General features: G+C 33.8%; 3 protein-coding genes and 1 non-coding gene across 4 annotated transcripts; 2 read left to right on the forward strand and 2 right to left on the reverse strand.

Moving 5' to 3' along the window:
* The first annotated feature begins 421 nt into the window (after window positions 1-421).
* LOC105788580 (peptide methionine sulfoxide reductase A1) lies at window positions 422-1591 on the forward strand. The gene is made up of 2 exons (XM_012615529.2): window positions 422-1039; window positions 1120-1591. Exons 1-2 carry the CDS (start codon window positions 521-523, stop codon window positions 1369-1371), a joined length of 771 nt encoding a protein of 256 aa, XP_012470983.1. The 5' UTR covers window positions 422-520; the 3' UTR covers window positions 1372-1591.
* A 30806-nt stretch (window positions 1592-32397) lies between these two features.
* LOC105789855 (stellacyanin) lies at window positions 32398-33177 on the reverse strand. Its single transcript, XM_012617178.2, has 2 exons — window positions 33008-33177; window positions 32398-32904 (listed from the first exon to the last, which is right to left on the reverse strand). Exons 1-2 carry the CDS (start codon window positions 33165-33167, stop codon window positions 32510-32512), a joined length of 555 nt encoding a protein of 184 aa, XP_012472632.1. The 5' UTR covers window positions 33168-33177; the 3' UTR covers window positions 32398-32509.
* Window positions 33178-34982: 1805 nt separating this feature from the next.
* Window positions 34983-37771, forward strand: LOC105789856 (GTP-binding protein YPTM2). The gene is made up of 8 exons (XM_012617179.2): window positions 34983-35090; window positions 35694-35766; window positions 35956-36003; window positions 36087-36134; window positions 36812-36883; window positions 36998-37153; window positions 37237-37340; window positions 37464-37771. The coding sequence occupies exons 1-8, from the start codon at window positions 35077-35079 to the stop codon at window positions 37558-37560; spliced, it is 612 nt and encodes a 203-aa protein (XP_012472633.1). The 5' UTR covers window positions 34983-35076; the 3' UTR covers window positions 37561-37771.
* A 21998-nt stretch (window positions 37772-59769) lies between these two features.
* On the reverse strand, window positions 59770-59876 carry LOC128039324 (small nucleolar RNA R71). Its single transcript, XR_008193828.1, has one exon. It is a non-coding gene; the product is annotated as a small nucleolar RNA R71 (small nucleolar RNA).
* Window positions 59877-60948: the final 1072 nt, after the last annotated feature.

Here is a 60948-nt window from a genome sequence, read left to right on the forward strand (position 1 = left end):
AACCCTATTACTTTTATCTCTTATTTTTAATATTGTACAAAAAAAACTAAAATATATTATATATTATATATTTCTTTAAAATAAATAAATTCTTCCACAAAGTATTATAGATTTATATAAAAATACATCATAATTAATTAATTAGCCGTGTATGCAAACTAGGTACGATGGAAGTGGAAGAAGGTTGGCGCAATTGTTAGGGCCCAAGACATTATGCGTGTAGTTATGAGATGAAAAACCGAATGAAACAGGCCGTGTGAGTGTGGTGGCACTCGCGACACGTTGTTCTGTTTTATTACCAGAAACCCAATCTCCTCCCTTGTTCTAGACTCTTCCAAATTACACCTAATAATAATCTTGTCTTATATTTTAGTTGACTTATTAATTTTATTTTAAAAAATAACTCATGTCAGAAAATAATAATACACTTTACAAAAAATGGGAAAATAAGGGAGAATCCCAAAATAAAATAGTGAAATTATAGCATCACCATTGTTGTTGTTCTCAAATACCCCTAAAAATGCTTCGAAGCCTTACGCTTACCACTTCTTCTTCCTCTTCTTCTCTGGTCGCTAAACCTTTCTTTTCTCATTCTCCCAAGCTTCCCCACTCCTTCTCTCCTCCCTCTCTCCCTTTCCCTCAAACCAGACGATCCATTTCCCTTCACACACGCCCCATGAACATCCTCAAAAATCTAGGCTTCGGAGCCAACAACAAGCCTTCCCCGTCCATGGAGGGTTCCTCCATCGCTCAGGGTCCAGACGACGACGTCCCTGCTCCTGGTCAACAGTTTGCACAGTTCGGCGCGGGTTGCTTTTGGGGTGTTGAATTGGCCTTCCAGAGAGTTCCAGGGGTGACGAAAACGGAGGTGGGGTATAGCCAAGGGTTTATGCATAATCCTAGCTATGAAGACGTGTGTACGGGGTCCACCAACCATAATGAAGTTGTGAGGGTTCAGTATGACCCTAAAGAGTGTAGCTTTGACACTTTGCTTGATGTATTCTGGGCTCGCCATGATCCTACTACCCTCAACCGCCAGGTGGGTTCTTAATTCTTATGATAGCAAAAAAGAATTGGGATTTTTTAATGGTTAATTATTAATGGTTAATCAGTTGGCAGGGGAATGATGTGGGAACACAGTATAGATCTGGTATATACTTCTACACACCGGAGCAGGAGATGGCAGCACGGGAGTCCATGGAAAAACAACAGAAACTCTTGAACCGAAAGATTGTTTCCGAGATTCTGCCTGCCAAGAAGTTCTATCGAGCAGAGGAATATCACCAGCAGTACCTTGCCAAAGGAGGTCGATTCGGTTTTAAACAATCTGCTGAGAAAGGGTGCAATGATCCTATCCGATGCTACGGCTAAGTTCCCATTACTCTATATATAGTTTTTAGCTTATGATTGTTTACAGTTTTCTGCTTTTGCCTGTCACTAGCATATTACATCCTATTTTTCTTATTGAAATTGGAAAGAGTGCCTGCTTATTTATGTATGTAGTGAACATGGATTTGTAATTATTTACAGTCCCGAATCCAGTATCTATATTTTGTTAATTAATGTTATAGGGTTTCATGTTTAACTTCAATTTGCGATTATGTATTAGTACTGAAATGAACTCCATTGTGAATACTTGGTGGACAAGGTTTTCAAACCCAACCCCAATTTTGCCCGAGCCCAATTAACCATAAACCTACCTAGGTCCAACCTCAGCTACCCAAACACAACCAAACCCAAATCCAAACAGAACCAGACCCAACTAGCCTAAACCCGAGCCTAATTACATCAAACCCAAATGGCCCTAACCCAGCAAACTCGGAGCCCAATAGCCCAGGCCCAACTTCATAAAAAATATCTGCCCCTTGACTTTTGGCCCTCTACCATTGCCGCCACCGCCGCCGGACGTCCCATCCGCGTCCATCACCGCCCATCCACTTGCGCCGCCAGACCTGCAAACAAACAAGAGAAGTAGCAGAAACAAGCAGCAGCAAGTGGGGGGATTTTGTAATGAAAAAGGCTATATAAAAAGCCATTTTTTTTGTAATGAAGGGCGAGGAGAACAAATGTAAAGAAAAAATATATTGAGAAATCAATACAAGAATCGCAAAAATTTAAAAAAAGGTGTTCTTCCTTTTTATTCCTGTTTTCGAGTTTGTTTTTTTTCTTTCTTTTTTTTTCAATCATATATATACATATATATATATAAAATAGTTTATATTTACGGAAAATACAAAAAAAAGTGAATTTTTACCTTTTTGAATTTTTCGGCCATCGGGAGCGACGACGTCGACGGTGGAGCTTCACTGGTCCCTTGGCTGGATTTTTGGAGAGGAGAGGGGATTTTGAGAGAAAAATCAGTTTTTTTTTTAAGAGAAAGGGCAGAAAATGAAGTTTAAAACTTTTTTTTGATTTATAAAGGTATTAGAAACGACGCCGTTTTGCCTTTAGGGGTCAGGTGCCAAAACGACGACGTTTGGCCTCGACCATGTGATGTTTCCGACTACGGGGAGGATCCGTGTTTTCTAAAGGGGATATTTATGTGCAGTCCCCTTTTTTCAATAGATTACAACTTGGTCCTATTTCATTGTTTTCTTTTATTTTGGATCTAGCCTCAAGTTTTACTTTTGTTTCATTTTAGTCCTTTGAAGTCTTGCGTTTTAGAATTATGGTTTATTCTTGTTTGGTCCTTCCTTTTTGTGCGTGTCGTAATTGGATCCTTCTTGTTATTTATTATTTCGAATTGGCCCTGTATCTTCGTTCTTATTTCGATTTAATCCTTTTTAGCATCTTTTATTATTTAGTCAATTGTTTTTAACATTATTACTTTTAATAATAATATTATTATTATTATTATTATTATTATCATTATTATAATTGCCCTTATATATATACGCTTTTTTATATATATACATATATTTTTTATATACTTACACACATACTTTTTGTAATATATATGTACACTTACATATTCTTCATTTTTTAATATGTATTTTATATATGTGTTCTTTATATTTTATGATTCATACATATATCTATATATATACTTTTTATTTTATGATAGTTACATACATATATATGTATATGCTTACTTATATATATTCTTTATTTAATATTTTAAAATATACATACATACATATATATATATTATAATGTTATTCACTATTATTGTTTCATTTGGTGTTAATTTATTTATTTATTTGCATGCTCATTATTATTTTTATTTTATTTAGGTGCTTTAATTTTATATTTGTTTATTTACTTTTATTTGTTGATTTCTTTTCATTATATATTTGCCATCTTATTTATTTATCTTTTCTTATTTTGCTTGTGTTATTTGCATTATCATTATTATCATTATCTTACATTTTACTCGGATTTATCAAAAACAAAAATTTTCAAATAAGGCAATGTTTTACGTTTGGGAAATTCGAGAAAACGTGCCCTAAGGTGCTGGGTGTCGATTTTTCTCATTCAACCAAATGGTTAAATATCCTTTTAAAAATTTTCAAATAAGGCAATGTTTTGCGTTTGGGAAATTCGAGACAACGTGCCCTAAGGTGCTGGGTGTCGATTTTTCTCATTCAACCAAATGGCTAAATATCCTTTTAAAAATTTTAAAATAAGGCAATGTTTTGCATTTGGGAAATTCGAGAGAACGTGCCCTAAGGTGCTAGGTGTCGATTTTTCTCGTTCAACCAAATGGCTAAATATCCTTTTAAAAAATTTTCGAAATAAAGCAATGTTTTGCATTTGGGAAATTCGAGGTGCCCTAAGGTGCTGGGTGTCGATTTTTCTCGTTCAACCAAATGGCTAAATATCCTTTTAAAATTTTTAAAATAAGGCAATGTTTTGCGTTTGAAAATTCGAGAAAACGTGCCCTAAGGTGCTGGGTGTCGATTTTTCTCATTTAACCGAATAGCCAAATATCCTCTTGAATTTCAATCCATATCATCCGAGTGTTTTTTAGGATCGTATTTTAAATTTCATTAAAGTTTTCAATTTTTCGACACTAAGACATTAAGTAATCAACTAGGTACCAATTTTGGGCGTATCGAGGGTGCTAATCCTTCCTCGTGCATAACCGACTTCCGAACTCGTTTTTCTGAATTTCGTGGTCCAAACTTGTTGTTTTAATAAAATCAAATCATTTATTAAAAACAACCACTTTTCAAGGTGACCCGATCACACCTTATCAAAAAGGATTGGTGGCGACTCCCATTTTCGTTTTCATTTTCAAAAACCCAAGTCGACCCCGTTTTCCATCCAAAAAAATGGTGTCAACAGCTTGGAGACTCCACTGGGGACTTTAAATAAGAGAGTCAAGCCACGAGTTGATTATTTCTTGTCTTTTTGTCGAAAGTTCAAAATGTGATTTAAATATACGATCCTCTCATTGCATTTCATTTGTTTTGAGTTATAGTTTTCATCATGTTTTGTATTTTAAATTTTTATATCTTTCTGCATTGCATTGCATTGCATGACCGTTGGTCACACCTTTTTAAGTGGGTGTGAGAAGCTAGTCCTTCGTGAGGTTTTCACCTCCGTGTAGGATAGTGGATCACTTTCGGGATACATCCATACCTATGTCTTCGTGAGATTTTTATCTCCGTGCAGCCATAGGGAAATGTAGTCCCCTGAACCGAACTCGGTCTGTATGAGCCTATAATGGGTGAAGATCAAGGAATCTGCTGGTTCGGGTACCTTGACTTTAGAACCAACCCTCATATAGTGGACTTAGGAACTTAACCTAGGTAGAGCCACTCCAAATCCCTAGTGGTTACCTGATTAGGTACTTTTTGTTTTCCTTGTTTGCTTCTATTTTGTACTAACCCCTCTTGTTGTGTTTTGATTATGATTGTATTGCATTTGCATCTTAGGAAAGAGATATTGATTCAAGTCCGATTACTAAATTAGAAAGCTTGTCATGGAATACGAATTCCTTGATAAAGTGGAAAACAATACGATTTCCTGAATATATTTTGAGAAACACAAGAATGGCGATGGAAGAGTTCGTGACCTTGCTCCGGGGCCTGTGGATTCAAAGCGATCGTCTGAGGGCCTTCAACGTTCCAACACCCTTAAAGAAGCTGACGAGCTTTATGAAGATGGGCAGGTGATAGATCGCGACCAAGATCAAGAAAATGAGCTAGCAATGACCTCTATTGGCGAGATTACCTCAAATGTGCAGATGAAGAAAAAGATCGATGTTGTTTCTTGGAATATGAGGGTGAGGTCGTACATGTATCCGCTTTATGTAAAGGAATTTACTTTCTAGAAAAGTTCTCTAAATGTAATTGAATCAGAATCAACGTCTCTTTAGGCATACATTTCATGCATTGCATCACATTATATGCATTAACAACTATTAAAGGACCCTAATTAAATAAAATTATTTTAGTTATCCTGGAACATCCTTACGGCACAAGAAAGAAAACAAAATCAATGGATCAACGGATAGAACGATTGGAACAAATGCAGAAAGAAATGCAAGATAAGATGCAAGAACAATTGGATGTGCTGGAATCCCAAAGAGCCATGATGAGCCAATTGACACAATTATTGGCTGATAAAGGAAAAGGCCCTGCCATCAATTCGGGAGTTGATTAGGAGGACCCTGTTTATCCTCCAGGTTTTGCCCCAACGAGCACTCAGGCACAACCGGATATGTGTCAACAAGGAGCGCATGTTCACATTAGACCTCAATGCCAGGTTGATACCTTGACACCAATAAATTTTTAGATAGGCTCGGGTTCTAACCCAGGAGATAATCCGGCTAACTCTGTTGTTCCTGATCTGAACGATGTTGTGGAAGCAGAAAAGGCAAGAGTAGATTTACCGAAACAACTTGAAGATAGGTGTAGGTGGTTAGAAGAAAAGTTCAGAGCAATGGAAAATGCTGATTACCGTTGCAAGATCGATGCTAAAGACTTGAGTTTGGTCCCTGACTTAGTTCTCCCGCATAAGTTTAAAATGCCCGAATTCGAGAAATACAACGGGACTAGCTATCCTGAAGCCCATATCACCATGTTCTGTCGGAGGATGATGGGGTATATTGACAATGATCAATTGTTAATTCACTGTTTCCAGGACAGTCTGATAGGAGCTGGTGCCAAATGGTACAACCAGTTGAGTCATACTCAAATTAGTTCATGGAAAGATTTGGCACAGGCCTTCATGAGACAATACAGTCACATATTGGACATGACGCCCGATAGGATCACCCTACAAAACATGGAAAAGAAACAAAATGAAAGTTTCAGGCAGTACGCCCAGAGATGGCAAGAAGTGGCAATGCAAGTCCAGCCGCCTCTTTTGGAAAAAGAAACCACAATGCTTTTTATCAATACTCTAAAGGCCCCGTTCATCACCCATATGTTGGGAAGCGCCACAAAAAGCTTTCCAGATATAGTGATGACTGGGGAAATGATTGAAAATGTAGTAAGAAGTGGTAAAATAGATGCGGGGGAAAACTTTAAGAAATCGACATCGAGGAAGAAGGAGCACGAGATAAATAATACGAGCACGTTTAACAAGGACCATTCTAAATCAATCACGGTGGGGCAAGCCAGAGCAGTAACCGCTAATCAGCAAGGTTCTTTGAAACAGGAATCCAATCCAAGGCCAAATATAGAAAAACCCCAATTTACACCAATCTCAATGACATATAGAGAGCTGTACCTGAACTTATATGACGCACATATGGTATCTCACTCTTATCTAAAACCCATGCAACCTCCATATCCTAAATGGTACGACACGAATGCCCAATGCGAGTATCATGCGGGAATTACGGGGCACTCGATTGAAAATTGTACTACGTTCAAGAAGTTAGTTGAGAGATTTATTAAGATGGGGATCGTAAAATTTGGCGACCCGTCAGGAACAAACGTAGCAGGGGATCCGCTACCCAATCATGATTGATAATGGAGTGACTACAATGCATGAAGAAGTTGGGGAATATTCACATATGTTATTTGAAGAAGTGACCTTGATAGATATCTGCTGGGAGTTCTCTAAGCAATAGGATTGTGGAAGAAATCCCTGTAGTATTTAGAGCTTACTTAGAGTAATATTTAGAACACACTTGTTGCTTTTAGCCTAGAGGCAATAAGAAGTCTTTTGTGAAATAGGCTCATGCCTGAACGTCATTATTTTAATGGAATGCATCTTTACGATCTTTTGAACCAATATTCTTTCATTTCTTATGAATGATTATTCTTTTATTCTTTCATCCAAATCATTATTTCATTCATTCATAATCATACTGTGCAGATAATTATTCTTAAATTCATACATTCTTTGTATATTCTCTTGTACCTACAATAGGTCACTAAATATCAACGACATGAATGACACTGCTACAGACTTAGAGTCTCCTTTTGAGCGAGACATGTGTTTAGAGGGATCTCACGACTTTGAAGATGACATAGATTGTAGCCTATCTCTGGACTTGTTGAGGATGGTAGAATAAGAGGATAAACAGATCCTACCTCTCAAGGAATCATTAGAAATTGTGAGCTTGGTGAAGACTAGAATTGACTTGACCACAGAGACAAAGCAAGACCTTGTTGAGTTACCTCTAGAGTTCAAAGATGCCTTTGTATGGTCATACCAGGATATGCCCGAATTAATCGCTGATAATAAAATCTACATAGCAGCATGTTTTCAGAAATTTGCAGTGAACGATGCGATTCTTCGTCAGGACAAATGCCTCTCTCGTTGACTCAGCATAGCTTTGCCCATTTGAAGTTGAGCTTCCATCTCTTCAAGTTTTGTGGGATTTTATCCTGATTAAAGAGGAAGATCAAAAGTTTTCTGTTGTAGTTTCGCCCCAGAAGGCTCTATGAAGGAAATCCAATCAAAGAAGGTCCTTCAAAAGGGATAACAAAGACTTACCTAATCCTATGAGTTCAGACTCGAAAGAAAAATAAAATAAATAAAACAAATAAAATAAAAATAAAAACAAAAAATCAAAAAATCATAAGAGAAAAAGAAAGAAGAAAAAAGAAAAGAAAAAGGAGAAGTCAAGGCGAAAACCCGCAAAGGGCGTTTTGACCAAAGGTGGATCTGAGTTGAAAACCCGAAAAAGGACGACTCAAATTTTGAGCAAAATGGGGCATGGACATCACCATTATTGAAGATTTTTAATGGGCATTGCTTCATTTTTTTGAAAGGCTACTTCATGGATCAAGGTCATCCTATACCGATACAGAATTTCAGAGAGGATGGAATTGGAAAATGCATTGAACTTAAATGATAGCATGATAACTGAGGTCTGAAATCAATTCAGAAGCAGACATCACATTTTGTCACCGAATTACCTAGAGGTGAACAAGGACTGGCATGAGAAATTACCATTTGCCCTCATTGTTTGTCGAACATCTGTACTGGGGCAACACCTCTCCTTTTGGTTTACAGGATTAAGGTAGTTTTACCTATTAAAATCCCCTCATTGCTTGTTGGAGGGATCCAATCGCGATATGATCAGTTGGCCCTAGGAAAAAGGTTAAAAGCTATTCATTAGGGTCGGAGGTACCATAAATAAATAATATGAGCCCATAATAAATAGGCTCGTCTCAGAGAATTCCACGAGAGGGCTGGATGTTAGAAAAGATGTTTCCTTAACGAAAGGATTCTAAAGGGAAATGAATGACAAATCAGGAATGTCTCCATGTAGTAAAGAAGACCATTTTTAGAGGAGCACTGATCCTGAGTGAGATTACCAATCCTATAAACTCAGATCCAGTTAAGAAACACTTCATTTAAAGGAGAAGGAAGGACCAAGGTGAAAACCTGCAAAGGGCACTTTTAGTAAAAAAATGAAAAAAATAAAAATGGAGAGGCTAAGGGGAAAACTCGCAAAGGGCACCTTAGGCCAAAGGGGATTTGAGTTGAAAACCCGAAGGGCGGCTCAAATATTGATCAGAATGGGGCATGAAGTGATCAAACTGGGGCATGTGGTGATCTTGCTATACCTGAAAGGGTAAGGCGACATATTGGGGCATCGACAGAGTCCTGTAGATCTCCTAAACACATGTCAAACTCAGGAAAGTCTTCAGAAAGTTTGTACAGAAAAATTCAAGCTGCGATATCTGGGGCACCTAACCTTCATACTATTTATATATTGAATTTGTTGTTGTTCTTGGAATACTTCATTCTTTTTCAAGATATGTGTTCCAATCAATTCCTCTTTTATTCTTGCTACCCTTGATAGTTCATTCATTTAGAGCTTGCTCTCAAATAAATTCTATTTCATCCATTGTTATATTCTTTTTGCAAGCATGTTGCATTGGAATAATGATTAATGGACTAATAATGGAAGTTTTGCATATTACTCTAGAAGTTTCTAAATAATATAGAAACCTGAAACAGGACTATTGTTTAGAAAACACCAAGTTTAAAGGGCGAAATATCTAAGAAGGATGAATCTAAGTTAAAGACTATCTTTTCAGATTTTTTTGTCCAAACATTGATTGAACAAAATGACAAGATGTCGTGTTGGTGACAAAGCTTCAATGAACAAACAAGCAAGGATCACCGAGTGATAAGAAAAGGTTTTCTCGGAGAAGAAACTTTTGTAATTGTGCATGAGCATTTAGTATGACACCTTGGGAATGGGGTAAAATGACCAAAGAACTTCACATTCTATATCCTTGAATTGCGATAGGAGAAGATTGAGAAAAGCCATATCTTTCTACCCTTGGGTTACAGTGGGAGATTGATGGTACAAATTTTATGTCCCAGTGGATTGAACTTTGACGTTCACAGTAGGGGCAATCAGATTAAGTGTTTCCTTGGATATGCCAGCCGAGCAAGAAGACGTTGTAGCACGTCAGTGATAAAGCCTTAAAAAGCTTTTACGTGATGATAACCTAAGCATTAAGGAATTATTGGCAGCGGAGGAGATTGAAGATAGCAGATCTTGTCTTCCTATATTTGATCGAAGATAGCAGATCTTATCTTCCTGTATTTGGCAGCGGAGGAGATCGAAGATAGCAGATCTTGTCTTCCTGTATTTGGCAGCGGAGGAGATAGAAGATAGCAGATCTTGTCTTCCTGTATTTGGCAGCAGAGGAGATCGAAGATAGCAGATCTTGTCTTCCTGTATTTGATCAAAGATAGCAGATCTTGTCTTCCTGTATTTGGCAGCGGAGGAGATCGAAGATAGCAGATCTTGTCTTCCTGTATTTGATCGAAGATAGCAGATCTTGTCTTCCTGTATTTGGCAGCGGAGGAGATCGAAGATAGCAGATCTTGTCTTCCTGTATTTGGCAGCGGAGGAGATCAAAGATAGCAGATCTTTTCTTCCTGTATTTGGCAGCGGAGGAGATCAAAGATAGTAGATCTTGTCTTCCTGTATTTGGCAGCGAAGGAGATCGAAGATAGTAGATCTTGTCTTCCTGTATTTGGCAGCGGAGGAGATCGAAGATAGCAGATCTTGTCTTCCTGTATTTGACAGTGGAGGAGATCGAAGATAGCAGATCTTGTCTTCCTGTATTTGGCAGCGGAGGAGATCGAAGATAGCAAATCTTGTCTTTCTGTATTTGGCAGCAGAGTAGATCGAAGATGGTGAATCTTATCTTCCCAATACAGCGGAGAAGCAGATTTAAGCCATTAGTCCTATCACTCTAAGCAGTAGTGGAGTAGGTTGAAGATTGCAGATTCTGTCACCCTAAGCAGTAGTGGAGCAGATCGAATATGGTGAATCTTATCTTCCCAATACAGTGGAGAAGCAGATTTAAACCATTAGTCCTATCACCTTAAGCAGTAGTGGAATAGATCAAAGACTGTAGATTCTGTATCCCTAAACAGTAGTGGAGCAGATCAAAGACGGTGAATTTTATCTTCCCAAGATAGTAGGGAAGTAAATTTAAACCACAAACCTCCCCTCTGAAGTTACAACAGAATGGATTGAAGCTACAAGTCTTATCTTTTTGAAGTTGCAGTGGAAGGGATCGAAGCAACAAGACACAATGGACTGGAATGGAGCAACTTGAAGAGAAGCGTCAAGAGAAGTCAAGACTCAGCGAGACCGGGCAAAATTGGTCTTTCTTAGTCTTTGCTATGTTCTCGTTACAAAAAACGAGCAAAGAGGGGCAGCTGTACAGCCCAATTTTGCCCGAGCCCAATTAACCATAAACCTACCTAGGTCCAACCTCAGCTACCCAAACACAACCAAACCCAAATCCAAATAGAACCAGACCCAACTAGCCTAAACCCGAGCCTAATTACATCAAACCCAAATGGCCCTAACCCAGCAAACCCGGAGCCCAATAGCCCAGGCCCAATTTCATAAAAATATCTGCCTAGGGTTTCAGAGACTGAAACCCTAGGCGCCGCCCCTTGACTTTTGGCCCTCTGCCATTGCCGCCACCGCCACCAAACGTCCCATCCGCGTCCATCACCGCCCATCCACTTGCGCTGCCAGACCTGCAAACAAACAAGAGAAGTAGCAGAAACAAGCAGTAGCAAGTGGGGGGGATTTTGTAATGAAAAAGGCTATATAAAAAGCCATTTTTTATAATGAAGGGCGGGGAGAACAAATGTAAAGAAAAAATATATTGAGAAATCAATACAAGAATCACAAAAATTTTAAAAAAAGGTGTTCTTCCTTTTTATTCATGTTTTCGAGTTCGTTTTTTTCTTTCTTTTTTTTTCAATCATATATATACATATATATATAATAGTTTATATTTACAGAAAATACAAAAAAAAAGTGAATTTTTACCTTTTTGAATTTTTTGGCCATCGAGAGTGACGGCGTCGACGGCGGAGCTTCACCGGACCCTTGGCCGGATTTTTAGAGAAGAGAGGGGATTTTGAGAGAAAAATTAGTTCTTTTTTAAGAGAAAGGGCAGAAAATGAAGTTTAAAACTTTTTTTTAATTTATAAAGGTATTAAAAACGGCGCCATTTTGCCCTTAAGGGTCAGGTGCCAAAACGACGTCGTTTTGGCCCTGACCCGCGCGGTGACCCGACCCTGGGGGGAGGATCCGCGTGTTTTCTAAAAGGGGGATATTTGCGCGTGCAGTCCCCCTGTTTTTTCAGCGCATTACAACTTGGTCCTATTTCATTGTTTTCTTTTATTTTGGATCTAGCCCTGAAGTTTTACTTTTGTTTCATTTTAGTCCACTGAAGTGCTGCGTTTTAGAACTATGGTTTATTTACTGTTTCTGTCCTTCCCTTTTTGCGCGTGTCACAATTGGATCCTTCTTGTTATTTATTATTTCGAATTGGCCCTGTATCTTCGTTCTTATTTCGATTTAATCCTTTTTTAGCATCTTTTATTATTTAGTCAATTGTTTTTTAACATTATTACTTTTACTAATAATATTATTATTATTGTTATTATTATTATTATTATCATTATTATAATTGCCCTTATATATATACGTTTTTTTATATATATACATATATTTTTTATATACTTACACACATACTTTTTGTAATATATATGTACACTTACATATTCTTCATTTTTTTAATATGTATTTTATATATGTGTTCTTTATATTTTATGATTCATACCTATATCTATATATATACTTTTTATTTTATGATAGTTACATACATATATATGTATATGCTTACTTATATATATTCTTTATTTAATATTTTAAAATACACATACATACATATATATATATATATATTATAATGTTATTCACTATTATTGTGTCATTTGGTGTTAATTTATTTATTTATTTGCATGCTCATTATTATTTTTATTTTATTTAGGTGCTTTAATTTTATATTTGTTTATTTACTTTTATTTGTTGATTTCTTTTCATTATATATTTTCCATCTTATTTATTTATCTTTTCTTATTTTTCTTGTGTTATTTACATTATCATTATTATCATTATCTTACATTTTACTCGGATTTATCAAAAACAAAAATTTTCAAATAAGGCAATGTTTTACGTTTGGAAAATTCGAGAAAACGTGCCCTAAGGTGCTGGGTGTCGATTTTTCTCATTCAACCAAATGGCTAAATATCCTTTTAAAAATTTTCAAATAAGGCAATGTTTTGCGTTTGGGAAATTCGAGAAAACGTGCCCTAAGGTGCTGGGTGTCGATTTTTCTCATTCAACCAAATGGCTAAATATCCTTTTAAAAATTTTAAAATAAGGCAATGTTTTGCGTTTGGGAAATTCGAGAGAACGTGCCCTAAGGTGCTGGGTGTCGATTTTTCTCGTACAACCAAATGGCTAAATATCCTTTTAAAAAATTTTCGAAATAAGGCCATGTTTTGCATTTGGGAAATTCGAGAAAACGTGCCCTAAGGTGCTGGGTGTCGATTTTTCTCGTTCAACCAAATAGCTAAATATCCTTTTAAAAATTTTAAAATAAGGCAATGGAAAATTCGAGAAAACGTGCCCTAAGGTGCTGGGTGTCGATTTTTCTCGTTCAACCAAATGGCTAAATATCCTTTTAAAAAATTTTCGAAATAAGGCCATGTTTTGCATTTGGGAAATTCGAGAAAACGTGCCCTAAGGTGCTGGGTGTCGATTTTTCTCGTTCAACCAAATAGCTAAATATCCTTTTAAAAATTTTAAAATAAGGCGATGGAAAATTCGAGAGAACATGCCCTAAGGTGCTGGGTGTCGATTTTTCTCGTTCAACCAAATGGCTAAATATCCTTTTAAAAAATTTTCGAAATAAGGCCATGTTTTGCATTTGGGAAATTCGAGAAAATGTGCCCTAAGGTGCTGGGTGTCGATTTTTCTCGTTCAACCAAATAGCTAAATATCCTTTTAAAAATTTTAAAATAAGGCAATGGAAAATTCGAGAAAACGTGCCCTAAGGTGCTGGGTGTCGATTTTTCTCATTTAACCGAATAGCCAAATATCCTCTTGAATTTCAATCCATATCATCCGAGTGTTTTTTTAGGATCGTATTTTAAATTTCATTAAAGTTTTCAATTTTTCGACACTAAGACATTAAGTAGTCAACTAGGTACCAATTTTGGGCGTATCGAGGGTGCTAATCCTTCCTCGTGCGTAACCGAATCCCGAACCCGTTTTTCTGAATTTCGTGGACCAAACTTGTTGTTTTAATAAAATCAAATCATTTATTAAATACAACCACTTTTCAAGGTGACCCGATCACACCTTATCAAAAAGGATTGGTGGTGACTCCCATTTTCGTTTTCATTTTCAAAAACCCAAGTCGACCCCGTTTTCCATCCAAAAAAATAGTGTCAACACAACCAATGTTTATTGTCGAAGCAACACCAATCTTAGGTAATCCACCTTCAATATGCTGGAGTTGTTATTCTCAAAGGGAGAAATATGAGCCAACTTGGAATGGACTTTTGGATGGGATTCTTTTTCTGTTGAATTGTTTTCTTCTGACTCGAAGAGCTGCTTTTTAGCTTTCTAATGCATGCGTAAACAGGATTGTCTGTACGAGTTAAATCGAAAAAATTTATGATATTTTATAAAATCAATTATGATGAGTCGAACATATGATTTCATTAATGATATGATGAGTTTTTTTGGTATAATAAAATTTTATTGAAATTCAAAAGGGTGAAATTAACCAAAAAGGTTACTAGGTTAGAAAAAACACTACAACAAGCACATTTAATAAGTCACTTTAAGAGGCAACTCCTAAAAACAGAAAGAAAATTACACTTAAGTACTGAGGGCTCTATATAAGCATTAGCAAGAACGGAATCAAGATCAAACATTAGAAGTTAAATATAAAGTGAAATCAAAGTTTGTCGTTGTCTTTTTGGCTTTTAGTGCTAGAAAAAGAATGGTGGAAGAAAAAAATTAATAAGGTTGGAAATAAGACTTGAGGTATGAAATGCTTTTTTAAGGCTTTTAGTTTTCCCTTTGAGATACAAAAAGTCGTAAGAACAAATTATAGTAGTAAATGGATAAACAAATGAGTTCTTTTATATAGGCAACAAAAAAAAATGTTAAATAACTTGGCTCTTGACACTATTTCGAGACCAATGTCGTGACGTTGCACCTTGGTTGCTAATGAATCAATGAAATAGTTGGGTGAATCAATGAAATAGTGCCCAACATCATGGCATCATATACACAACATTGTGAGATCACTTTGGGGCTCTTGACACTATTTCAAGACCAATGTCGTGACGTTGCACCTTGGTTGCTAATGAATCAATGAAATAGTTGGGTGAATCAATGAAATAGTGCCCAACATCATGGCATCATATACACAACATTGTGAGATCACTTTGGTCATTAATAAATCATAGAAATAGTGGCCAACATCACTACGTCCTAACGTAGTGTTACAATGCCACACATTGACTTTTACGAACAACCACTACCTATTTAGCAAAAGTGATCATCCTTGTCTTGGGCCTTAATAGAACTCTATTGATCACATGAACTATGTGTTTACAACCTCTAGCCAGAATTTGTACGAAACTCTTTTGGAATTTGACATCACTCTGACTAGATCTTAAATGGTTCAATTCTTCCTTTCAACCAGATTGTTCTATTAAGGAGTCTTTCGTGCAGAAGACTTGTATTGAGTCCCTTTATTGACACATAAATCTCAGAATTTTTCATTCTCAATTTCCTTTCCATGTTCGCTTTTAATCCTAATGTTTTTCCCAAGAATATAGTTCTTCTTGTTCATCAACTTTTTGCACAACTTTTAAAGGCTTCAAAAGTCTCAAATTTATTCTTTACAAACCTTACCCAAGTGTACCTCGAGTAATCACACGCACACACACACACACACACACAAAGACATACTTTTTTCAACCCAAACTCTCAATTTGCATAAGTCCACACACGCACGCACACACAGTGACATACTTCTTTCGATCCACACTATGAATTTGCATAAGTCCTATCAAATCCATATGTAAGGATTCTAAAAGTCTAGATGTTTGTACCAGTTGCAACGAGTGATATGGCTCATGTTGTTACTTGCCATTCATGTAGTTTCCATACACTTTAGCTTTGGCGATCCTCTTACAACATTATATCTCACTAAACATAGTATACATTTAAAGTGGACATGGCCTAGCCTCTCATGGATAGCTCGAGATTGGGAGAACTCCTATGGTTGCATGTTAATAGTTCAATCAATTTGTAGCAATTATTGAATATTTTGGCACCCCTATAATTGTCTCATTTTTCTTGTTGAACACCAAGAATTTGTCCTTCATGAAATTCACATGCATCCCTTGATCACAAAGTTGACTAATGTTTATAAGGATTACCTTTTAGCCTTTTACAAGAAATACATTTTACAATTGAGGCATGCCATCAACATTTAAGACACATTTTCAAGAATCTTGCATTTTTTATCATCACCAAAGGTTTTACTTCCTTCAAAGTTTTCTTGAACATTCTTGAGAAAATTTGTAACAACCCATTTCCAGTGAAATCGAAATAGTAGTTTTGGGACCACAAATACGATAAGTAAATTAGTATTTTAATATTATTTTAATGTCTATGTGATGTTAGTAAGGTAGTATCAAAATTTTGATAAGAAATTTCGATGTTTGCATGATTAATTAAGTAAAAAAGGACTAAATTGTACAAGTTGAATACTATTAGTTAAAAATGGCTAAATGGCTATGGAAAAGAAAGCTAATGGACTTATAAGGTAATTATACCATAATTAAGATAGTGGATTATGATGGATAGGTTTTAAGGTAGTTTAATTGAATTAAAAAGGTTAATTTAGTAAATAGGTAAATGAAATGAAAAATAAGTAAACAAAAGATAATAGAAAGATGACATATTCTTCATCTTTGTTTCAAAACCTAAAATTAGCCATTAAAGAGGAAGCTAGGTTTGACCAACATAGTGAGATTGCATGGTGAGTTTTCAAGCCTCATTTTTAATGATTTTTATGTTTTTGAGTTCGTTTTAGCTTAATCTAGCTAGCCCGGGGATTAATTTGTAAAATTGTTAAAGTTTGAGGGTTATTCCATGGATGTTCGTGAATGATTCTTGATATTTAATGCTAGATTATGAATCTTTGTTTTAAAGTAATCAAGTTTTGTAAAGTGATTTTTGGTGAAATTTGCATTTAGGGATCGATTTGTAAAAATGGTAAAATTCATGTTGAATTTATGAATTAACGGTTTATTTGGGTTGATATAAGTCCCTAATAGTTTCGGTTACCTTGAATGGAGGATTAAAATGCTTAGATTTCAATTTATGAGATTAAGGAGTTAATTGTGAAAAGTCAAAATCTTAGGGGCAAAATAGTAATTTTGCATAAAATGATGATTAATTATGGATTAAATTTATATTTTTAAGTACTCAATTGAATGGAACTATTGTTTTAGATCACGAACAGATTGACGATTGCGAAAAATGGAAGATTTCAGAGTAATCCCTGTGATTTGCAATTACTATAATCTAGTCTTGTAAATTCGTTATATGTTTATATTTAGTTATATTTAAATATTTCATTAGTGAATAATCTTTGAATTCCATTAAAAACTATATTTAAAGAAATAGAAGCATAATGTTATTCGGGCTCTGTGCCTAGCAGGCTTTGTGCCGATGTTATTCAGGCTCTGTGCCTAGTAGGCTTTGTGCCGGTGTTATTCAGGCTTTGTGCGTAGTAGGCTTGTGCCGATATATTGAAAGTTAACATCAAATTGAACATTTGTAGTTGATAACAAATTAATTTATTATCGAACTTACTAAGCCTCTTGTGCTTATTAGTTTGATTTATTTTTGTAGGACTTTTGGAATCATTACTTTCATTGGATCAACTCGGAAGCTCACACACTATCATCATCATCTCGGTAGTCATTTTGGTTCTTACTATAGTTGGTTAAAGTGGCATGTATTAGGAAAGGTCTTTAGTAATATGATATTTTTGTGAAGATGTAAATATTAAAAGTTGATATGTTTATGCTTGTTGCTAGTGAATAACATTTGAACTTGTGTGCATAACTAGGTAAACCTTTTGGAACACATATATGTAGTTGATGTAAAAATATTTTTGGTGCAAAGTGTTGGTGATTGAATACTTCAAATATGTGATGTGTAGTAGCTTAGTACGTAATGAGTTATGATGCTTGATTGTGATAGGTTTTTGACATGTTTAGATAATATTTGGTGAAATGAAATTTAGGTGCCTTGTTGGCATATTGGTTAGATGAATTTATGGTCTATTGTATTGATTGTTTCATGCATGAATTGGCATGTTTTATGCATTTATGGATTTAATGAATCGGGTTTTTTTGCCCTATCTTGATTGATTTTGTAATGGCCCAAATTTAAGGTTATCGGAACAGTGGTTTCGGGACCACAAATCCGATGAGGAAAAATTTATTTTTATTATATTTCTATGGCCTAAAATTTCACGGAAATATTTCTTGAAAATTTCGTTCAAAAATTTTGACGTTTGGGCACTCAATTTAGTCAAAAGGACTAAATTGTAAAAAGTGTAAAAGTTGAGTTCTATATGTTAGAGGTATCCAATTGTTATGAAATTTTAAATTGTATGTCTTTATATGGTAATTAGACCATTGGTTAAGTTGGTGGACAAAAATAGACATGGTTAGGCATGTTTCCAAAGTTTTTCATTAAGGGCATTTTAGTCATTTCGTTATTAAAATGAATTAAAAACAAAATTAAAAGTCAATTTTTGATCAACTTCTTCATTAGGCCGAATTTAGCAAGGGGAGAAGCCATAGTTAGGGTTTTCAAGCTTCCAAGCTCCATAGTAAGTGATCCTAAGCCCCGTTTTTAATGCTCTTTACGTTTTTGAGATCCCGGTAGCTTAATTTAGTTTATTCTAGCAATAATTTAACCTAGGGTTTATATTTGGAAAAATACCCATAGTTGAAAAGTGTTTATTTTGATGTTTTATGATATAATATGAAGCTAGAAATTATGTTAAACAACTTTTGCTAGCTGATTTTAAGCGAAAACGAGTAAGTTGACATAATCGGTAAAAATCCCTAATGTACATAAGTAAGTGTTAGAGTGAGAATTTGATGTTGTCATAGAATAGAAAAATGTTTAGCATGTTATATAACATAAGAATATGAGATGAATTTTAATTTCCGAACTTTGGGGCAAAAGCGTAATTATGTAAAAATTTAGGGGCAAAATTGTAATTTTTCCAAAGTTAGAGTCGAGGGCTATTTTGATAAATGTGAGTATTAAATGAGTTAACTTTTCTATTTTATCAAGAAGAACGAAACTCGAGGTTAGACAAAGGAAAGATTAAAGTTGAAGGCTAAGTTGGTTAATTTGACTATATTTTGTACCGAGGTAAGTTTACGGTAAATAAATACAATATTTGAATAATTATTATTAATATTTTTATTTTCAAGCAATTATGCATTTATTTGATGAATTTATTTAATGTTGACTCAAGTATGAGATGACAGAGAATCGGTGTTAAAAAGCCCCGTTGAAACATGAGGAATGTATCGGATACAAATGTCATGACATTTGGGTAAAGAGGTCCCATGTAAGACCATGAATGGGACATGGCGTTGGCACCAAGATGAGAGGTCCCATGTAAGACCATGTCTGGGACATGGCGTTGGCACCGAGATGAGAGGTCCCCCGTAAGACCATGTCTGGGACATGGCATTGGCACCGAGATGAGAGGTCCCCTGTAAGACCATGTCTGGGACATGGCATGGGCACCGATATGAGAACATCCCATGTAAGACCATGTCTGGGACATGGCTTTGGCATGTTATTATTAGAAAAGACCCAAGTATCCTTATTATTCCAACGTGGCTCAACGGGCTAGTAAACGAATCATGTTAATGAAAGTTCATTTAAAAGCATAAATGGCAAGCTCAGATGAGTTATAAGAGTTAAGAACTTACTATATTATCAATTGATACTCAATGTTTCAGCAAGAGAAGAATAAGTTACGATCGTGAGTTAACTAAGTAAACTAGCAAGAGAACGAGAATGAGATTAAATAAAGAGTAAACTAGAGATCTTGACATTTGAGTTTAATTATTTGTGTTAAATGTTGTTATTTATTTGCTAGTAAACTTACTAAGCTGTATGCTTACTTCTTTTATTTTTCTTTCTCTTATAGTATTGTAAAGCTACTTTCGGGAACTTAAAGACGTGGATATCGTCCACACTATCAACGACAACAACTCGGTATTTTATGATGAACCATGTTTGGGTTATGGCATATATAGGACTTAGTTATTTTGAATGTTTGTATTTATGATTTTGCTAAAGAATGATATGTAAGTATTTGATGATGAATGGTTTTTAAAATGGCTAAATATGAAGGTGTTTTTGTTGTTACAAATGTTTAGGTGATAAATTATGCATAGAAATCATGAAAGAGTAGAATTTGCAAAGAAACAAATTTCAAGCAGCAACAGTAACGTGACTTTGAAAAATAACTTAGGATAGTAAAAAATGAATTAAAAGGTGAATGATATATAGAATTAAATATTATTGAGTCTACTTTCATAGAAAAATAATGGTGTTGCAAAATGAATTTTATATTTTAATATATGTGAATTTTAGTAAGACAGTCAGAACTATTTTTGGAGACCTCTATTCTGAGTTTAGAAAATCATTAAAATTGTAAAAAATGGTTATGAGTTGTAGTTTATATTTCTAGATTCCTTATTGAGTCTATTTTATGTAGAAACAAATTAGAACACCATATGAAAATCCTACAATGAGAAAGATTGTTTTTAGTGACAAGAGTTTAGGATAATAGAGTGGTGAAACAAGGGATAATTTAACTAGTAAACTGTACTAATTGGCTAAACCAAAAATTCTGAAAAATTTATGGTAAGAAGACATATGAGTATACTTTTAGGGAAAATTTACGGATTTAAATTTCTAATTTCGTAGCTCGAGTTATAACTAAATTAGTAACTGCTGCGCAGGTGGACAGCTTTGTTGTGAATAGTGAAATTAATTGCAAAAGTAAAATTTTATGCCCCAAATTTTTAAGTTAAGTAAAGTAATTCCTCGAGCTCGACTCCGGAAACGGTCTCGGGTAAGGGGTGTTACAGATTTTTTGTTGTCTTTATTGACGACATTTTGATTTATTCGAAAAGTGAAGTCGAACATGCTCAGCATTTGAATATTAATTGCAAATTTTGCGAGAAAAGAAACTGTATGCTAAATTTAGTAAATGTGAATTTTGGCTTACTGAAGTCAGATTCCTCGGTCATGTAGTCTCGAGAGATGTTATAAGAGTAGACCCGAGCAAAATTTTGGCCATTTTAAATTGGAAAAAATCACCAAATGTATCTGAAGTATAAAGCTTTCTAGGTTTAGTTGTGTACTATCGTTGTTTTGTAAAAAAATTTCGATTATAGCTTCACTTATGACGAAACTATTGCACAAAGATGTCTATTTTGTTTGGTCGGATAAGTGTCATGTGTATACTGACCATAAGAACTTCAAATATTTGATGACTCAAAAAGAATTGAATCTGAAACAGCGTAGATGGTTAGAATTGTTAAAGGACTACGAACTTGTGATTGATTACCATCATGGTAAAACAAATGTGGTTGCTGATGCTCTGAGCTGTAAATCTCTTTTTGCCCTTTGAGCAATGAATGCTGAATTACAGATGAAGTGCAACGATTCTATCTTAGCTGAGCTCAAGGTGAAACCTTTGTTTTTTCTGAGCATACAAGAATTACAACTTGTTGATTCGGAGTTGGTAGCCAAAAGGAAGATGGTTGAGACTGGTCAATATACGGAATTTAACATTTGTGACGATGGTAATCTATATTTTTGAAAAAAGGTTGTGTGTACCTGATGATCTGCAACTTAGGCAAAATTTGTTAAAAGAAGCTCATAGTGGTGTGTACTTTATTCATCTAGAAAGTTCAAAGATGTATGCTGATTTGAAACAGTTTTATTGGTGGCCAGGAATGAAATGAGAAATTTCTGATTTTGTATCGAAATGTCTGGTGTGTCAGCAAGTAAAAGCTAAGCATCAAGTCTCGTCTGGGTTATTACAATCGATCATGATTCCATAGTGGGAATAGGACCAAGTTACAATGGATTTCGTCATAGGATTGCCATTAACACCGAGAAAGAAAGATGCAATATGGGTTATTGTAGATCGACTAATGAAATCTACACATTTCATACCTGTACAAATGGATTATTCGTTTGAAAAATTAGCCGAACTCTATGTTAAGGAGATTGTTAGACTACATGGTGTTCCGTTGTCCATCATTTCAAATCGTGATCCGAGGTTTACCTCAAGATTTTGGGGTAAGTTACACGAGGCGTTAGGTACAAAATTGAATTTTTAGTATAGCTTTTCATCCTCAAACGGACGGTTAAACTGAACGAGTGATTCAGATCAAGTGAGCTTGAAAATGGCACCGTATAAAGCTCTATATGGGTGAAAATGTAGAAGTCCATTATGTTGGTCAGAGTTGAGTGAGAGGAAGCTTGAAGGAGTTGATTTAATTTGTGGTACTAAAGATAAAGTCAGGACCATCCTGAGTAACTTGAAAGTCGCAATGGATCGTCAGAAATCTTACATAGATTTGAAGCGTAAGGATATTGAGTTTGCTGTGGGAGATCAGGTGTTTTTAAAAGTCTCTCCGTGGAAAAAGATAATACGTTTTGGCAGAAAAGGGAAATTGAGTCCGAGGTTTATTGGGTTGTATGAGATCACTGGAATAATTGGTCATGTGGCTTACAGGTTGGCCCTACCCTCAGAACTTGAAAAGATCCATAATGCTTTTCATGTTTTTATGCTAAGGCGTTATAGGTCCGATCCCTCACATATAATAACCCCTTGTGAGGTTAAGTTCCAACCTGATTTGTCATATTCTGAAGAACCGATCAAGATAAGTAAAAGAACTCCAGAACAAAAAGGTACCATTGGTTAAAAGTCTTGTGGAATCGTCACGGGGTTGAAGAGGCGACGTGGGAGACAGAAGAATTGATGAATTTGCAATACCCAAATCTATTTTCTGGTAAGGTTTTCGGGGACGAAAATTCCTTTAGAATGGGGAGTTGTAACAGCCCATTTTCAGTGAATCGAAACAGTGGTTTCGGGACCACAAATCTGATGAGTAAATTAGTATTTTAATATTATTTTAATGTCTATGTGATGTTAGTAAGGTAGTATTAAAATTTCGATAAGAAATTTCGATGTTTGCATGATTAATTAAGTAAAAAGGGCTAAATTGTAAAAGTTGAATACTATTAGGTAAACAGGAAAGCTAATGGACTTATAAGGTAATTATACCATAATTAAGATAGTGGATTATGATGGATAGGTTTTATGATAGCTTAAATGAATTATAAATGTTAATTTAGTAAATAGGTAAATAAAATGAAAAATAAGTAAACAAAATATAATAGAAAGATGACATCTTCTTCATCTTTGTTTCAAAACCTAAAATTAGAAATTAAAGAGGAAGCTAGGTTCGACCAACATAGTGAGATTGCATGGTGAGTTTTCAAGCCTCGTTTTAAATGATTTTTATGTTTTTGAGTTTGTTTTACCTTAATCTAGCTAGCCCAGGGATTAATTTGTAAAACTGTTCAAGTTTTAGGGTTATTCCATGGATGTTCGTGAATGATTCTTGATATTTAATGCTAGATTATGAATCTTTGTTTTAAAGTAATCAAGTTTGTAAAGTGATTTTTGGTGAAATTTGGGTTTAGGGATGGATTTGTAAAAATGGTAAAATTCATGTTGAATTTATGAATTAACGGTTTATTTGGGTTGATATAAGTCCCTAATAATTTCGATTTGCTTGAATGGGGGATTAAAATGCTTAGATTTCAATTTATGAGATTAAGGACTTAATTGTGAAAAGTCAAAATCCTAAGGGAAAAATGGTAATTTTATATAAAAATGATGATGAATTGTGGATTAAATTGATATTTTTAAGTACTCAATTGAATGGAACAATTTTTTTAGATCACGAACAGATTGACGATCGCGGAAAAGGGAAGATTTCGGAGTAATCTCTATGTTTTGCAATTACTACAATCTAGTCCTATAAGTTCGTTATATGCTTATTTTTAGTTGTATTGAATATTTCATTAGTGACTAATCTTTGAATTCCATTAAAAACTATGTTTGAATAAATAGAAGCATAATGTTATTCCGGCTCTATGCCTAGCAGGCTTTGTGCTGATGTTATTCGGGCTCTGTGCCTAGCAGGTTTTGTGCCGGTGTTATTCAGGCTCTGTGCCTAGTAGGCTTGTGCCGATGTATTGAAAGTTAACATCAAATTGAACATTTGTAGCTGATAACAAATGAATCTATTATCGAACTTATTAAGCCCTCTTTTGCTTATTAGTTTGGTTTATTTTTGTAGGACTTTTAGAATTGTTCCTTTGATTGGATCGACTCGGAAGCTCACACACTATCATCATCATCTCAGTAATCATTTTGGTTTTTGCTATAGTTGGTTAAAGTGGCATGTATTAGGAAAGGTCTTTAGGAATATGATATTTTTGTGAATGTGTAAATATTAAAAGTTAATATGTTTATGCTTGTTGCTATTGAATAGCATTTGAACTTGTGTGCATAACTAGGTAAACCTTTTGGAACACATATATATAGTTGATGTACAAATCTTTTTGGTTCAAAGTGTTGGTGCTTGAATATTTCAAATATGTGGTGTGTAGTAGCTTAGTATGTAATGAATTATGATGCTTGATTGTGATAGATTTTTGACATGTTTCGATAATATTGGTGAAATGAAATTGAGGTGCCTTGTAGGCATATTGGTTGGATGAATTTATGGTCTGTTGTATTGATTGTTTCATGCGTGATTTGGTATGTTTTGAGGTCTTAAAAGTGGGAACAAAATGCTTGTAGGTACATATTTGAGTTGGAGATAGAAATGGCTTGAATTTGGCCAATTGCATGTCCACACAGCCTGAGACACGTGTGACACACGGTCATGTGTCTCAGTCGTGTGTGACACACGGCCGTGTGTCCCCTGTAGGTTATAAGGGCATTCAAGTTAGGAAATTAGACGACCTAGCACATGGCCTGTTACACAGGCGTGTGGCTTGGCCGTGTGATACAACTCAGAGAGTTACACAGGTAGGGACACAGGCTAGGATACGGCTGTGTGTCCCTATTTCAATTGTTACACGGAGTAAGATACGGGCTTGTGTCTCAACCGTGTGACCCTTACGGTTCAAATTTTCTAAATTTTTCTTAAAAGTTCCAAAAGTTTCTGATTTAGTCCCGAATCATTTCAAAAGTGTTTCTAAGGCCTCAGGGCTCGATTTAGGGACATTACGCATGTACTGGTATGGTGATTGAAATGTTTATGTTTTGAATTGAAATGTATGTTTTAAAGTTGTGTTTTTACGGTAATGCTTCGTAACCCTATTCCGGTGACAGATACGAGTTAGGGGTGTTTCATAATTATTGTTTCCAATCATATAAGTGGAACATTCACTATCAAAATACACATGATCAGTGGCTTTCTTCAAAAATTGATGAGTCACAATTAAACACTTTTGGTCTTTTCTTCTCCAAATTATCACGTGGCTATGCCCTAGTAGCCTTTTATTAAGTTGCAACTTTTCAGCCCTTTTTTTTGAGGGACTAATGACCATGTGATTGTACTTGTCATATGTTGGAAATTATAGATTACAAATTAATTATTCATGAGCCCTATTCAAATTAAAAGTGATGATTTATCATCTTGCAAATTAATTATTCATAAGTACTATTCAAATTAAAAGTGATAATTTATCATCCAATGGATACATTTTTATGGGACATCTTTCTTCCAAGAAGTATATCCAAAATAATGGGTTGTGGTTCTTAAAAATAGTATTCTGTGTAACAAGGGGTTCAAGATTATCTTGGAATCCAATAAGTTTTTCTTGCTTAAGGGTGATATATATGTAGGAAAAGGATATTGTAACGAGGTTATGTTCAAGTTAAGCTTTGATATGAATAAAGTTAATTCTTCTGCTTATATTGTTGAATCTTATCATTTGTGGCATGCGCATTTAGCACATTTTACTTTTAAAACTTTACAATATGTGCAAAAGAATGGTTATATAAGTCTAAGTAATGATGAGTTTGTGGATAAATGTAAAATTTGTATTCAACCAAAAATTATCAAGAAGCCATTTCCTAATAAGTGTTAAAGGAATTCACAAGTGTTAGATTTAATTCATTCGGATGTTTGTGTATTAAACAGAACTCTAACAAGAGGTGGAAACGATATTTTATCACTTTTATAAACGACTTCTCTAAATTTACTTATGTGTACCTCATTAGAAGTAGAGACGAGGCGTTTGATATGTTTAGACATTTTAAAAATGAGGTTGAGAATTTATTTAGTAAGAAAATCAAAATGCTTCATAATGATAGAGGTGGTGAATATTTTTCAAATGAATTTAGCGTATCTTGTGAGGAACAAGTTATGGAAGGGTTAGAGGCCAAACTTAGATTATTTCAAAGTGTGGGGGTGTTTGGCTTACTATAGAGTTCCTGACCAACGGAGAACAAAGTTAGGTCCAAAAGCCGTTAAGGGTGCATTCGTTGGATATGCCCAACACTCTAAGGCTGATCGTGTTCTTAACTTAGTTTCAAATACGATAATTGAAACAAGAGATGTTGTATTCACTGAAAATAGGGTTTTCAATTATTCAGCAAATTCGGAAAAAGAATATCAACTAATGATCTCAAGTGATCAAACCAAAAGAAGTCTTTGTGATAATAAGGATACGGAGTCAAGGAAAAGTCAAAGAGTACGAAAAGTAAAGGACTTCGGTCTTGATTTCATTTCCTCTCAATCTTTAGCATTTCTTGTTGAGGGAAATAGAGAATTCGTAATTAGGAAAACCCCTATAATGTTTAATGAGGATGTGATCCACAATCCTATGATGAGGCTATGACTTCTAGAGATGCAGCATTTTGGAAAAAGGCGATCAATGATGAAATTGATTCAATATTATCCAACAATACTTCGATTCTAGTTTATCTTCCTTAAGGATTGAAGCCTATCGGGTGTAAATGGGTGTTTAAAAGGAAGAATACTCCAACAAGGGGTTCTCCAACCTTTAAGGCTAGGTTGGTGGCTAAAGGATTTAGGTAAAAGGAAGGCCTAGATTATTTTGACACTTATGCACCAGTGGCTAGGATGACCTCCATTCAAATTATTATAACACTTGCATCTATCCATAAGTTACATGTACATCAAATGAATGTTAAGATGACTTTTTTGAATGGTTATCTTGAAGAGGAAGTCTACATAAAGCAACCAGAAGGCTTTGTGTTTCCTGGGAATGAACATAAGGTGTGTAAATAGATCAAGTCATTATATGGTTGAAAACAAATGCCTAAACAGTGACATGAGAAATTTGACTCGATTATTTTATCATATGGTTTTTTACATAATGGTGGATAAATGTATTTACACTAAATTCACTGATAAGTATGGTGTAATTATTTGTCTCTATGTAGACGATTTGTTAATTTTTGGTACGAACATGGAAGGTGTTCGTGAGACTAAAGAGTATCTAGCCTCGAATTTTAAGATGAATGATCTCAACGAGGTAGATATAATTTTAGGTATAAAGGTGAAAAAACATGAAAAAGGCTTTGCACTAAGCCAATCTCACTACATTGAGAAAGTACTAGAAAATTTCAAACACTTAAATATCAAAGATTCAAACACTCCATATGATTTGAAATTTAAGTTAAGTGAGAATAATGGCAGGGCTATAGCACAACTTGTGTACGCCAGTGCAATTGGAACTCTAATGTATGCAATGCATTGCACTAGACTTGATATTACATTTGTTGTGTGCAAATTGGTGAGATGTACAAATTGTCCTAGTACCGATCATTGGAAAAGAATTTGTAAGATTTTTGGTTATATTAAGAAAACAAAAACATTGGGATTATTCTATAGTGATTATCTCGCAATACTAGAAGGAATTTGTAGGATTTTTGGAAAGGAATTTGTAGGATTTTCGGCTATCTTAAGAAAATAAAAATATAGGATTACTCTATAGTGATTATCTCGCGGTACTAGAAGGTTGCTCGGATGCAAGTCGGGTTACAAGTCTAAGTGACAATAAGTCCTCATCAGGATGGATTTTTACGATCAGAAGTAGAGCCATTAGTTAGGCCTCTAAGAAACAAACTTGCATTTTACATTCAACTATGGAGGCTGAATTTATAGCCTTAACAACTACTAGCAAGGAAGCGAAATGGCTAAAAGATCTCTTGCTAGATATAAAGTTGTGGCCACAACGTAGGTTCGCCATATATTGTGATAGTGAATCCACCATGTCTCAAGCGTACAATAAGGTGTACAATGGAAAGTCTAGACATATAAGTTTGAGACATGAGTATGTGAGACAATTGATTAGGGACGGTGTGATAACTGTTACCTATGTTAAGTCAATTTATAATTTAGCGGATCAATTGACAAAAAGGTTTGACAAGGGATTTGGTTAAGAGTACTACCACTAATATGGGATTAAAATCATTTTAATCGCGTCATTGATAATGGAAACCTTACCTTGTTCTAGCCAAAAGTTAGTTTCGAGGTTCAAAAGGCAATAACAAGTTTTCGAATGACAATGTGCACTAATAATCAAGATTTAGTGTTTATGTTTTAGGAGGATGAATTTTACTCTTAATGGATTGACATTAATTTTCATGAAATCCACCTATATGGACATAAAATGGTGTCGCTTCAATGATATTTTCTTTATGGTTTTCTCTCGTACATGTTCATGAAATGAGAGCACATGGCCATAACGGTGCTAAAGCAAATAAACTCTTACTCTAATACATTACGGTTATGTGTGAACTTTTTCTGTTACTGACTTTAAGAGTGATGGTTCAAGCGACTAGCCACCATTCACTTTGTTGATACTCTGAGAGTTTGCACTAAATGAAGGTTCAATCTGCGAACACCCTTCTTTATACATAATCATTGTGTACTTATTTTTTTTGGAATTAGCAATCTAGTGGGAGATTGTTGGAAATTATAGATTGCAAATTAATTTTTCATGAGTACTATTCAAATTAAAAGTGATGATTTATCATCTTGCAAATTAATTATTCATAAGCACTATTCAAATTAAAATTGATGATCTATCATCCAATGGATACATTTCCATGGGACGTGTTTCTTCCTAGAAGTATGTCTAAAATGAAGGATTATGGCTCTTCAAAATAGTATTCATTGAGTGCATATAAATAAAGGGACTATGTTGCTCACAAGTTACATTACAATCAATTCAATTTTAGAAATTAGAATAAGAGTTAGGGAATTCCTTGATTTTTCTAATCAAAGGAAATTCAAAACTTCATTGTATCCCAGGAGGACCTTTGTCTTAACCCTCTAGCAACTTTGTATGGGGGAAAACAGTTTTCTTTGGAAAACGTCACCCGTGCCTCGAAATCTACTATTTATTTCTATATAAGTCTCCGGTTCTATCGTCTCCACTCAAATTATCCAACATCATAAACCTTTATGTGATTGATCTTAGCCTTTTTGGAACATTCAAGTCGCTCAACTTTTCCTTTGCCTTTGAGTGGTAAAAATAATGTAGTTGATAAGGTGCTCCTCATCTTCTTCAAAACTAATAGATGAATCCTCATTACTCCAAGCTAGAGTGACTTCTTCAAGGTATTGGCATATTCAATAAGTATGACCAAATCCTTAACACTCATAATATTGCATACCCTTCTATGCCTTATCATTTATCACATCTCCTTTACCCTTAAACTTACCAAGATTTGCTTTTGCATCAAACTTTCTATTCTACATAGTCAACTTCTTGAATGCCTTATTAACATTTTGAGTGAGTTGGGACATCTATTCCTAAAGATCGTTTATAGCAGATTCACCGTAGTTGCAGTTGGGGCTGCTACCTGCAAAGTAATGTTCTTCTCACTTTTGCCTTTATTATTCTTTGACTTGTCTAGGTTCATCTCAAATTTTTGTAATGAACCAATGAGCTTGTCAATCCTCATATTTGAAATCATATGCTTCATTGATCTAATCTACCTTGATTGCAAATTTACCTCGTAAAGAACGAAACACTTTTCTAGCGAACTTCGACTTAAAGTAAAATTATCTAATTGTAAAAGTTGGATTTGATATGTCACAAAATTTACACAAATTTAGTCAAAGTCTCCTTGTCCTACATTCTTAGATTCTCAAACCTTGTAGTCAACATTTAAAGTTTGGAATGCTTCATTATATTTGTTCCTCATGAGTTATTTTGAGAATTGTCCAAGCTTGTTTGGAAATGGTGCATTTAGAAATCCATTTAAATTCTTAAGGGTTGACTCCAAAAAAGATTGCATTAAGAGTCCTAGAGTTGGCACTGGCCAACTTTCATCATCATTGGTCTAGGTTCTTCAAGTTTAGGAGTCGTTACACCATCTATAACAATTTTTGGAGGTTCTCATCTAGTTAAGATTGAACACTAAGAATTTTCATTTATGGGTTTTATAAAAACTTTCATCCTCGCCTTTCAGTAGGCATAGTTAGTGTAATCCAACATGGGGGTCTAGAAATTGAGTAACCTTCCATCTCGTTCTCAAATCAATAACAGGGTCACCACTTAGTATGTCAAGTATCCAACTTTGATACCAATTGTAGAATTTTTTTATTTTGATTGTCAAATATTCATTTAGTTCGAAATAGGCACCAAAAATATTTACATAGTTCAAAATCTTCTATGTTTACAAGGTCTTTAATCAACGAAGCACTAGTTATGATTTAAGTTTATCTCACTAATCAAGTTGCAATTTCACTTTTATACTTCAAACTAGATCACTCTCCTTTTAATACTTTCCCCTTGAAAGTTCAGATGAAAACAAAAAAGTTTACTTAAAATTTTGTACTCAAATAACAATTCATAATTGAACAAATTAAGTGTTTTCTCTCTCATATTGCTTAACCTAAACAAGTCATTGCATAAAAAGGCTTGTTGATTGGTGCATAAAGTTCAATTATATGTGATATTTTCCCCTTTGATTTTTTTCATTTTAAATGCTTAATTATTGCATTTTGACTTATATTTGATTTTGCATGGGTAGGTGGAAGGATAGGAGAAAAAGACACTTTGAGATTGATTTTGGCAAGTTTATGGGTTAATTCCATTTTAAGATCTCAACTTCACCTTGCTTCGGTATTTTGATCATATCATGAGCTGCAAAACTCCAATTTAGGAATTGAAAAATCTATTCAGGCTTATTTCAACACTTGAAGCCTAAAAATGTCAGGAAGATACCTAAAAATGGTCTAGAAGTTTGAGGCAAAAATTTGTCGAATACCAAAAAGAATTGCTTTAATTCATTAAGGGCACTTTTATCTTTCTTTATGTGAATTTTGCCCTATAAATACATAATTTTAGGATCAAAATTAGATTTAGTCGCATTCAATATTATTTTATTATTGTGTTTTCTTTTCTCCATGAGTTGTTAAACTCTTTTTGTAGTAAAAGAGATTTTGAAGTTGCAATTCTTCAAGTTTGTAATATCTAATTTGTTTTTCCTTTCTTTATTATTTGTTATTTACATATCTTTTGTTTTAATTACAAATATTGAGGTTTTTGAATAAAAAATTCATATTTAATTGATTAGAAAATTTGCATTATCAATTAGAATTGTTAAATTCGTAATTATTTAATTATTCTAATACTTGTGACACATAGTATAATTGTGTATGTCGAAATATGAGATTAATTGTTGTGTGGAAATATAATCTAGTCTAAATGAACCTTACTTGAATGTGTTGGTTAGAATTGGATCTCTCTAGTTTTCCATGCTATTAATAAAATAAATTATAGACACTTCGTTATAAGGTTATTTGTTAATAAAGAAAATTATTTCAATGGGCTTCCTCTTAATTATCAAGAAGGTAACGAGATATTGGTTACTAGGCGCAATGGTGGCAAGAAGGTAAGGGTTTTATTTGCATTGATGATCTAACCTGTTAGGCCTGAAAAATACAAAGAAGGGGTAAACTGGTTCAGCCCCAATTGCAGTTGTAGTTGCTTTTTTACCTAGAAGCGCAAAAACATAAAATATAATATCAGGTGTTTCATGTTGTTTGAAGATTGTAGAATAAAATGAAAGGATAAATTTCAAAATTATACATTAATTTTGATTTAATATGCAATTTTACATGAACTTTGATTTTGTGCAATTTGATACATGAAATTTTGTTTGGATTCAATTCTCATAAATTATTAACACAACTATTAATATAGAGTCATTTTATGTTTATATACTGCATACACAAATAATTATATTTATCTAATATTAAAATAAAGTGATGCATTTTATGATTGAAATATAAGTTAAATAAACAATTAGGCTTCACTCTAATTGGATCTAGTAAGTGAATTTGTGAATTGTGTTTTAATTTGTTTTAGGTTGAATTTACTTGTCCGTAGAGCAGTCCACAAATAGAAAGTTAGAGTAAACAGATTTGCCTTAGATTTAATGAACTGTTTGTTGGTGTTGAACAATGTAAAGCAATTTTGATCTCAATATGGAGTAACAGTGCACATCTATGAACATTTTTCTCAAATCTGGAATAGACCAAACATTGTAGAGACCATAAAAAGGAATGCTATTATGAGAGATCCAATTCCACCATTGATAAAACCATCCGAAGCAGTTGAAGAAGGATTGTTGGTCTTCGAAGAAGGCTTCGGAATCGTAGCTTGAGGTTGCGGTTGAGCTTCGGGAGCACCTACGGTTACGGATTTTTTCTCATCTTCTAGTACATTTACTTGAAGCTTCATCCCTCCAAGACAATGCAACTTGTTGCCACAAACAAAATACCTCTTTCCAGCATTTGAAAGTGTTACAGTTGTGTTCCCATTAGAAAAAGTTGTCAAACTATTTGTTGTATTGCAAGTTTCGAAACTTTCTTTATTAACTTCACTTACACTGTGAGATGATGAGTATTGGAACACTACAAAGAACCCAAAAACAAAACCAAAATTTGTCACTAAACTCTGATAAAAAATAAATGTTAAATCTGGTCTGGACACAGAGATGGCAAGAAAAACACTTACGTAGAACATCACCAACATTGAATGTCTTGTTAGTAGCCCATGAATCAATATCTGTGCTTATGTCCCAACCAGAAGTGTCTCCAACAACATATGTTGCTGCATGACTTGTTAATGCAAAGCAGAAAATAGCAAGAAGAGAAAGCAGAATCAGCTTAGCCATGGATGAGAGATATAACTGATATAAGAGGATTAGTATTTTGCATTATACATATATATATGTGTGTGTGTGTGTGATGTAGTTCAGGGTTGATTATTATTAGATGACCTAACTACAGATCTGCGAATGGCTTAGTACTAGTCAAGAGGTAAGATACCTACCGTTCGGCTCTTTCCGTTATTTTTGTTGTAAATGGATTTGTTCAATTAAACCTTGAGAAAAAAATCAATCAAAAAATTAATTTATCAAACTATCCATTAACGTTGATAAGTTTGGTAATCGAGAATTTGTTGATCTAATTTCAAAGGATGAAAGTCAAGATGGAGCCAAAATGGAAATGCAGGATGACATCACGTTGGATTTAAAGAGAATTGGTGCAAATTTCATGAAGGGGATCAAGTTCGGTTATCCTCCAAAAAAATCCTATCAAGGTAATTAAGATGTTGGTAAGGGTAGGAAGGGGTGATCCCTAGGGTTTTAAAAATTATAAATATATATATATATATATATATTTTAAAACATGATTAAAATAATTTTAGTTTTTTAAAATGTTTTTTTAATAATTATTAATGTTTTTTTATCATATCCGCTCTTTTTGGCACAATGTCTAGAACTGTCCATAGCCCCTCCCCAATTCATAAATAGGAAGATAATGTATTTCAGTGCACTTAAACCCACGTCCTCCACACACGCACACAGCCTGTAAATCGATCCCACAACCTTGAAAATACGGTAAACACACTTAAACCAATAGATCAAATGTTGGGTGAACGATCTTAGACATGTATCTGTCGAAGTTCATTCTAAACATCTATTTTAATTTTTTTAAGGTAATCCTTTAAAATTGTATTTTTTATAATTTTATATAATTCTTAATAATTTTTTAGAATTATTTAAAAACACAGAATAAACCTAGAAAATATTTTTTTAAGATTTGTTATCTGTTAAAAAATATTTTTTAAGATTTTATCTATTAAAAAATATTTGTTTACTTAACATTTTACCACATTAGCATCAAGGGCTGGCATTTCACATGTTGTCATTTAATTATTTTGTTATTTACTCTAATAAAAAATTTCTATTAAAATTGATCAACATTAATCAAGGGTTTGATTGAATGTGCTGTTACCATACATTTTCTTACACTTAAATCCCCATGTGACCGATTGATAGAAGCGATTGCGTTGGTTGATATTTCTTGTAAAACTACAAATGTTGGTTCCCCAAAGTCAATTAGGAAGGGCTTTAGAACTGCGACAACTACTAAACTTCATTTTCAACCACTCCTCACCAACTCTATTTGCTCAAAATCATCAAACATGGCATTGTGATTTGATTTTGGACAAGTCGGCTCCATCCATTGTTGGCTTGCTACTCTTAGATACTTTAACAATTCACGTTAAATTTAGGGTTGGGTTGGATTGAATCTGATTAATATTCTTTATCTGTTCATAAATAATTTATGGAAATTTTATACAATTCAAATGTAAAAAAAAAGGAAAAAATGACGTGTTAAGCTGTGTAATTTCCAAACAACATATTTGTATTAATAAATAATTATATGTTAAGCTATATAATTTCCAAATAAAAAATAATAAAAAAAGATATGATTTTCTTAGTAAAGATTTGCTGATTTTTCTGGGTTTGACTTGGGAATTTTTAGGATGCCACTCTAAAATGCAATCTTTTCGGACATGTCGTTAAACATTATTTTTTCCCCTCTGTAATTGTCTTGTCTTTAGTTCCAAACCAAACGAAAATAAAAGATATTATTCACTTTCTGTCTCACCTTTTTTCACTAAATAATAACAAAAACTAAACAAGCTCAATATTTTTTTTTTCCTTTTTCGTCAGTAACCGGTCCCATCCTTACACCAAGGGGCAGGCTCGTTTTCGGGCAAAACCAACAGTCATGAATGCTGAATAGTATGCTTCATGATCAGTGATTTGATTTATATTATTTTCGTTATAGTTTGTTCACACTTGATTCTTTCTCTTTGTTTGCTTAAGATCCCAGAAGTTTTTCTTCTTTGCCATGATGGCTTCGTTTTGTATAGATCTATCCTAACGCCTTCTATTACAGTTATGATACAAGGAATTGGGTGTTTTTAACATATAGTCAATTCCATAGCTTTTTGATCTAACGCTATTGCTTTATTAGAATTTAATAATTTTTAATTAGAAAACAAAGCTGAATTGTGTGTGTGTTTATGGTTGAACTCTGATCAAGAATTTGGAGAAACGATCTCTTGAGTTTAAGTATTCATGTGTTTGTCTTCAGTACAATGTTTTTGTTCGTCGTCGTATTACTATCCTATGATGTTTCTGTGGTTTTGTCGTTGAATATAGAAATGGGTTAAGGACTAGTTTGCGCCTAAGGTAATGTCTGAATGTGGGAGCAATCTAGTGTATCCACATTCAGAGTTTTCGATTTTGTCGAAAAATAAAGATGTTTTAGGTTTGTTATGGATATCATCTCGATTTGTTGTTTGGTTGAAATGTTAATAGGTTTTAAACTATTTTGTGCAGTGACTATTTATTCAAGCTTTTGCTGATTGGAGACTCTGGAGTTGGCAAATCATGTCTTCTTCTGAGGTTTGCTGTAAGCTTCCACTGTAACAATTAATTTATGTCGCTTATACTTTATTGCTAGATTTGCAATAGCAGTCTGTAGTCAAGCATAAAATCTACTTTTCTCCGCTGCATCTTTTACAAGCTTTCTAGTGGTGAGCTCAATCGATTCTGAAAGCATACCTGCAATCTGACTACCTAATTTATCGCTTCAATACAGGATGATTCATATCTGGAGAGTTATATAAGCACAATTGGCGTGGACTTTGTGAGCATTTCTGACCTGTACCTGAATGTAATCCTCCTCCTTATTTGAAAATTTTAACTTATTTGTTTGTTTCTATTGTACAGAAAATACGCACGGTGGAGCAAGATGGGAAAACTCTAAAACTTCAAATTGTGAGAATCTTTCCTTGTTTATTTGCTTTATTTTTGTACAATGGATGCAAACCATATCTTTCCTTGTCATAGCATGGTTCTTGTTTGATTTGTTGTTTTCTTTGTCTTTTTTTAACTCACCTGTGATATCAGTGTTGTCAAGGATGCAAGGCGCACTGTAGGCGCTAAACCCTTGTATTATCGCTTGTGCAAGGAGCAAAAAATGCTGATATGAGTGTGTTAGTATGTATGCATATATGTAAGACGTATAATAAACTCTAAAGTGCGGACTAATTTATCTACAAAACATGCAATTCTTTTTATTAGTCAATATGTATTGACTTCTTTGTGGTGGTCCATTTCTAGTTGAATACTCAAATATCGACAAGTATAGAGTTTGATATTATCCCTTTCAATCAGGTAGGCTTTTTTATGCCTATTACCTTGCAAAAAAAGGTGCTAAGGTGCATTAGGCGTACGCCTGATCAAATGGGCCTTTCTCGAAAGGGTCAGCTTGTCTTGTGCTAAGGAGCAAGGTGCAAGCAAGCCTAGGAGCATGCCTTGACAACGCTTTATTCTTATATATTCTTTAAATATCATTGGTAGATTTTGGCTTGGCCTTGGTGTGTATTCATTTTGTTTCTTACCATAATATCTTATTTTGTTTCCTTTGCTAATCGAGCTACTGAAACATGCAGTGGGATACTGCAGGGCAAGAACGGTTTCGAACAATCACTAGCAGCTACTACCGAGGGGCACATGGCATTATAGTAAGTTCTCTCGACATGCATACATTCCTTATTTCTTCATTGTGGTCCTCTTTTTGGTACATATTATTTCACATTTTATAGACAAGTTCATAACGTTTGTTCGACATCTGGCAGATAGTTTATGATGTTACCGACCAAGCGAGCTTCAACAATGTGAAGCAATGGTTGAATGAAATCGATCGCTATGCAAGTGGGAACGTGAACAAGCTTCTGGTGGGAAACAAGTGTGATCTTACTGCTAAAAAAGTGGTTTCTTATGAAACAGCCAAGGTAATAGTGGTTTAACTCTGTGTTGCTTATTTTCATCAACCATTGAAAACTAAAAGAATCGCATCCATATTTTCTGTTCATAGGCCTTTGCAGATGAACTTGGCATTCCATTTATGGAGACTAGTGCAAAAAATGCCACTAATGTTGAGCAAGCTTTTATGGCCATGGCTGGTGATATTAAGAACAGGTACCTTCTTTTGCCTGTAAATTCATGATTCATTATTTTCATCTGCGGAAACCATATCTTCCTTCAGAATTCCGATTACCATCCTAGTTGGTTCTTTTTCTTTTGTTTCTCCTTTTACATTAGGATGGCAAGTCAGCCGGCGTTAAACAATGCGAGGCCGCCAATGGTGCAGATACGAGGACAACCTGTTAACCAGAAGACTGGATGCTGCTCTTCCTAGTTAATTTTGACCTATTACCTGAAGAATGAATGCATGTTAGAATAGCTTTCTTAATTCTGCTCTCTTTCAACAAGAGAAAAACTACGCAGTTTCAGTTTGTTTGTAAGCTGTTCTGAAATCAAATTCTTGCTAATGGCCTGTACAAATCGAGTATATTCGCCATCCATATTTATTTATTCTTTTAAATGTTTTTAATCCACATATACTTTTTTAAGACTAATAAATATAAATATGAGTGTACCACTTTTGAAATTTGTGTTTATCATCCACAATCTTTACTGCTTTTACAACTTAAATTTATTCATCCATGCTTTTTAAAATATATAATCATTCATCTTTTAATTAAAAATTTTATTTAACCAATTATCCAATGCTCATGTGACACAATTCATATATCATCTTTTTATAATTTTGTTTAGGTGAATTATACTTTTTTTTAATTACACCATGTTTACTCTAAAATAGGGTAATATGTCTTATTTTAGTTACCCCAATTTTTTTTCTAATTTAGTTATTCTAGATAAGATAATTGTGCAAATTAGTCATTGCCGTTAATATTTTCGTTTTTTTAACAAACTGCGACATGACATATTAGCCCATTGAGTGACTGACATGTGGCATTCTTTTTGTTAACTTTTGACTAAAATTTAAGGATCTCCTTATAAAGTTTAAGGAAAAAAGTTTTGGACTAATTATAAGGAGGTTTCTAAACTTTAGTCAAAAGTCAACAAAAAAAACTCATGTGTCAATCATTCAATGAGCCATGTTAGCAATCCGTTAAAAGAAAAAGAAAATTTTAACAATAGTGACTAATTCGCACAATGATCTTACTTAGTGTGATTAAACCAAGAAAATTTTTTTGGAGTGCCATAATAGGACAGACCCTATTTTAGAGTGAATATAAGTGTAATTTACTTTTTTTTTTCAAATGTAATATGCATATACTTTATATTTGATATTCTTAATAAGTTAATATTTTTGAATTAAACTTATTTTTCAAAATTTAATTGAGAACTAACTACTACTTTTTTTCAAATAAGTATTTTCTATTAATTTTCTTCAAATAATTTCTTAAAAGCTCATTTGTTTCTATTTGTTTTCTCCCAAATATCTTATTTTTATACATGAAGAAGAATTTTATTCCAGAAATACGTTATAAACAGAGAGTATACACTACGTGACTTTTTTTTAAATATTAGTTTAAAAATTTTATTAAGCTTAATGCCTTTAAATTTGTTTTTCAATTTTCAACCTTTTCGAATTACTAATATATTTTAAAATTTTCATATAACAAGAAAATGAAATATTAATAAAGGTGATGGATGAAAATGAAATGTTGATAAAAGATCGAAGATAGTGGATTATAATGAATTATTAATAAATTTTATGAATGATTAATGCAGCTTGAAAAGGTAATGGATGAAAATGGATCATCGATGAATTTTCTCAACATAAATCTAGCCTATATAAATTTCAATTTTGATGTCTGATCTTTTTAATCATGAATATCAATGTTGGTGTTTTACTTTGATATTCTTGAAATTTTTATTATTTGTTAAATTTTATTTACTTAATTTTTTTTCAAAATATATTTTTAAGGTTAATTCGACACTTTTGAGTATTGAGTACAGTGCATTATCAAATCATTATAAGAATGCATCCATTATATGTCAAGAGAAAAGGATTGTTGTAACGTCCCAATTTTTTTTTTTTTGATATTGTTGAAAATTTTATTATTTGTTAAAACATATTTGCTCAAAATTTATTTTCAAAATGCATTTTTTAAGGTTAACTCGACACCTTTGATTGTTGAGTACAATGCGTTGTCAAATCATTACAAAAGTGCATGCACTATATGTCAAGAGAAAAGGATTGTTGAAACACCCTAAATTTTTAGTATGGTAAATGGTATTGTTCTAAGATTCAATACAATGAAAATTTTAAATAGAACTTGAAAGCATTTTTTATAAAAGAAGTCTTATAGAATTTATTTAATTTTAGAAGAGGAAATTGAGAGAATGATTGTGAATATGTGATTTTGGTATAAACGGGTCAAATTGTGAATTTTGAAAAAATTAAAGGATTACAATGCAATTTGATCAAGTTGAGGAAATAAGAGCTAATAATGATTGTTGGACATGAATATGACTTAGAATGTGTTAATATGATGGAAATCATTTTTGGGACTCAATTGTAAAATTTGAAGAGTACGAGGGATTAAAATGAAAATTTTCCCAACAATGAAGAAATGAGCTAAAATGCATTAGTAAGGTTCCATACAATTGGATAGATAAGTGTGTAGAAAAAGGATTTTGCGGACTAAATTGAATACAAATGGAAATTTAGGGACTAAATCATAAATTTTTTATTTTATTGAGAAAGGTCCTAAATGCAAATTTATGAATGTATAATTGATGATTATGGAAAATAAGTGCAAATTATAAATATTTTTATGTATTAAGTGTTTTGAATGGAATAAAGAAAGGTGATGAGACAAAAAAGGGACTGAAGTGCAATTTCACCACTTAAAGGGCATTTTGGTCATTTTATGTGAAATCTACATTGAAAATATTATATTTTGAGATATTAAATCATTGAGGATAATTTCGAGCCATTGAATTAGATTTAAACATGGGGATGAAATGTGTACCGCACATTTGAGTAACTTTGACGTATTGACTTTGACTCAACTTTTGTGGTAAATAAAAGGAAGCTGATATGTTTTCTCAATTTTTTTCTCCCCCTTTTTTTCCAGCATCAACTTGAGAGGGGAGGAGAGCCTCTCCTCTCATGGTTTTCTTCTTCCTTTCTCTTCCAAGCAACACCCCCCCAAAAAAAAACCTAAGTTTTGTTCCATTAAGTCTTACCAGAAAACAACTTTTTAATTAATTTCGACCATCTTCTTCCTCATTTAAGGCTAGAGTTTCAAGTGGGTTAGTCAGAGAAAGTTACGACTAGAGACAGAAAGCTCCAACCATGGTAAGAAAATGAGTTTCTACTATCTCCATATTTGATATTAGAGATTTTTTATTAAGAACAATTATTGGAGCTCATAGTAATGACTTTTATATGTATGTTTTTGTGTTGAGAAAAGGAGATCAATGGAAGAAAAGGTTTCAAGCTATTTTTGGTATGGATTCAAGTGTTGAGAATGTGAGAAGAAGTTCTATTTGGAATTTTTGTTGTTAAAGAGATAAGTACCATGGATTCTCCTAACTTCATCTTAATAAAATGGTTGTGAAAAATGCTAAAATGATTAAACAAAAATATAAATTGACTACATTTATTTCAAATAGGATTAAGAGTATGTATATAAGAAAATAATAGATTAATGAGTTGTGATAATTGGAAGAAACATAATGGAATTTATGAACTTGACTTAATGTATAATGGATTAGAGAAATGTCAAGCAAATTATAGTTATGACATAATGTGATTTATTGATACAATGAGCTAAGAGTGGATTTTCATATAATGAAATATATTAAAAAGTGGGAATAAGGAAAACCATGAAAAATGCAATGTGCTTATATGTGCAGACAAAAATGATATACGATGTATAATATGGTATACTTGTTTTTATGTGAATGTGAGAACCATGTTTTATGAGCTAACGTGATTGTCATGTGCAATTCGAAAATTGTCTAAATGACTAATAAGTGTAATGCCCTAGTAAACTTAGTGATTAGTAAGAATACAATTAGCATGCCATAGGGATTAGTTAGTGCGCTTGTGTTAGAAGAATATGGTTAAAAGATGCCTTTAGGCTTAGCACTTATGATTGTTATAGATCCATTTCTAAGGTGTTTGGAAGGATGCACTTCTAGTGCAATATTTCAGGATGGTCGATTGGAATCTCGCATATCCAAATTTTATCATACTAAGGTTTACTAAGGGTAATGAATCAAAATCTTGAAAATAAGATTTGATTATGATCATGAATTACCATAAGTTGAATAAAATGATAAGCATTAAGGGCAGGAGAATAAGTAAAGGAATGTGACGTGGACAAAGTGTTAAAAGCTAAAACACTTGGTTAATGAGAAAACGAAATAAAAGCTTAAAATTTGTTAACTTAAGCGCAAGTTAAAACGAGGAAACCACTAGATCTAAGTGTCCAAACTATGTAAATTGTGTATGATTCAAAAAACAATTGTGTAATTATAATGTTATAAATGAAAGCTCAATTTAAGAGCAATACGATCATAAGAGAACCACCTTAATTGTGTATTAGTAATAAATGAAATGAACTAATGTCAAGTGGCTTGAGTATTAATGATGTGCTAATAAGAGATATGGAATGAAGTTTCCTTAATATATGGCTTAAGTGAATTTTGCATAAAAATTTATAACAGACTCAAGCTACTAATGGTTAAGGCAAGCTAGGATAATCCTTGAGTACTTACTAAGCTCTCAAGCTTACTGCGTTAATTGTTAAACCCAAAGGTGAAAAATATTTCGAGAAGATTGTACTTGTGACTTGGAGGTTTCGCATTACCACTTAAAGATTTTGTAACTATTTGTTCTATGTTAATAAGTGAAAATTTTATTTAAATTTCATAATTTATAAGTTACACTTTGATTTTTAAAATAGGCGAGAATGTTATTATGATGAATATGAATTTAAATGTCCTTTGAATTTGGTTAAAAGCTTTTGCAACTTAATAATTGTAACACCCTATACCCAGTCTGGTCACCAACCCGAGCTTTAAGGTATTACAATTATAAAACTTTAACATTTTTCATGATTTAATCATACATAACCACAATAATTCATATGCAATCATTTCCATGCTATTCAATCAATTTGGGAACTAAATCGAGCTTATGGAACATTTAAAACAAACTGTAATTGATTCTAGATTAAATTGAAACTTCTATGAAATTCTAAGTAAAAAGTATAAACAGGGGTCACACGGCCGTGTGACAGAGCCTAAGCCAAGTGGCTCAAAGACATGGCCATGTGCCCAAAGCGCATACAATTCGAAAATAGGGTAACGCGTCCGTGTTGGAGACCGTGTTCAATTTGAAATAGGGTCACATGACCATGTTGCAGACCATGTAACAACTTGTGATTGTGTGGGAAAAACCTACACCAAAATTAAAGAATCACACGGTCGTGTCACACGATCGTGTGAGGCACACGGCTGTGTGGTAGCCCGTGTCACAGGCTGTGTGTGCTCAAAATTTCATTCAAAAATAAGTTAACTCACATTCAAATTGTAACACCCCTAACTTGTCTCCGTCGCCAGATTAGGGTTATGGAGTATTACAGTACAATTAGAAACAATTAAATTTAAATGAAAACAATTAAACAATTCTAAATACATTAATAAAAAACACATTATATATATAATAAAAATACACTTACGGGCCCTAAACCGAACCTATGGGACCCTAAAAATAGTTTGACAACAATCTGGGATCAAATTAAAACAATTCAAAAAATTTCAGAAAAACTTGAAAATTTGAAAAACAGGGGTCACACAACCGTGTGGCCAGGCCGTGTGACAAAGCCCAGACCATGTGAGCATTCAAAGTGAGGACACACAGCTGTGTCCCAGCCCGTGTGTTTGCCCGTGTGAGTATTTGAAATAGGTCCACACGACCGTGTTGCAGGCTGTGTGCCAAACCGTGTGTGCATTTGATGTTGGGTTACACAGCTATGTCGCTAACCATGTCCCAGACCGTGTGACAAACTATTTTGGACCACACGGCCATGTTGCAAACCGTGTGAAACTTGCACCTAAAAACAATAAGACACGGTTGTGTGTGACACATGACCATGTGACACGCCCATGTCCCAAGCTGTGTGTACCTAAAATTTGCTTTCAAAACAAGCCATTTCAACCCCAATTCCTTAGGTGCCAAGCCATACAATAACCAGCTATAAAAATGCTTTCAAACACCTATAATTGAGTCTAAAACATACATATTTCCTACAATTTATGTGCTTAACCAATGTGTCCTCATTGACACCATAAAGTATATACATATACACTAAACATTCATCTAAAACATCATTAACATATCAAACTTTTTCCATCCATAATAATACTTCTAAAGTTCTAAATACCAAATTACCAACACAAAGCAACCAAATATGTCCACATTATAATACATTTATAACCATAAAATTTACCAAATCCAAAATAATGTCTATAACCAAAAGCAAAACATTGCCATACCACAAAAGACCATCAATATACAAAAATGACCAAAACTATTGCATTATAACCTAGGTGCATGCCAAAACTAACATAAAGACCATTCACCAACATTTGAAGTCTGGATCATCACTCGATGTTGGGTCGATGTTAGATCTACTAGGTACCTAACCTGCACAACAGAAAACCACGTACGCCGAGTATAACTCAGTGGTGCTTCCATTATCAGAGTATTAAAACATGGTACAAGATATTCAATTACTTAACTAAAATGCAACTCAAGTAATGCAAAGAAATATATATTACTTCAATTCAAACATAAGAAATTTCATGAATCATCACATTTCCATTTCTACATTTGTTATAAAATACACAAAAGCCATTTCCATCTTTATTTCTATTATCATTTCCAATTTCACCACTTTCTATTTATTTTCCCCTATTAATATGACTCAGACTTGGATACGCGGATCCAACCAACACACCAAATTTGGCACCCAGTGCTTGACGAAATAATCCGTAGAAACAAATTGCCCCCTGCGCTGGTCGGTAAAACCGACAAATGAGGTGCCCAGCACTCTTCGACACGTAGTCATAAAACCCTAAACTCTTCCTATCCTATGGCATGCCAATTATACTCAGCCCTGCTGAACAGTTAATAGGGTAACGTAATTCTCAATTTAATTCATGATTCAATTCCCCAATTTCATAATACAATTTCATCAATCCAAATAATTCAATCATTTGAATATATGCTCATAGCAACATCTTTTCTTTCCATAACAAAATCAATTTCAATTTCAATAATATTCAATACAATCCCAATCACAAATAACCAATTCAACCATTTCAAACATATCACATTAAATCAACTTGTAACCTACCTTAACTCACCATATAATGCAAATGCTCAATACAACAATTTAAATAGTTTAGAAACACACACCGTAATTTCTGAGTTACTCGTCGACAACCTTGCCTTTTCCTTTCTTACTCGAAAATTCCGATTCAATGCTAGCTACGAGTTAAACAGATATACTAAATTAACATTTTACATACCATTTCATATTTAATTACAAAATTTATACTACTTTAACATGAATTTCAATTTAATCCTCGAAACCGGTACTAACATAATTTATCCAAAATCCTCCCAACATTAAACCAAATTTTCCTAGAGTCCCTATAATACTTTCTATTACTTAATTAAACCTCTAATGTCGAATTTAATTATAATTTAGTCCATAATGCACAATTTCATGAATTAAGTTTACAAAGTAGTCTCATTTAACTTCCAACCTTAAAATCTATCAAAACAACACCAAAAACTTAATTTTTCTATGATGGCAACTTCCATAATTTCAACTATTCTAAAAATTCCAACGTGGGCAAGTTAGCTTATAATCTTAAGGTTCCAAAAACATAAAATTTATACAAAAAGACCAAATTTTACTAACCAATTTGAGCTTTAAAGGTTAAATATTAATGGTCGAATATGCATCTTCTCTTTCTCAAGTTCGACATGTAAAGACAATGAAACTTAAATTTTGTTTTTCTTTCTATTTCCCACTAAGCTATTTGTTTCATATATTTTATTATCATTTTATTTTAATATAATTTACTAACTTAAATGTTATAATATAATTAATATATAATATATATAATATCCCCATAATCGTCCACTATCAAACCTATATAATGATGGTCTATTAATTTAATAAGTCTCGTAATCTAATCCCACCTTATAATTTAATATTAATTACTACTTTTATCACTTGTTACATTTAGTCTCTGTACTTAAATTAAAACCCTTCCACAAAACTACCTAACTAAATTCCAATTCACTTTCAAGATAACTACATAATTATTCACTAACGATATGTACGAATCTGGTTTATAGAAACGAGGTCCCGAAAATACACTTTTCGATACCATTGACTTTTGGGTCGTTACACAAATGCTTGAGCTCTAAGCAATGCAATAACCAACGATCAAACCTATTCAAAATGTCCCTAAAAGAGTAAAAACATATCAATTCACACTCAACCTATGTGCCTAACCAATATGCCCTCATTGGCACCACAATTCAAATATAACATCAATCATACGACTCAAGACATAATCAACTTGTTAATATTATTCAAACATTTAACCAAATCCCAAATACCTTATGTCAAAATCATCCATTCATATCTAGTTTCCAAAGGCTAATATAACCAAACCAAAGTTTCATAAGTTACCAAACATCCATTTACATATTTACATCTCAATTGGCCAAAACATCATCAAGACACCTATTAAATTTAACATATTAAAGCCTTATTTACATGACACTTATAACCGGACCAAAATGAACAAAAAGGCTATCGAAGTGTTGGCGAATAGTGTGATCTCTAAAACTGATCCAATCGACGACGCGGATCCGACAATCTACAAGAATGAAAACCAAAAGAGGTAATCTTATATAAAGCTTAGTAAGTTCATATAATCAAACATATCATACCTTTCAATTTAATCATAAATCATACACAAACATGACACTAACTATTCCTTTATTGAACTCCATCATTGGTACATAATACCTAATAAACAACTGTCAAAGGATGTCGTAGCGTCTTTCAACTATGCTCTTAATCCTATTTACAATATGCCATGATGTCTTTCAACCATGGTCTTACTCACTTCCGTCTTGATGCCATAGCATCTTTCGGCTATGGTATTACATGTTTTCATCATGTTGCCGTAACGTCTTTTATCTATGGTGTAGCACCCCAAACCCAGCCTAGAAGTTAGTCCCGAATCTAGCGTGTCACATTGAAGTGTTTTTCAAAAAACATGTTTTCATTAAAAACCCTTCTTGAAATTTCAAACTTTTTCCCATTTAAAACTTGTATAAAACCTTAGTTTGCGTTTTTTTATTTTCATTCGAGGCTTATTAAAAAGTTATCACCTTCAAAACCTTATTGTTGTAGAAGCTTAAGTTAAAGCAAATTATTTACAAAAACGTGATATTTAAAAATTAAGGTGCGGAAACGTAGAGTTAGAAAACATTTATTGTTTTAGAAAATCTTGTTCTACTTCTAGCAGATATAAATCACAATCACATCAAATCCCAAATTTAAAATCCAAAAATTATAGAGGCCTTATTACAACTCGAATCAAAATCAAATTGCTTAAGTAAATGAGCAAAACATAATAAAACAAGTGTCGTTGTGTGGCCTTCTCTGAGTCCCTCGCAGATCCAAACCGTCTAACGCTGGGGATTACCTAAAAGGTTAAAAACAGGGTGAGTTTGCGAAAACTCAGTGTGTAATTCCCCCTCATTAAAGAAATAGAATCAGTCTAGGCCTGAGCCCTTTAAGAGTAACAGTACAGTGTGGCCTTAGCCCAATACAGTAACGGTGGTAATTGGGCCTTAGCCCCTATCAGCCTCGGTTGGACCCGAGCCTATAACAAATGGCACATATAACATATATTTGGGCCTAAGCCTATCTCAATATCAGAATCAGTATATGCAATGCATAAATACCCATACCAACCCTGCACTCTATCTCCTGTCCAACCCTACACTCCTGTGGGGATTAAATTGACCCACCCATCCCTACACCCTTAAGTAGCACCGGTTACGGCACTAACCAATATTTCACTAGAGTTGTCAATCACATAATCGGCTTAAAGCCATCGGTGGGTCCACAGTCGTCTCATGCGACCCGTGCGACCCTCATAAATCAATCACTTCCTCCAATACAAGATCCCAACCCCATGCAGTATGTCGTGTACGCAGTATGTCATGCTCAAAATTAGTCATATCGTTCACAGTTAAGTCAATCAAACCATAGCACAAATCAGTCATTTACCCTCGAGGGGCAAAATAGTCATTTACCCTTCAGGGGCATTACGATCATTGAAAAACCTTTCTGAAGGTTTACAGTCACCTCGAGCGACACAGATAACCTAAATGGTCATAACGGTGTAAATGGGCCCAAGGCCTATATTCGGCCCAAGTGGGCCCACATGCTCGTGTGGCCCATTTAGCCCAAATTCAGTCACGGCTACGCGAACTACATAGCCCAGTCCAGAATTTACCCACTTAACGTGGATTTTATCCGTGTGCGGCCCACGAGCCCTTTGGGCCCACACGACCCATTTCAGCCCAACGTGGCCCATAACGGCCCAAGAGCACGAGAACGCTCGTGGTGGCCTCTCCAATCTAACCCATGTTTCATGGGCTCGATTCACCACACGAGTGTTCGCACGCCCATATAGCCTCAATCGCTGTATTCCCAGTTTTTCGGCTTTTGCTGTGTTATAGTCAGATCAGGGTGTGTACACACCTGTTTGCGAACACTTGCCAAAAACTCTTGAGCACCAACCTACATTCATTCCAACCTTCAGTTAGTTAACTGACGAATCAATTTAACCACTTCTTAACTTTTAGCCCAAAAATACCACCTTACCTTGATTGAATGAGGGTGGTTTAATCCTCTAAGATCGTTAACCCAAAATTGATCACACGCCTTGTCATGAATTTGAATTATAAATAGATCTTGTTAGCTAGGGTCGATTGAAAATGTGGCTTAAATCCACGAATACCATCTTCTCAACCAAAAGAATATTTAAATTTTAGAAAAGTTTAAAGAAACTAGATTTGAATAGAAAAAAGGGAACACAACCACTTACCGCCTTGTCAGAAATACTTGCGGAACCGAAATAGAGAGGGGATAGTGTTGAGTTTTGGCTAGAGTAAGAACTACCTGAAGAAGAGAAGAATTCGAATCAAAAAGGGAGGAGAGAACTTTCGGTCACAAGCAGAAAAGGAGGAAGAGTCCCAAGGGCTAGGGCGATAGATTTGGCCGAAAGAATCAATAGGCAAAAATGGATGAAACAAGCAGTTGGCCGAACTTGAAAAGAATAAAGAAGAAGAGGAGGTTTCGGCAGATGTTGGTGCAAAAGAAGGGGAGAGGAATGGACTTGAAAACAAAATAGTTTAATTTACCAGAATGGTAGGAGTCGAATACCCAAAATGCACAAATGGCCACTTGCGAAATCGGCACAAGAGAGCAGAGAAAGAAAAGGGCCTTCACAATTTAAGAAACCGATGACAAACTGACCAAAACTGAAAGAAAACCCCTCAGCCGAAATTCCTAAGGCCTTAGAGTCTCATTCGACCAGTACTCTCTTCCCCCTTCAAACACCTTGAAAATCTCCACAAATCCCTCCCCTTATCCCTCCTTGATATTCTTCATAACAACTCCAAGACCAATTCAAACTTTACCTTATAGAGTTTCAGTCTAACTCCACTTCTCATGCTGCAGGGAAATAAAATAAATACTCTTTACATGCCAAGAGATTCAAACCCAAGCTCTCACATCAACCAATTCACACCACCACCACTAGACCACAAGCTCATTTGTGCCACATTTTATCTTCAATTAATTAAAAGGTCAAAAGGCCAAAGTCTAGGTTCCTTTAAAAGAAAAACCATAATAAATTGCAAGAGCCAAAACTTGAACCTAGGCTCCCTTGCAATTAATGACACCACAACCACTAGACCACATGCTTCCTTATGTCATTTTTTTAACACAATAATTTAAAAGGCCTACATCCAAGCATCCAGGGTTTTATCCACTTAAAACCAAAATTTTTGCTAAAGCTCAAGTTTGAACCCAAGACTTTTCCAATTCCTCTCAAGACCCTTAACCACTAAAGTAAACATACTTTTGTGTACAGTTTCCTAACCGTCCCCTTGCTCAAGGCCCAATACTTCTAGGCCCAAATTCTGGGGCATTACATATGGTCTTACTTGTTTTCATCATGATGTCATAGCATCTTTCGGCTATGGTCTTACTCGTTTCCGTCATATTTACAATAACATATATGTATATATATACACAAACACATAAGTAATTCAAATCAATAAAAATATTATAACAAACCTAATACGAACTTACCAACACACAATAGCTAACGACACGCGACGAAGATTACTTGACAACTTTTCCTTTCCCTCATTTATCAACAGATTGGTCCATTTCTTGATCATGCATTAACTAGAGCTTGAACGAATCTAAGGGAGCTTAAAAATGGTGATTTTTAGTTTCCTATAACCAAATCAAGAAGATGAACATGATTTTCTTATTTTAGTTTATACTTATTAATTTATATACCATTTTACCCTTTGAAATTAAATGAAATTTCAAAACATACCTTACCTAAATCGTCCACTATAAACACTTATGGCTTAATTTCTATTTAAAACCCTCAATTCATGTTGTTATATCTATTTAACACATATAAATTAATAATGGCTTACTTTTGCAACTTTTACGATATAGTCCTTTTACTTAATTCACTATCAAATCTCTAAAATTTTTGGACCAAACTTCAATATACCTATATAACCACTCCTAAATATTTTATAAAATATTTATGGGCTCAGTTTATAGAAATAAGGTCCTACTACCTCATTTTCCAAAATCGCTTGACTTAGGGACAAATCACTTTCATTTAATTAACAAAAATTGTAATATCAAAATTTCGATATAATACTATCTTTGACTCATAAATATTAAATACTAATATTTACAGACTCATTGGTTAGATTTATGGCCTCGAAACCACTATTTTTGACACCACTAAAAAATGGTTTGTTACAATGGTACATTATGTTGTTGTTTTGGTTTAGTTTAAAGTGTTTTGGGTTGCTCTACTACAATGTCACAACATCATCCCTTGTAATTTTGCAACATTCAATATACAAAAAGCAACTTCAAGACATAGTCCCTCGCAAGATCACTACTATGAGCTACAATGTCATGACATCGACCCTTGCAATATTATGAAATTGGGTATGCAAACAGTGACATCGTGACATTATTAAACGTCACAACATCATGCACCATATTGTCTCTCATTGTACTATTTTGGCTTGTTCTAAAAGTTTGGTGACTTGGAATTGACCTCGAACACCTCTAATCACCAATAGAATGTTTCTTCATAATTTTAAATTGGTCTATGTTAATAAATACGGAGAGAAGAAAGAAAATAAGAGAATAATAGACTGATGAAAAGTTACATGTATTTCATCTCTAGAGTTAACCTATTTATATACAAGTCTATATAATGTAAATAAGGAAAGAGAATAAAATAAAATCATAATGTTAAGACCTAACCCTTCAGAATCTATAACACTCCCCCTCAAGTTGGAGCATAGATATTGATTATGCGCAACTTGTTATATAAATAGTCAACTTGATTCCCATTTAGTGCATTTATAAACAAATCAACAAGTTATTCTTCTCTCTTCACTTAACCCATAGAGATTGAATTGTCTAGAATTTTCTCTCCAATAAATTACATTCAACCTCAATATGTTTGGTTCTTTCACGATAAACTAGATTTGAGGTGATATGAATAACTGTTTGATTATCGCACAAGAGCTTTGTTGGTGACGAATACTCTAACCCAATTTCAGTTAGCAAATGTTGTATCAACATAATTTCACACGTGGACTATACAATAGCCCTATATTATGATTCTGCATTAGATCAAGATACACTATTCTACTTCTTACTCCTCCATGGCACTAAGTTTCCACCAATAAAAACACAATATCCAGTAGTAGACCTCCTATTTATCTTAGATCCAACCCAATCAACATATGCGCAACACTTAATACGAGTATGCCCATGATTCTTGTATAATATGCCCCATCTAGGAGCTTCTTTCAAGTAACATAATATATACTCTGGGGCTGTCTAATGTTTGGTTGTGGGTGTAGACATAAGTTGGCTAACAACACTCACAACAAATGCGATCTTCAGATAAGTTACAATGAGATAATTTATTTTTCCAACTATCCTCCTATACCTCTTAGGGTCATCAAAGAAATCACCATCATCCTTTGTAAGATGCACGTTGGGAACCATTGGAGTATTACAAGGTTTAGTTACCAACTTTCCAGTTTCTACTAGTAGATTAAGAATATACTATCTCTAAGATAAAAAAAAGTTCATTTCTTGCTTCTCAACACTTATATGCCGAAAAATATTGTAATTGGCCTAAGTCTTTCGTGTGGAACCTGGTATCTAAAAAAGACTTTAGAGAAGAAATCCCTATATGTTCATTTCCCGTAATAACAATATCATCAACATATACTACAAGAAGAATAACTCGAGCCTCAAATCATTTATAAAATAATGAATTATCACAATAGCTTTTCTTTAGCCTAAATTATTAAACTACTTCACTAAACTTTCTAAACCAGGCACGAGGTCTTTATTTCAATCTATAAAGGGATTTTTTCAGATGGCAGACCTTTCCATACTCCCATTGAGTAACAAACCTAGGTGATTTCTCTCTATATACTTCTTCTTGGAGATCCCCATGAAGAAAGATGTTCTTGATATCTAATTAGTGTAAAGGCTAATTATAAGAAGCAGCTCTAAGATGAATAGAAGAACAGAGGTGAGTTTTTCCACATGAGAGAAAGTATTTGAAAAATCCACTCTATAAGTCTGAGCATATCCTTTTGCAATTAGTCTAACTTTAAGTCTAGCTACTGAGCCATCTAACTTTACCTTAATGATGAATACCCGTTTGCACCCAACAACCTGTTTACCAATAGGTAAATCCATTAGATTCCAAGTACCATTTTCATCTAATGTATGTATTTCCTCCAATATCGTATCACGCTAACCAATATGATTCAAAGCCTCTCAAACTATCTTAAGAATAGAAACATAATCTAGGGATGTAATTAAAGAGGAAGAAGAATAAGACAAATGGTTATATAGAACAAAATTAGAAATGGGATAGGTACATTTGCATTTACCTTTACGTAGAGCAATAGGAAGGTTAAAGTCACTTGGGGTTGGATCAAAAAATGAAAATATTGACTGGTATATGGGTTGGATCTTATGATGAAGACACTGGTATCTGACATATATCATAAGTCTCTTTTTGGGTGGAATAAAATACAATAATTGATGATATTGTCAAAGCAGGAGTTGGAGAAATAGTGATAATGTAAATTAACTAATCATTTTCTTCCCTCTGTTTCAAAAGATTTGAAGGCTTCTCTTCTTAAAAGAATGATACTTATTTGAAGAATGCAACATCAATAGATTGTAACAGCCCATTTTTTAGTGGAACTGGAAATGGTGATTTCAAAGCCCTTTTTTTCGATGACCGAGTTAGTAAATTTATTTATTAATATTTACAAGTCATTTATAGTGCTATAGTGATTTTTTTGTCTGGTAATTTTATTGATTGGTTAGTAATTAAGGTACAATGACTAAATCGTAAAAACTGTAAAAGTTAATCGCTATTGATTTCTATTAGTTAAAAGGGTTTAAAAGTGATTGTATGAGGTTTTATCTGGTAGTTAGGCCATTTTTATTGGAAGTGTACAGTTAGTGCATGGTTTAAGTGAAAAATTACATTAAAAAATTTCCATCTTCCACCATTTGGAGCTAAGAACAAGGTTTGAGAAGCCATTTTTTGAGCTTGAAATTTTGTCCATTGTATATAGGTATAATTCAGGTCCGTTTTTAGTGAATTTTATGTTTTTGAGATCGTTGTAGCTTAATCTAGCTAACCTGGGTACTAAATAGTAAAGCTTTCAAAGATTTTAAAAATTTTCATTGATGCTTTTGAAGCTTTTTGGATGTTAAATGGTAAATTTTGAAGCTTAGATATGGACTAGTACTATTTTGTAAAGAAAATGTTGTTAATTTTAAGTACAGGGACTAAAGTGTAATTAACTAGAAATTAGCATGAAATTTCTATAAATATAGGTGCTTAGAGTTATATAGGGATGTATTTGAAATTTAATTGTAAAACAATGCTTAAATGTGAAAGATATGTTTGTTCGATTTTAGGAACTAAAATGAATAAATTACAAAATTTTAGGAAAATTGTGAAAAGTGATAATAGGATATCATATGCATTAAATAAACTATTATAAGGCAATTAGCACTGATATATTGAAATGAATTACCGTATAGATCAAGAATCGAATCAACCAATAGATAATCGAAGAAAAGGGAAAATTACAAATTAGTCTCTGGCACTGCAATTGTTTCTAGTCTTACCCGATAAGTTCATATGGTAGGTTTATATGTATAAATGTGTTGTATATGTTTGAATCATGAATTTTAAATTGTGTGATTATATTGTTAATGGAACACAATTTGGTATACTAAGGTGAGGAAATGACTGAATTGTAAAATGTGGTAATGTTATGTTACATTTGCCCGAATGAACTTAGGATAGGATAGAATTGGCATGCCAATAGGGTTAGTTTCACGCTTGTACGAGATTGCATTTTGGTGCCACTGATTCGCACTACAGTGCCTACTATTTAGCATTTTGATGCTTACTATCTAGCACTTCAGTGCCTACTAATCAGCACTTTGATGCCTACTGTTTAAACTCTTCGGTGCCTACTGGTGTGGTGTAGTTACCTGAGTATCCGTATCCGTATTATAGTTCATTGGGCTAATTATTTATAAAGGTATGTATTAATCAATTCTACGTGGTGATTGGAATTGAATGTGTTTATATGAATATATATGTATACGTATGGATTGAATATATGATATATACATTTGATAGTTTGGATAAAATGTTACTGAATTAAATTGTACTGAATGGATAGATAGTTATATGATTAGTATATGAAATTTTCACCTCGTGGTTGTGAAACGTTGTGACAGAAAATTTAGTTAAATTTGTTATTTCGGTATGTTTAATTATGAAATAAGGTAAGTTTATCGTCTAAATACCTATAAACTTACTAAGCATACATAATGCTTACTCTGTTTCATTTTCTATTTTTGTAGTTAACATTTTGTGGAACACGTCTATCAGATCATTCCCAGATCTTACACTATCTAGTTTCAGTCTCGGTAGATTTTCAAATTGTTCTACTCTATTATGTGGCATGTGTATAAGCTTAATACGGTTAAGTGTTTATTTTCGATGATGATGAAGTGACCCATTATAATGCTTTGTTTTGGATGTGCATATGATATGTATATAGGGATTGAAGTGTATATGTATGGTTAATTGGAGTATTCATGTGTTTGAACCAAGAATGTGGTTGGTTTTGGATGTCTTATTATGATGTTTGAAGTATGTTTAATGGCATTATGGTAAGCTATGTTTGAAACACTTAATGGTCAATTTTGAATGTGAAAAGGTTAGATTAATGTGATATGAATGGTACAAATGTGGTAAGATGTTTTGGTAGAAATGTGTGATGGTTATACATGTTTAGTTGTATACTTGAACTACATGAAGGATATAGAATTGAATCGACTTACTTGAATGGTTTATAATTCTTATACAACCTTGTGGTAGAATGGTGCCAATGTGGCATATTGGTTAGATGTTTAGGAGATTGATATATGGTATGTTTGGCTTGGTTTTGGGATATTTTGAACATGTTTTCAAATTGTAAAAATGCATTTTTGAGGTTACTCTAAAGGTTGGTTTTGAAATAAATACCTAATGGCTTATTTTAATACTACATGGTCTATCCATACGGTCATGTGTTCCACACAGATTGGTGACACGACCATGTTTTCCCAAGAAATTAGGAAGCATTTGAACCACACGGTTCTCGATTGTCACACGGGCTGTCCACACACACGTGTAAGTACTGTAGATTTCGTTATTCAGATTTCACACGACCTTAGTTTGTTACATAGCCCAACCACATAGCCATGTGACTTTTGATGAATTTTTTTGTATTTGACCCACGAAATTTCAAAGAGTTACACGGCCTAGATACACAACCGTGTGACTCTTGTTTTACTTGAGTACCATTATATTTTGAAAATATTACAGTTTGATCCCTATTTATTCCCGGGTTAATTTAGAGCTTTCGTAAGCTCGATTTAGGCTCATTTTTGTTTGTGATGCATGATATATATAATAATTGTATGTTATTTGAAATTTTCAATTTAATTTTGCATGTAACTGTTCCATTGATTATCGTAACATCTTATAACTTAGGTTCCATGACCAGACCGGGTAAAGGGTGTTACATAGACACCAAATATTTGTTGTATCATGTTGTTGGGTCATGGTACGAGTAGATAAATTATATCAGTGGGTAATCTAAGTGGTCCATAGTCTAATAGAAATTGAGCAAATCGATTACAAGACTATTATTCCATCTATCAAGTCTAAATAGGAGATACATTGTCTTGAGTATTAGAGTAGATGACTCCCAGATTATAGAAACATATATGTGATTGTTTGGATTGACAATACATCAGATATGACCCAAGTGGAAGAATCCCATAATCGTTTATGGGCTCATCCACTTGTGACATTTATAGTGTGACTTACCTTAATCTTAAGCAAGTGACAGGCTATGTGTATGCGACTCGTATACATTTATGTATTGAAAGCCTGAGTTCATTTGGTAATAGAGCCAAAAGTTGGTACGTTGGGTATCTGACTTTTGTATGACGTAGTTTCACTTACAATAGTGGAATTCATAGCCCAATAAAGGGTAAATGATATCCTTTCGTTGGCATCACATGATAGATGAAAAATTAACATGGCTATAGGTCATTTGTCTAAGATGAATGATTTAATTACTATGGGTTAGTAATTGACTTTTTCATGAAGGAAGATGAAATAAGATCATATTGGGTGAATGGATTTAACTTAGAAATATTAAAGATATCCTACAAGGGTAACACATATATGACAAGTCTTTATTGAGCACTTGATAAGTAACTTCCGTAGTGGTACAACTTGATGAATTAATTTCAAGATATAAGGTTTTCCTATTATACCAGGTTGTTTAAAGTGGCCTCCTGTTCTTCCATCAAATATTCTGCTTTTTCCTGGATATTCAAGTTCAAATACCCATGGATTCGTTGTTTGCTTACTGGCTTGATATAATTCGGAAAACACTAGTTTTCTCGAAGCTTCTTGTTCACATCTCTCATAAAATGGTGCTATTCGATAATGCCTATCTATTAGACTCCCTGCTAACCCAAGCAAGCATTCAAATAGTTGTCCTACATTCATTCGTAAAGGTACTCCTAATGGGTTGAAGACCATATCAACAGGTCTTCCGTCTTACAAATAAGGCATATCCTATCTAGGTAAATTTTTTGAAATGATCTCTTTATTAACTCTCCACTAGGTTGATATAACATTGATGGTTTGCATTTGAATCGATGAGATGAAAATATGAAGATGACAACTTAGAGAAATAGATCGTATGTATCTACGGTGGATGCTTTTTCTCGCTATGAACAAGAGATGACTTAGAAATTAAATTCACTTCTTCAAATTATTATTTAATTGATTGAAATTAAATGCTTGAAGTTCAAAGTGAAAATTAGATAATTTAGTCATTGCGTTTCAATGAAAAGTTAATTAAATTTATTTACTCATAGATTCTAATATGGTAAAGTTGTCATGACTTTAATAGAATTAAAATTGGGTTGATAAAATAATTTAATTTAATAAATTTAATCAAATTTATTTAATTAATTAAAATAAATAATATTTTGGGAATAGAAAATTTGTTTATTGGTTAGTTTAATAATGTGAGTTGGTCGAAAGATAAAATAATACATATAATTGTACCCAATACATGAGCCAGACCCAATTGGTCCATTATACGTATAGTAGGTGGCAACCTTAGTTCCTAGAGACTAGTTATCGCCACCCCTATGTATTTTCAATAGGAAATATTTGTATTTTCTATTAAATTATTATTATTTTGTCTAAGCTTATTTAGCTAAGACTCTTGTAATTTTTTCTATAAACATAGGCGATTGGCTATGTCAAACACACACCATATTAAGCGTCAATACTTTGTCAAAATCTAATGAGATTCATTTCCCTAAATAAATTTTAAATTTTGAGAGAGTTCCTCTTTTAGTTTCTAGCCTTTGAGAGATATTGATATCCCCACTAAATATCAATAAAGTTTTCATAAGTGTTCATCAATTTGTGATTAGAGCACATGCTTTAAGTAACCCGAGGTACGAAAATAGTGAAAAATAGTGGAGAAGATCGTATTGGTCAAAACTTGGTAACATTCTTTATCAACTTGATAAGCAATAAAAGTAACATGTTTTTAATCCCATTCTTGATGCGTTTTTGGAGGATTTATCATGTAAATTAGTGCATTTGGTGCTCCTAATCCTTTGATTCCACGTTTCTATATATAAATGAGCATAGGGAAGTGAAAAGAGTGAAAAATGAGCCAAAATCAGAAAAAAAAAAGAGTTGTTTACAGGATTTACATGGCCTGGGCATTTCCACACGGGCTGGCCACAAACCCATGTGCCAGCCCCTGTCGATTTCGCACCCTACTTCTCTTTTACGTGGAAAACCCTAATTTTTAGGGTTTCTAAGCATTCTAAAGTTTATAAATACGTATTAGAAGAGGACCTAAGGGGACAGAGAGAAGATTGAAGAAAAGACTTAAAGAACGCCATCGAAATCATCTCGAAGCAGATCTCCTTCAAGATTGAAGATCTTCATTTAATTTCTTTATAAGCTTATTTGAGTTTCTTTATGTCTTGTTGTTATCTTAACTTTGAGTTGTTTCTATTTAGGATTATGAACTAAATTCCCTAGATACCTAGGGAAGATGAAACCTATGATGAATCTTATTATTTGATTTCTGATTTACATGATAAATACTTTATTCTTGTTCTCAATTATGTATGCTTCTTTCATGTTTTAATAATCTAAGGATATTAATTCATGTTTAATGTGCTTATTTCAGTGGAGCAAAAGTCCCTGTTTAAAAGTAGATCTAGCATAATTAAGTGGAGTTGCATGCAATCCTAAAAATAGGACTACATAAATCTACCAGATTAGAGTCAAATCTAATAGGGGAATCTATAGATTGAGTTAATGTGACAATAGGGGTTTTAATTAGAAAGAGATTTCAATTAATAAACCTAGATTCAGTTGTTCTTACTCTCGAAAGAGATGTTAACATGATTTAGGGATTTTTATGGATCAAGGCACAAGTGAATAAATCATTTAATTCAGATTCATAATAATAAGTGAAGTCTAGGTGGATTCTTTCCTGGGTATTGTCTCTCTCATTGGTATCTTCGGTTATTTTCCTATTTTCTTCTCTGCTGCGATCTTAGTTAAATTTGTTTAGTAATTTTAGATTAAAAACAATCACACCAACTTGTCGGCTAAATAATAGAAAACGGTAATTACTAGTACTTTTAGTCCTCGTGGATACAATATTCCCTACTCACCGTAACTATACTATTATTTGATAGGTGCGCTTGCCTTAGTCGTATTTATAGTTAGTTTAGTAACCATCAGGTTTTTGGCATCGTTGCCAGGGACTAAAATATTAGGAACATTGGATTTTTATTAATTTAGTCATTTTTATTGCATTTTATTTTTAGCTTAAATTTTGTTTTCTAAGTTTTCTTTTATTTGCTTCCGGTAGGTTCTTTTAGTTTATGACTAGAAGGAACCCATCGGGAGCATTAGTATTTGATAGTGAAATTGAAAGTACCGCTGGCAGAAATCATAGAGAAGCAAGGCAAAGTCGACAGAATATAGTGGAAGAACAAGAGGACGTTATTATTGTTACTGAGGAAATGGCTGATAATTAGAATAATCAGCTGCCTCCTGTGGTTGCTGCGAATCCTGCTCCTCGTACAATGTACGATATGCCAAGCCCACTCTAACTGGGCCTGAATCGAGTATTGTGAGACCCATTATTAATGCGAATAATTTTGAACTGAAGTCAAACACTATTCAGATGATACAACAATTTGTTCCGTTTGATAGTTTACAGGACGAAGATCCAAATACTCATTTGGCTAATTTTCTAGAAGTCTATGACACTTTTAAGATTAATGGCATTTCTGACGATGCCATTCACCTACGGTTGTTTCCCTTCTTGTTGAGGAACAAAGCTAAACAGTGGTTGAATTCTTTACCACAAGGTTCTATCACTATATGGGATCAAATGACCGAGAAATTACTACTGAAGTATTTCCCACCGGCTAAGATAGCAAAGTTGAGGAATGATATCTCTTCCTTCGTTCAGATCGACTTAGAAACCTTATATAATGCATGGGAGAGGTATAAAGACTTATTGAGAAGATGCCCTCACCATGGGTTACCTCTATGGATACAGGTTCAAACCTCCTACAACGGTTTGAATCCCTCAAGTAGATAATTGATCGATGCAACAGCCGGTGGTACTCTAAACAATAAAACACCTGAAGCGGCTTATGAGTTTATAGAGGAGATGGCACTGAATAATTATCAGTGGCAAGTCATGATGACAAAACCAATAAAAGCAGCCGGTGTTTTTAATCTAGATGCGGTCACCATGTTATCAAATTAGGTAGAACTTTTAAATAAGAAAATTGATGGTTTATATGGTTTTACACAGGTACATTCGGTGATGTAGTGCGATACGAATAGAGGAGGAATAAACAATCCAGAATATTTACCCTACGATCCTAGCACAGAGAATGAAGAAATCAACTATATGGGTAATAATGCTAGGCCTCAAAATAATCCTTACAGTAACACCTATAATGTAGGTTGGAGGAACCATCCCAATTTCTTTTGGGGTGGTCAAGGAAATCAGAAAGCACAACCTCCTCCAGGCTTTCAACAACCTTACCAACAAGAGAAAAAGCTGAACCTTAAGGAGATGCTGACAAAGTTTATCTCGGTGTCAGAAACCCGCTTCCAAAACACCAAAATAGCACTTAAAAAAAAACAAGCGTCGATTCAAGGGCTTGAGGATCAAATCGGTCAACTTGCAAAGTTAATTTCAGAACGATCACAAGGTAGTTTTCCTAGCAATATCGAAAGTAACCCAAGGGAGCAGCTTCAAGTAACCCAGAACCGAGGCAAGAAAGTGCAGTAAGTAAAGGTAAGGTTGAGGTAGGCCAAAATGAGCAAAAACCGGTTGGTAAGGAATATAAACCTCGTGTGCCATATCCTAAGGCAACAAAAAAAGACCACACTAACAAAAAATTTGGTAAATTGCTTAAACTTTTGAAAATTTTTCATATTAACTTACCGTTTATTGAAGCTCTTTCGCAGATGTTCAATTCCGTTAAATTTTTAAAAGAGCTTTTGGCACACAAACGGAAGTTAGATGATTCGTCGCATGTGGAGTTAAATGCAGTGTGCTCAGCTATTTTGCAAAATAAACTACCCAACAAATTGAAAG

The sequence above is a fragment of the Gossypium raimondii genome, chromosome 2 (genome assembly GCF_025698545.1).
Source record: "Gossypium raimondii isolate GPD5lz chromosome 2, ASM2569854v1, whole genome shotgun sequence".
NCBI classification, from domain to species: Eukaryota; Viridiplantae; Streptophyta; class Magnoliopsida; order Malvales; family Malvaceae; genus Gossypium; species Gossypium raimondii.

Coding starts and splice junctions, on each gene's coding strand:
- LOC105788580 (XM_012615529.2), top strand. CDS start 521: ATGCTTCGAAGCCTTACGCTTACCACTTCTTCTTCCTCTTCTTCTCTG. Junction 1,040..1,119: donor CTACTACCCTCAACCGCCAG/GTGGGTTCTTAA, acceptor ATCAGTTGGCAG/GGGAATGATGTGGGAACACA.
- LOC105789855 (XM_012617178.2), bottom strand. CDS start 33,167: ATGGCTAAGCTGATTCTGCTTTCTCTTCTTGCTATTTTCTGCTTTGCA. Junction 32,905..33,007: donor CAATGTTGGTGATGTTCTAC/GTAAGTGTTTTT, acceptor GGTTCTTTGTAG/TGTTCCAATACTCATCATCT.
- LOC105789856 (XM_012617179.2), top strand. Junction 35,767..35,955: donor GTCTTCTTCTGAGGTTTGCT/GTAAGCTTCCAC, acceptor GCTTCAATACAG/GATGATTCATATCTGGAGAG. Junction 36,135..36,811: donor AAACTCTAAAACTTCAAATT/GTGAGAATCTTT, acceptor TGAAACATGCAG/TGGGATACTGCAGGGCAAGA.